Below are 71,345 nucleotides of genomic sequence, written 5' to 3'. Positions count from 1 at the left end.
CTCATAGACGGTGTGCTCTGTCACAACACTGCCTGGAGGTCTTGAGATCCACCCAGGAAGAGCTGGACTTTCTCTCCTGAGGGCCCATACCAACGAGGTCAAGGCTAACAGGGACCAGTGCAAAGTCTTGCACGTAAGTTCAAAATGACATTTGCACAGGAGTGTAATGGAGACCTGGTTACTGGGCAGCAACTGATCGTAATATCCTCCCGTCTTAACACGGCTGCTGTTGCCTTGTATTTCCAAAGCACTTTGAGGTTTAGAAAGCCCTTCCACTAACCGAACTCAGAGCTTTGATGGGACCATAAACAAGCAGGAGAATAAGTCTGGAAAAGGTTTGGGAGTATCCCGATAGGGTGTGTATACTGCGACAGCCTGTAAGGGTAAAGAGCTATTTGTTTGCATCAATCCAGTGTAATATCAGTAGACTTTGGGCTCAGCCACTGTACTAAGTGTATTACATATTTGATCTCTGTTAATTCTCGCAACAACCCACGTTGCACAGATCAGAAACCAAGAGGGGAAGAAAGTCCGACCCAGATCACAGAGCTAGAATTCAGGCTTAGGTCTGAGAAGTATCAAGACAAAGGTCCTTCTGGACATTTCAGGCCCCCTCTGGAGACAGAAGTCCCATTTGGGGTGCTGTATTTAAGGGGGACGTTAACACACAGAGTAATGATCTCACGAAGGACACGATCATTGTAAAGATTGTTTGAAGGAGCTTAGTATATTTGTCCTGGGGGGAAAAAAATGATCAGAGAACATATCATTGCTGTTTTCATGGGCGTAAAGCTCCTTTCTTTTTAGAAATAGGCTGGGTTCCCTGGACGTGTACCAACCGTTTGCAGGTTAGTGTAAACGGGATAAACTGTAGCCGGCTGCTGGCGCCACCTACTGGTGGGAGGTAAAATTGATGGGCTGACTGAGGCCGCTGTCGCTGTTCATCCCTGAAGTTTGGTTTCACCTTTCTTACACAGAAGTGCTCAAATCTGGCAGGTTGTGCATAAGAGGCACCACATGTACCTTTATGGCAAGAGAATTAGGACCAATGGGTGAAAATTATAAGGAAGGATATTTTGGTTTTAACGTGAAGTTTAGTTTTCTGAAAAAAGCAATTCTAGGGGCTGATTGGGAGTAGTGAGGTTCATGTCTGTGGAAGAAACCAATTCATGCTGAATCTCCCAAGGTTTGGGCGATGGGGAGAAATCAACCCCAGGGTTTGGTGGGTCTGGGGTCTTCATGGGTTACCTACTCTGAGTTACAGTTGGCCGTTTGAGTGGGGGTCTGCCAGTGTTGGTAGCATCTTTGTTGTCTTATCCAGGGAGGAACTTTTAGGGTTCCAAGGGGACTGAGCAGTGGGGGAGATATTTGGAACGGGTGAGATCTGGGAATGTTTATCTTCCAGATACGGCTTGAACATTTGACCAAGGGATAGGCAGAGAGGAGTGACTCAGAGGGTAAATGGTCCTGACCGTCCATCACTTCCCAGACTGACCTCCCACACGGGACCGTTTGTAAACAACCCAGGGGAACAACAGTTCCTTGCAGATTCTGTAAATGCAATTAAGGCTGTGCTGAAGACAGAAGTTCAGAGTGTGGCTGAGAACAGGGACCAGTCAGATAGGACTGGTCAGGGGTCTGGGGCAGAGCTGAGCCCCAGCCTGTGTGGGTTTTCTCATCAAAGCTTTGTGGATTCAGGGCCCAGGTGCCAGGCCATTTGTGTCTTGCACATTCCCTGGGAGGCGGTCCAGTGAGGATGTGCGGAGAAGGGGCCACAGGATAGGACAGACCCTGGCGCAATCCTAGCATGGCACCTCGTTAGCCTTGTGAGTCTAGGTTGATTACTTCTGTACTGTGAGCCTCAGTTTTTTCATCTGTAGAAGGGGCAGTGATTCCACCTTCCTTACCCGAGAGGTATGAGGATTTAATGAGAGCTCCTTCATAGAGCACTGAGCACCATGTTGGCGCATAATTTATTATTATTATTATTATTATTATTATTAAATTAAGCTCTGTTAGTGAAAACCATTCTCACTCTCCCTGCCCCCTCCTTGCTTTTCTGTGGCCATGGACCTGGTCACAGACACATTGGATACTGAAAAGCCCCTGCTGGGCCTCACTTGGTTAACGGGACTGGCTGGATCCCACATATGAAAACACCCACAGCCTTGGCCACCGATGTCCCACCGCCCTCCCTCCCACCTTCTCTAATGGGGCAGGAACAGAGATGTAATTGAGAGCCTTGGGGCCTGACATAAGGCAAGATATACTCTGAGATGACTCACTGTTCCCTCAGAAAGAATAGCCCGCCCGTCCAGAAGGAGGTCTGCACCCAGAACTAGGCCCCCTCGAGGTCACCTTGAAGGGTCCGTGGAGGAATCTGTGTCCCGGTGGCCTTGGGCAGCTGCGTTACTGGTCAGTGTGTGTGTGTGTGTGTGTGTGTGTGTATGCACGCGCACGCGCGTGCATGCACATGCATGTTTCCGTGGTAACCTGTCAGGAGCCCCTCTAGACACACAGGTACGAGCAGCAGATTGGTGAGGTGGGGATCCTGCAGGCTTTGAAGTTTGCAGGCCCAGGTACATAGGCCAGCTCTGCATCTTCCAGACTGTGTAAGCAGAGAGAGAGAGCTTTAGAGCCCCAAACCTTGGGGCCCTCCTCTGATCCAGGGGAGGGGGAACCCTATTTTACATGGCCTTTGCTAACTAAATCAAAGCATGGATTAAAAAAGAAAATGCCTGGCCCAAGGTCTTGGCACATAGTGGGCACTTGGGTGATGGTGTTTATCATATTTGTGCGTGTTGGTCCAAAGGAGATGTGTCCCCAGTCAGGGTTTAGCCTTACCAGTGACGATGCCATGCCTCTCTCACTAAGTGACCCTGGATCAGTGGGTATTTGTCTCTCTTTTTCTGTTTTTAAAAGGAATTGTAAGAAAACAGTATTGGTGGGTCTTCTCAGGTTGATATTGGTGTGGGTAGAAGCAGACGTTTTAGGAAAATGCATCATAAAACTCTTTATGATCAGATGGGGGAATGGTGGGCAGTGGGGGGCAGGTGTCTCTCCTTCTTGGGAGTAGCAGTGGAGGCAGGGGTTGGGGGAGAGTTTCATTCCATATTTTCATATGGGTCCTAATTTATTTTTATAGAAAGAATTTTTCCTTGTTTTGAGCTCCAGAGAGCCACCTGGCTCTGAGTTCAGCAAATATTTGCTATTATCCCTCCCCCCCAAAATACTCAGAACTGCCATTTATCGAGCACTGAAAGCACTTTCCATACTTAACCTTGAACCCTCAGCTCCCTTGGGAAAAGCTACCTCATTTTACAAACGAGCAAACCAAGCTGGGAGAAGTTCAGTCACTTGCTTCAGTACTTCTCCTGGCAAAGGTGAGAAGAACCAGACAGTTTATCTGGGAGCAGTAGAAGGAGGACATGCAAAAGACCCCAAACCACCTCTACCCTCAAGGACCCGACAATGAACATGGGAGTTTAACTGCCAGACGGAGCAACCGGGACACATGCTGTGGTCATGCTTCTTCGCGGAGCTCTCCTGTGGTAGCGGAGGACTGAAGGCTGATTCTGGCTAGAGGATGGGGGAGCCTTCCCAGGCGTGGCTGGGCTCAGTCCTGAAGGATGTGTTCATTTTGGAGAGGCAGCCACCAGGGGAACATGGCCAGTGCGCCTGTTGCAGGAGGTCAGAAGACAGGAAGCCCAGCGAGGAAGAAAGGTTGACCAGTACAAGGAGTCAGGCAGAGCCACACAGGGCTCCTTGGGAGAGCCCAGGTCGTGGGAGTCCTGATGATCTGGTCTTTGGGAGGAAGGGACAGACAAGAACTATGGGTTTTTAAGTAGTGCCCCGTGGCTTAAAGGAGGGCAGAGAAAGGGAAGGCAGAGAGGACCGTTCTGAGGCTGAGGCCCCCATGGGGTGGGACAGGCCCCAGCCACCAGAGCCCCCAGCCTGATGACCTGCCCCCAGTTCAGGTGCCCTGACCCCTTTCCATCAGGAGCTGGGGGAGTGGGGAGCCGCGGCCGGGAGGTGAGAACTCTCAGGAGATGTCCACTGTGGGAACGGGGGTGGGGGGGTTGGGGGGAGACGGAGCCTGGGCAACAAGGCCCAGGAATGCCGGGGGAGGATGGAGTGGTCCCTTGTCACGGCAGTTTGGCAAAGGTTGGTGTGAGGAGCGGAGAGACTGGAAAGAGAGGCTGGAAACAGCCAGTGAAGGGTTTTCACTGCCAGATGTTCAAGTGTGGGCACTGGGAGACAATTGTTTTTTTGAGCCTAAGAACGCTCTGTCTCTCGCTCACTAGAATGTGAGCATCCAGAGGCAAGGAGTCTGCCTGGCCTTTCACCAGTGTGTTCCCAGCTCCTAGCACAGCGGCCGTTACTTAGTAGGTGCTCAGTTAGTATTTCTTTAGTAAATATGTAGAACCACGATCTGTATATGCAGGTGTGGTAAACATTTTAAAACTTGGATGAGAAGGATACACACTAATGGCCAAGGTCGTGGTTACTTCGGGGGGAGGGAGGAAATGAGGTAGAAGTAGAGCAGAAAAAGGATTTCAGCGGAGTCTCACTTTTCTTCCTTAATAAAGAAGAACTGAAGAGAATATGATTGTGAACATTCATTCAGTCTGAATGCTGGGTACATGGGCTCCTATTACATTATTATTTATAATTTTGAAATATTTATTTTAAGAAGAAAACGAATTGGGCGACTGGGTGGCTCAGTCGGTTGAGCGTCTGCCTTCGGCTCAGGTCATGATCCCAGGGTCCTGGGATCAAGCCCCACATCGGGCTCCCTGCTCGGGGAGGAGGGGGGAGTCTGCTTTCCCTCTCTCCCTCTACCCCTCCCCCTGCTTGTGCATGCTCTCTCTCTCAAATAAATATATAAAATCTTTTTTAAAAAATGAAAAAAAAGCAAATTGGTGTACGAATATTGTGTTCGGTGTAAGGAATATCTCTTCTCCAGAAGATGGAGTGACCGCCATGAAGCCCATAGCTTCTTAACGTGACAAATAGGCCTGGATAATTCTCTCCTTGGTGGCGATCCTTCACAGGCCTCCAGACTGTCAGCAGCTTCAGTGAAGTAGGGAACCCTCGTTCGTGTCCCTCCTCTTCTCGATGCTTGTCGTTCAGAGCACGTGTGGATACTACCTTAGGCTCAGAATACACTTCTCGGGGAAGAATCTCAATACTCGTTCCTGGGGGTGTGATGTTGCATGAATGACATCCCTCCTGGCTCACCCCTCAAGTGTAAGATCACAGGCTTGTGAATTTGGATTCCTGCTGCCATCAGGAAAAGAAACTATACTGTGCCCTCAGAGAGTCTGTTTGGGTTCAAGCTCTGTGTCTTCCTTGCTGTGTGACTTTTGTCCCTTTACTCAACAGCTCTGAGCCAGTTTGCTCAGCAGCAAAAGGTGACGATTGAGAAGATGATTAACGAGTGAGCTGAGACAGGTGTGAAGTCTGTGACAGGGCCCGGTGCCTGGCGGGCACTCAGCACGCATGACCTCTCCTCCCACTGAGGGCTGTGTGCAGCCTGGCCTTTGCTGTCCCGCCATCCCAAGCCATGTCCGTCCCTTAAGGCCCATGCAAATTTAGCTTTTCCTTGAAACCATTCTTCACAACCAGGGATGGCTCATGTCCCTGACTGCTTGGTAGCATAGTTAAATTTTCCATCTGCTTGCTTATTTGTTCGTTTATGTTGGCCTCCTTAGGTTGCAAAGCTTCTGAAAGCAGGAGCATCATTTCAGGCATCGTTACGAGATGCTGACCGCCTCACCCCGTGTCCTGGGTTAAATGCAAACTTGGGGCTCCATGAAGCCCTGGGGACTTCACTTTCATCAGTAAAATGACAATCATGGCCTCCCTCACACAGTTTCTAGAAGATACCAGTTTAGACATTCTGAGTGAAACCTAATTAGGAAAAATTTAATAAATATTGTTGAATTAATTTAAGCTGCCATGAATGATGAAGTTCTTTACAAATGTCAGACATTATTTTTAATTCTCCACAGAAGATAGTAGAAGGCCTTGTATTTACCTGCTGCTAAGAGAAACCGCTTGCTTGACTCTTCTCTGGTCATCCATGTGAGGACCAAAGGAGGCATCACACAGGCATTGTAAAGCTCACCCTGGTGTTAAACGAAATTTTGTCTTTGTTCTTCCCAGGATCGAGATGACCACAGCCACCCCTTTGGGGGGTACTACCTTCTTCTCCTTGAACGTGACCACCAGAGAAGAAGACTTTCTGTACAAGAGTAAGGTCAACTTGGCTTGGTAGCCAGGGGAGGGTTGGCGGGATGAGGACTGTGGTCACCTCCTGGTGTTGAGGTCAAGAGCGTGGGTTCTGGAGATAGACTGCCTCGGTCCCAGTGGCACTTCTGCCATATGCCTGCTGTGACCGTGAGCACGTGACCTCACAGCTTTGTGTCTGTTTCCTCGTCTGTAAGATGGGGATAGTAATGAAGCTACTCTTAGCATCACACACATGAATGGTGTGAAGACTAAACCAGATGATCTGTGTAAGGAGCTTAGAATAGCCTTGAGCCACACAAACTACCTAGTGAGTAGTCTTGTGATCATTACTGCTGTGACTGCTATTGTCATCAGGGAGTTTTGGGGTCTGGAGGGCAACGGACATTGACTCTCCTGTAAGATGTCCCTCAGTGAGTCACCTTAAAATGTAAGTACTTTCATACTCTTCATACTGTTTTTACAAGGCAAAACATCCCATCGGTTGACAAAGGAGTAAATGAGTGGGGGCGGGAGCAGTCCCGGGGAGACATTTGGCAGGAACAAGGGATGCCCAGAAGGAAAAACTTAACAACCATTCTTCAGAATACCAGTTAATCATATGAGGGGAAGTTGGGCCTGTTTCCGTCTCTTCTGTTGGTCTGGCACGTACCCCCTGCACGTGGAACGGGCTTCCCAGCGCACGTGGAGTGTTTCCCCAGTGATGACAGCTCCGGACCGTGGTCCTGGCAGGAAACCGATCCCTGGCAGGATGTGGGTCTTCCACGGAGACCCAGAAAGGGTCAGTCTTGGGACAGGGTCCTGCGTGTCTGCCTGCTCCTTGCCAGGTGGGGACACCTACGGAGAGAGGCCTGTCGATGTAGCTCAAAATAGTTCTGAAATCTCCATCAGCAAGATGGGTAGATCGAATCTCCATCAGCAAGATGGGAATGATTCTGCTCTTATTTAACTAAAAGCAGTGGTTCTCAACTAGATGATTCTGCCCCCTAGATAAGATGGCCAGAGTTCAAAAATAAGATACAGAACACCTGGTTAAATTTGAGTTGAAGAGTAACAGTATTTGTGCACTATAAGGACATGCCATGAGATAGGTGAGACATCGCAAAAATTACTCATTATTTATCAGAAATTCTAATTTAAATAAGTATCTGGTACTTTATCTGGCCACTTTATCAGGGGACATTTGACAGCGTTTGGACACTTTTGCTTGTCACAAGTGGCGGGGAGGAAGAAGCAGTGTTAATGACATTAGTGAATGGAGGCCGGAGATGCTGCTGAACATTGTATAGGGCACGGGAGGGTCCCCTCAGCAAAGGGTTATGCAGGCGACGTTGAAAAACCATGGATTAAAGTAAGCGACGTTGAAAAACCATGGATTAAAGTATCATCACAGAACTCGCCAGAAAGGAAACAAAAAATTACTCCGTAACGGATTCCCCACCCCCCTCCTTTTCTTTCTTTCCAGTCTTTCTTCCTGTGAATATTTGGACATAGTTTTGTTTTTGTTTTTATTTAGTAAACCTTTTCGTAAGAGCATTACATACCTTTAAGAAAAAAGCAAAAAGCACAAATCCTAAGTGCACAGCTGGGTGAATTTTCACAAAATGAACACGGTTGGGTCACCAGCCTGCAGATCAAGAAGAGGACCATCCATCAACAGGATCCCAGGCATCCCAGCGCCCCTTGCCACCCTGTCCCCGCCTGGTCAAGGGAACCCGCTGTTCTGACTTCGCCCACCGGCCATTAGTTCTACCTGGTTTCAAGCTTTATGGAAATGGAAGTATACCGTACACACCCTTTTATATCTGGCTTCTTTTACTCGTCATTATGTTTGTATGGACATATTTTAGTGGTTGCAACATAATGTGTATATGTGGGTGTGTACAAAATATCATATACTCTTCTCCACATGTCATTCAGATTATAGTATAACATTTCATGAGCTAGGCATGCCATACCTTGTTGAATCATTCCCATATTTAGAATATAAATGATGTAATTAGCATATTGATTCATGCAGCTTTTTCTGTATATAGGATTCTTCCCTAAGATAAACTCCCCAGAATCAAATAGATTGGCTTAAAATGTGCCCCCCCGCCTTTATGGTTTGTTTTGTTTTTTTTTTTTCATATTTTTAGTTTCAGTTCACACAGGGACGTTGATTCTAAATGTGAAATGAGAGGTGGCCATGGGAACTGGTTGCTGATACTGAAATTAGATGCTATTAAGCCACAAGGACATTCATTAGAGCCTTGTTTTTCATGGTATAAAATTGAAAACAACATAAATATCCTCAGTACGGCATTGGTAAACAAATTATGGCACATCCAAACGATGGAGGTCTACACAGCCATCAAAATCATGAAAAGCTATGTAATTACACAGAAAGATGATTAAGATATGGTTGTAAAACTGTGTACGGAACATGGTTCCATTTTTATCAAGTGCTATTTTTCCACTTTTATTTCCTTGAGGTGGGTTTTCAGACAGGATTAATCAATTACTCAAAAAATGTTGGATAGGTATTTAATATGCGTACCCGCATATACATGATGGCATTGGTGCATGTATGCATGTGTAGGTGATCAGTGGTTCCTGGGGCAATGAGTTCCCTTTTTGGCTTATATTTTTAGTTTCAAAATTAACTACAAAAATAATGCTTTTGTATTATCAAAAAGAGGGAAGAGTGTTTTGCTTGCCTGTTTCACAAAGGAAGTTGGATGCTATGTTAGGACTGACGACAACAGGATGGCTTGAGATAGGATTTTGGCAGATGAAGCTCCCTGGGGGGAGGGGTGCACTGCTACTCTGGGTTTGTCTCTGCCCTGGGGTCAGTAGTCGGGGTGCCAGGACAGAACATTCTCTCGCTGCCTGATCCAGTGAGGATGCGAGGTGCCGGGTGAAGGTCCCCCTCTTAGTCTCTGGATGCTTCCCTTTTATCAGGTTGCACATTTGCCATTTCCACCTTTCTCCTCTTAGGTTCTGGAGCCATTGTTGCTGCCATTGTGGTAGTTGTCATCATCATCTTCACTGTGGTTCTGATCCTGCTGAAGATGTACAACAGGTATGCGATGCCCTGGGCTCTGATGGTCTTGTGCCTTCCGTGATGTCAGAGTGAATGGGAACTAATGCTTGTGGGTGCCAGCCGTGTGTCACGCAGTACCCATGAGTCCTTCGTCAAATGCTCTAACCCTTTGTGGGCCCTTTTTTGACATCTGTTCTCCTGTAGGAACTTCACGGTAACCAAATATTTTGGTACCTGCAGAAATATTTGTTAAATATAATAATCATCATGACAGTGCTAATGGCCTTGAGCACTACAGTAAGGTAACTTACAGTAATAGAATAATATGATTCAGTCTTTTTCTCTCAGAGAGCCCTCTGCTAGGTTGTGTTGAGCAGACCATGTGAGTATTTGAGGTGACAAATACTGGAAGCCTGTACCCCCAGGTCTACTTTCTGGGATCCAATAGGAGGAAAGAACATCATGTGATCACCTTTAAGTCCCAGCTTGGCTAGAAGGTTATTTTTCCCAGGCAAGAAATCAAAATAGACTATAAACACAACCACATCATAGAAGACTTGGAAGCCATAGGGGCACCTGGGTGGCTCAGTGGGTTGAGCTTCTGCCTTCGGCTCAGGTCATGATCTCGGGGTCCTGGGATCGAGCCCCGCATCGGGCTCTCTGCTTGGTGGGGAGCCTGCTTCCCCCCCTCTCTCTGCCTCTCTGCCTACTTGTGGTCTCTGTCTGTCAAATAAATGGATAAAATCTTTAAAAAAAAAAGTCTTTTTTTTTTTAAAGATACTGTAGAAGTGTGTTTATTAATGAGGAAAGCTGTTTACAATATATTGGCAAAGTTTACAAAGATTATATGTACGTTATAGTTATACATGTGGGTTACACACACAAAGCCAAGGAGGATTCAAATTCTGCAGGGCCAGGTGTTAATATCCAATGTAGTCTGCATGATGGGATTGCTGGTTGGCTGGTTTTTGCAGGGGGCGGGGGTACACATCTTTATTTTGAGGAAGTGCAAACATGCATTGTTTTTATAATAGTGTTATTTATAAAACATGTTTTATATTATATGTGTATAAAATGTATATATAATGTACACATATATGGTATACATATATTGATCTCTTACGATGTACGAGGCATGATTCTAAGCTCCTTGTATGTATTAACTCATTGGATCCTCACTACAAGCCCACCAGGTGGATAATTCTATGTCCCCCAATTTTGTAAGTGTGAAACACGCACTGGGAAATGAGCCAACAAGCCGAAGTTTACTCAGCCTCGCTGGCAGAGTTGGGATTTTTTTTTTAAAGATTTTATTTATTTATTTATTTATTTGAGAGAGAGAGAGAATGAGAGAGCATGAGAGGAGGAAGAGTTAGAGGGAGAAGCAGACTCCCCGCTGACCTGGGTGCCAGATGTGGGACTCGATCCCAGCACTCCAGGATCCTGATCTGAGCCGAAGGCAGCTGCTTAGCCAACTGAGCCCCCCAGGTGCCCCAGAGTTGGGATTTTAAACCCAGTACATGTGGTTTCAAAGTAAATACTCCCACCACTATATGTAATAATAATAACAACACTTAATAAGTTATTTTTAAAATTTTGAGGGTATTACAGTTTGGATCCATCCCAGACCAGGAAGTGGCATCCAACCCCAGCGTCTGCCTTTCATTCCTGGCCATCATTGCTGGAGCTCTGAGCCCCTTTCCTAGGTTGTAATTTGGGGAGAGATCTACCCACCCCACTCTGTCTACAATGATGCCCGGGCTGCAACTCAGAGACTGGAGCTCAGTCTTTGGTCTCTCAAAGGCAGGCAAGTCATTTAACCTCCCTGGGCCTTGATTGTGTCATCTTTAAAATGGAAGGCTCTCCAAGTGGGACAGCTAAGTATTGGTTACGTGGAGAATGCCTTTGTTTTGAGAAGTATTTAGGGGCGACGTGGCATGATGTCTGCAACTGACTCAAATAGTTCAGGGTTTTAAAAAACACTCTGTGTATATATGTGTGTCCACATGCGTAAATGAACCGAGAGAGACAAAGAGACAAATGTGGCAAACTGCTGGTAATCAGTGAATTGTTCCACAAAGGGTACTCAGGTATGAATTGTACTATTTGTGCAATTTTCCTGAGCATTTGAAATTAAAAAAAAAAAAAAGGTTAGATTGTTAGGTCATCTTGTTAGGTCAACAAGATGAAATTTCATGTAGACGTTTGAATTAATGATTGTTCTGGTCATTGAACTTTCTGGCATATGAAATGAAAGATTGGATATACATTTTAAGTCCATTCTCTTCTCAATTATGCAAAAAGTTCTTAAATATTTCTAGCAATCGACTTGGCAAATGTAATGAAACTGCAAAATTTAATGCACGCCACAACTTGGAATAGAAAAAAAAATCATAGTATTTTCATTTTGTCTTTAATATAGGCTTAATATAGGACACTTTACTCATTCTTTAACAGGAAAAAAAAAGCATTTTCAATATCTAATCTGAGTTATGCACAAAAATGGAAAGGTCAGGCTAGCTGATGTCTAAGGTCCCTTCCGGTTAGTTGTACAATTTTGTGGTTGGTAATCAAGCAACGTAATTTAATGATGATCTACGTTAAAGTCCTTGCCAGAATCAAAATCACAGGGTATACGAGGTGAGGCTCAAGCATGCATGCGTATCTCATTACAGGAAAATGAGGACCAGGCGAGAGCTGGAGCCCAAGGGGCCCAAGCCAGCCTCCCCATCTGCCTTGGGCTCAAACAACAACAGCAGCCAGCACCCTCCTACTGTGACCTTCAGTCCCGTTGACGTCCACGTGGAGACTCGATGACCCCCCCCACCACCACCACCTTGGTGCTATCTTGGCCACCGTCCAAAGAGCCTTCTCCATTCAAGACCCAGAAGCACATTTCTCCTCCGGTAGCTTCACTATGAGTTCCTTCCCATTCCGGTTGGGTCAACAAGGGGCATCTCACGCAAGTCCAGATGCTCAGCCCCCAACCCCGCCCTGCCCCACCCTAGCTGCTTCACCTCCCTGCTGCCACCCCTTCAAAAAGCTGCGGAACATTCTTTTGTGCTCTGATGAGGAACGGCTGTGCTGGGAATCCACTGCAGTGGGTGTAGCTGTCTTCCCCACCGTTGCTAGACAGACAGCCCAGGGGTCTTCTGGTCTAGAGTCAGGGGTCCGAGCATGCTCCCGAGTATATTACCAAAGGGTCTGCTCCTGGGGTCTGGTCATAATAGGTGCTGTAGCCACAGCTTTGCAGAGCAAAATATTCTATGCCGTTCATCAGGCACAGGGGAGCTAACTTGGGCTAACTAACCAAAAAACTAACTTGTTAATCTATAACTTGCTCCAGTATTAGATGACTGCTAGCTAGCTCATGACAACCAGTTAGCCGATTTCTCTGTCTTTAAGAAAGGTTATGGGAAAGACAGTTCTTCTCGAAAGTTTTCTACTTAATCGTAGAGACTCAGAGAAGAAATAGGGTGACCTTGAGGAAAGATGGCCTCTAGGGCAAAAGCTTAGTATAGTGTCTGTGGGCCTGAATGAGCCAGGAGTGGGTCAGAGCCTCTCCTCTCCCTTTGGGGCTGGAGTAAGCCTGACTCAGTCTCATTTCTTGGCTTCTCTCTGTTTGGATTCTGAGCAATCCTCTCTCTCTCCGGTCATACCTTCCCTCCAACAACCAGTATTAGAGACTGATAAGATTACAACCCTGTTTGTGTGACCTGTGTCCGTCCCAGTCACCTTCAAAGCCCCAAATTCGAAAAGTGTTTCTCTGTACAGAGCTGATCTCTTTGACTCTTAGCCCAGAGAACAATCTGTTAAGGGGGAAAAGCATTTTGAAATTAAGGCTTGCCTTCCAAGCCCTACTTCCTGGTGGTGGGGCCTTGAAAGAGTCACATGAGCGCTCCATACTGGGCTTGCTAACCCTAAGACTCACAGACTGACTTTAATTAGTGAAGGACTTGGTAGAGCCCCTCAGGTGGTCCCTGGCACTCAGCAGACACTTAATAAATGAGAGCCGGCGTTATTGTTACCGTATTGCTTTAATTGTAAGACATATTGGTTCACATGCTAATGATTCTGAAATCAGAATATGTCTTTAAATTGATGGGTGCATTAATGTAGTATTTTTTTCTCTCTCCAAAAGCTATTTTTTATTCAGTTGTGCACCGTACAATTGAAGGCATCTTGGAAGCGAGGTAATAAATACTGAATCTGTTGCAGAAAGTGATACAGTCTGACCTTTAACCTTAAATTCTAGGGGTCTCTTCCTCTTGGAGTCAGAAATATCTTCTGAGGGGAAATTGAGGGTCACTAAGTTATGAAGGTTGACCCAGGGTCACGGAGTCATGTCATCCCACTATAAAAATGCTCGCTTGGATGTGTCTGGAAAAATACTGGCAAATTCTTCCTCCCCAAACATTTTTCCTCCCAACTGTGTTTAAATATCCACCAAGTACCAGGTACTTGGCAAGATGCTTTCACATAAATTATCCCATTGGATTTATTTTTTCCCAATAACCCTGGGAGGAATTATTTGTTCTGTTTGCAGGTGAGAATTGCAGACTCCAAGAGAAAGGTACTTGTCCCCAGTCAGACATCTAGTTAAGTTGCAAAGATAAGACGCAAACCCACATCTTTGACTCCAAAGTCTCTCTCTCTGTCGCACCACTTTCTTCCCTAACATCCTGGCTCAAAGAACATGGATTCTTTTATGGGCCGAACAGAAGGAGGACGGGCTTGTCCATGTGTCTGAGCAGAGGTCAGGAGTCTGGCCTCCAAACTGACACTAGGAGCAAAGCCACTTTGGTAGCCTCCTTTGGGCTCCCAGGATTGGAGCCAAAGGACCCCTTTCTGAGCCCATCAAAGCTCTTAGGATTCCTGTTTCATATCGCATAACCCTTATACCCAAGGGCAAGGGATGGAATGCCATTCAACCAGGGAAAAGCATTTCCTAAAGGACTCAAACCCCAAATAGATACTTTTTCCCAAAAGTGTTCTGCTTTAAAAAAAATTTTGTTTGTTTGTTTGTTTGTTTGTTGGGAATGTTCCAGCCCTAAAAGCAAACTCTTCTGCCCATACTGGACTCTTCTTGGAATTACTAGAGGAATTATCCCTTATTATATGTTCTTTTGCTAAATGAAAGCTTGGAAGTGGAGGAGGGGGGAGAGGCTGAGAGGTAAGGGGAGGCCAAGAAAGGGGTTTTAATATTTTGTTTTTAACTAATGAAGATAACTCAATAAGCATCCTTTAAGGGTTCCTATGTGTAAGTTGAGGTGCTACTAAACACATTGTTCCGGTCCCCACTCTCAAGGAGTCTGCCACCGGTCTCCTGGGACAGGGAGCTTGCAACACAGTGGAGTGTTTCATTTCTGTCAGGTGCCTTTCCTAACTGATGCCACCTTATTTGGCCGCTGAATCAATAAAAGATATTAAACATCTAAAGAAAAATGTCTAAAAATAAAGAGACTTAAATCAAACATTTGTTGAGTTGACGTCAATCTATGTTAGAGTTAATGAATACCTTTTCTAAGAATTTCCTTTCCCTAACCATGTACGTAGGGTCCTGCGGGAAAGCCCGCGCGGTTGCAAATTGTACTGTCCCTGCTCACAGGGGATGGGGAAGCTGGGCTGCCAGCAGCCGGCCTTTCCATGAGTGAGAAAACTTGTTAGCTTGATTAATTTAATTAATTATTAGTTAATTAATAATAGCTTGATTATTACAAAAGGAATCCCATTTCAGAACCTGCTGTTCAACACCAGATGCGCTGATACGTTGAGGTTTGGGGACCCCTGGAAGCGAAGTAGACCTTAGAACGCAACCCAAGTCACCAATGAAGGAGTGTACAGTTAACTGAGCTTCTGGGGTGTTCTAGGTACATGATGGGTCTTGGATACCTACCAGCTCCTCTAACCGTTACAACCCCCATGTGTAGGAGCCATCGCTATTTCTACTCTGGGGACACAGGAACGGGAAGGTCACATGTCCTTGGGTGATGCAATGGACAGGTGGCATTCTTGTGGTGACCATTTCTTGTGTTTGGGGAGTGTACTACTTTAAGAAGCAAGACCACCTCCTGCTGTCAATGCTGAAAAGGCCAGTCATCTTCCTGGAGTCCCTTGCTGCTAGGGTGAGGGCCAGGGACAGAGGCCCTGCTGATCAGGTGCCCCCACAGTGGACTTTGAAGCCAGAAGTTGGTAACATCAAGGGACAGGGACCGTGCAAAATACGCTCTGGTGGCAGGTAGGTTGGCTTGCTGCCTTTCAAAAGTTAGCAACAGCAGCGGCATGAACAGCATGACGGGCCCATTCTTGCGTCCAGCCCTGTAGCCGTGGAGTTGGCTATGCGAGCTTAGTTTGACAGCAACAGCCATGGTGTCTACCAAATGGGCTCTTTAGTGTGATTTTAGGCCCCATACCTGACAGCATACCACCGAGACCAGTTTTAGCTTTCTGGAAATTCCAGCAACAACCTCGTTCCATTTTCTGCTTCAACCAGCAGTCACTTCCTGCCGCTAGTGTGGCTGCTAGTGTGGGGGCAGGGGACAGGCTGGCTCACGGCCACCCCCCTTGGAAGTGGCTGCACCAGAACCCGGGTCTCCGAAGCTCTCACTCTGTCCTTACACGTGCTTCCAGCGGGCACTAAGTGATCAAGGAATCCACAATGTGCAATGGAGTCATGGAGAAGGTAGAGTTGCCTCCAATGACATGTATCTCAGAGACTTTGTTAAGGAGGAAGTTTTGTGTTTTTTTTTTGAAAGATTTTGTTTATTTATTTGACAGAGATCACAAGTAGGCAGAAGCAGGCAGGAGGGGGGGAAGCAGACGCCCCGCTGAGCAGGGAGCCCGATGTGGGGCTCAATCCCAGGACCCTAAGACCATGACCCAAGCCAAAGCCAGAAGCTTAACCCACTGAGCCACCCAGGCACCCCAAAGAGGAAGTATTTCAAAAAGGACCTGGCAGAATGGAGAGGATTTCTTTTTTTAAGTAAATTTTTTTAAAATTCAAATACAACACACACACACACATACACACATACACACATGTATGTGTGCAGCTTGCAAGATGTTCACAAACTGAGCTCGCTTGTGTCACCAGCATCCAGGAAGCTCCCGTCCTCCCCCTACCCTCCTCACGTCCCACAAAAGGTAACCAGCGTCCTGACTGCTACCCCCCTAGAACAACGTGGCGTTTGTAACATTTGCTCATAGTGTCACATGGAGCTGAAGGTCGTTGGCGCTCACTGTGGTCACCTTCATTACAGGATGCATTTGGTTTATCCACTCTACTGTTCGGTGCACAGAGAAATTGTTCCCAGTTTGGGTCTGTAACCAGGAGGTCTGCTAAGAACAGTTTTGGTCATGTACGTATTTCTGTGGGGAATATTTCCAGTTGAGTATTATACAGGGTATAGAATATGTCTTTCGTCTCTATTATCCTGTGGCTTACCTTCATTTTTATTTATTTTTTATTTATATTTTATTTATTTATTTGACAGAGAGAGAGAGATCACAAGTAGGCAGAGAGGCAGGCAGAGAGGGAGAGGGAAGCAGACTCCCTGCTGAGCAGAGAGCCCGATGTGGAGCTCAATCCCAGGACCTTGGGATTGTGACCTGAGCTGAAGGCAGAGGCTTAACCCACTAAGCCACCCAAGTGCCCCCGGCTTACCTTTATTTTAATAGCAGCTTTACTGAGATATAATTTCCATATGCTATCAGGCTTACCCTTTAAAAATATACAAGTCAGTGGTTCTTAGTATATGCACAGAGCTGTGCATCCATCACCCCTGATCAAATTCCAGAACATTTTCATCACCCCAAAAAGAAACTCTATACCCATTAGCAGATGCTGCCCATAACTCCCCCTCCCCAGACCCTGACAACCACCAATTTACATTTTATGTGTGGATTTTCCTATTCTGAACATTTCTTACCCATGGAGTCAACAATATGTGGCCTTTTATGACTGGCGCCCTTCACTTAGCATAATGTTTTCAAGGTTCATCTATGTTGTACTGTGAAATAGTACTCCGTTCTTGTGGATGAATATTGTGCCATTATATGACTGTGCCTATTATATGGCTATACCACCGTTCATTTCTCTAGTCTCTAGCTGATGGACGTTCGGATTGTTTCCACATTTTTTTGCTATAACGGATAATGCTGCCGTGAGTATCTATGAACAGGTTTGGTGTAGACATATGTTTCAATTCTCTTGGGCATGTACCTTAGCAGTGAAATCTCTGCATTATATGATAACTCTGTAATCTTTTGAGAAAATGAAGTGAAACTGTTTTCTGAAGTGGCTGCACCATTGTACATTTCCACCAGTGACCTATGAGGGTTCCAACAGCTCCACATCCTTGCTCACCTTTCATTGTCCATCTTTTGTTATCACAGCCATGCTCGTAGTTATAGAATAGTGTCATTATGATTTCAGTTTGAATTTGCCTAGCGAGTAATGATGTTGAGTATCTTTGCATATGCATATTGGCCATTTTATATCACTTTTGAAGGGATGCCAGCTCAAATCCTTTGCCCATTTTTAAATTGGGTTATGTGGGTTCTTTTAAATTATTATTGTTGTTGATTTGTAAGAATTCTTTATGTATTCTGGTTACAAGTCCCTTATCAGATATATGATCTACAAACGTTTTCTCCCATTCATGGGTTGTCTTTTTACTCTCATGCACTTTCACTTTTGCCGCACAAAAGTTTTTCATTTTGATGAAATTCTGTTTATCTATTTTTTTTCTTTTGCCAGTTGTGCTTTTGGTATTATATTTAAGAAACCATTGCCTAATCCAAGTTCATGAATATTTACTCATATGTTTTCTTATAAGAGTTTTATAGTTTTAGCTCTTATATTTACATATATGACCCAGTTTGAATTAATTTTTGTCTATGGTATGAGATAGGGATCCAATTTCATCTTTTGCATTTAGATAGCCTATTGCCCCAGCATCATTTGTTGGAAGACTATTTCAACCCCATTGAATTGTCTTGGTATCTTTATCAAAAATTAATTGACCATAAATACAAGGGTTTATTTCCAGACTCTGAATTCTGTTTCATTGATCTGCATTTCTATTCTTATTCTACACTGTCTTGATATATAGCAAGTTTTAGAATCTGGACATGTGAGTCCTCCAACTTAGTCCAGTCTTCTTTCTTTTGCTTTACTTTTCTTTTCTTTTTCTTTTTTTCCTCTTGCTCAAAATATTTTGGCTATTTTGGGTCCCTAACATCTCTACATGAATTTTAGTACAAGCTTATCACTTTTTCAAAAATGGCAGCTGAGATTTTGATAGGGACTGCATTGTACTTATAGATCATTTGGGGGAGTATTGCCATCTTAATAATATTAAGTCTTCTGATCCATGAACATGGAATGCCTTTCCATTTATTTTGGTCTTCTTTAATTTTTTTCAGTGAAATTTTGTACTGTTTATTGTTTAAGTCTTGTACTTAAAAAAAAAATTTATTCCCAAGTATTTTATTCTTTTTGATGCTATTATAAATGAAATTGTTTTCTTAATTTCCTTTTTAGGTTATAAATTCCTAATGTGATTTTTGTGTGTTGATTTCATATTTTGCAACTTTGCTTAATTTTTCTTATCAGCTCTGAGAGTTTGTTGTGTAAGATTTTTAGAGTTTCTATATATAAAATCATGTCATATGACTAGAGACCATCTCACATTTTCTTTTACAATTTGGATGCTTTTTATCTCTCATGCTTGCCTAACTGCTCTGGTTAGAACTTTCAGTACTATTTTGAATATAAGTGTTAGGAGCAGACATCTTTGTCTTCTTCCTGATATCAGGGGAAAAATAACCAGTTTTCCCCATTAAGTATGATGTTAGCTGTGTTGATAGATGGCCTTTGTTAGGTTGAGGAAACTTAGCTATATTCCTACTTTAGTGTTTTTATCAAGAAAGGGAGTTGAATTTTGTCAAAAGATTTTTTTGCATCTATAAGATGATCATATTGTTTTTGTACTTTATTAATATGGTATACATACTACATTGATAGATTTTCAGGTGTTAAACCAACCTCCTCTCCCACTGCTAGAATCAACTTCAGTCCTAGCATAAGATCCTTTTCATATGTTGCTAGATTTTTTTTTTTGCAGTATTTTATTGAGAATTTTTGCATCTATACTCTCAAAAGATACTGGTCTATAATTTTCTTGTGATGTCTTTGTTTTGGTATCAGAGTAATACTAGCCTCATAGAATGAGTTGGCAAGTGTTTCCTTTTCTATATTTTGAAAGGGTTGGTATTAATTCTTTAAACATTTGGTAGAATTTACCAGTGAAACCATCTGGTTATTTGGGTCTGGGCTTTTCTTTGTCGAAAGTTGTTTTTTTTTTTAATTACTATTACTAATTCAGTCACTTTACTTGTTGTAGGTCTATTCAGCTTTTCTATTTCTTCTTCAGTCAGTTTTGGTAATTTGTGGCTTTTTAAGAATTTGCCCATTCTGTGTAGGTTAGCTAGTTTGTTGGCATGCAATTTTTTGTGGTATTATAATTCTTTTTATTTCTGAAAGATCAATAATGATGTTACCGCCTTCATTTCTGATTTAGTAATTTGAATATTTTTCTCTTTTTTCTTGATCAGTTAAAGTTTTGTTAATTTTTTAAAATTTTTTTAAGGATTTTATTTATTGATTTGACAGAGAGAGAGAGATCATAAGTAGGCAGAGAGGCAGAGAGAGAGTGGAGGGGGAAGCCCTGCTGAGCAGAGAACCCGATACAGGGCTTGATCCCAGGACCCTGAGATCATGACCTAAGCTGAAGGCAGAGGCTTAACCCCCTGAACCACCCAGGTGCCCCAAGGTTTGTTAATTTTATTAATTATTATAAAGAACCAGCTTTGGTTTCATTAATTTTCTCTATTATTTCTCTATTATGTCTGCCTTTCTAAGTCTCTTAATGGTGTACTTTAATGAAAAGAACTTTTTAACCTGAATGGTAATTTACCAATGTTCTCCTTTAAATTAGTGCTTTTTGTATCCTGTTTAAGAAATCTTTGTCTACCTCAAGGTTTTGAAGATTTTTCTCATAAGTTTTTTTCCAAAAGTCTTATTTTACTTTTCATATTTAAATATACAATCCATCTGAAATTGATTTTGGTATATGTGCAAGGTAGGGTCAAGGTTCCTTTCTTCCATATAGACGTCCTATTGACCCAGAACCATTTTTTTAAAAGATTTTATTTATTTATTTGACAGACAGATCACAAGTAGGCAGAGAGGGAGGCAGAGAGAGAGAGAGGAGGAAGCAGGCTCCCCGCTGAGCAGAGAGTCTGATGCGGGGCTCAATCCCAGGATCCTGAGATCATGACCTGAGCTGAAGGCAGAGGCCTTAACCCACTGAGTCACCCAGGCGCCTCCAGAACCATTTTTGAAAAGGCCATTCTCTCCTGTAGTGTCAACTTTCTTATGAATCCAGTGACCGAATATGTGCGGTTTGGGTAGAAATTTTGTAGACCAAGAATGGTGGCAAAGACAGGTCAGGTGGGGGAAAAGAAAAGCAAGAATAAAACATGGGAGTCAAGGCCAACTGTTCAGTTCACTTGCTCTTTCTTGCTTGCCTACATTCACGAGTGCATCCCAGGCCCTGGAGACACAGTACTGAGTGAGATGGCTATGATCCCTGACCTCAGAGAACTTACTGTGTAGCTTGGAAGACAGTCAAACCAACAACTACAATTCACAGCAATTATGTTTGTGATAGAAGGAACATCAGAGTTTTATATAAGCCTCTTGCTGGAGTGCCTAGTTCGCCCAGAGCTTGGTAGGTAGGAAAAGAGCTCCCCAGAAGAAATAATAATAAACTGAGAGTGAAAGATTGAATTGGAGTGAATCCGGGGAAGAGTAAGAGGACAGGACAAGAAATCAAGAAGAGAATCCTGCTGGTGAGAGAAGCTTTAGTTTAGCACATGTCCAAGGGAGCAGTGGGAGATGGGGGGCGGGAGGAAGGAAGAGAAGAAAGACTCCGGTATCAAGGATCTTCAATGCTTGGTTATTTTATTTTATTTTATTTTTAATTTATTTATTTGAGAGAGAGAGAGTGAGAGAGAGCATGAGAGCTAAGAAGGTCAGAGGGAGAAGCCGACTCCCCATGGAGCCGGGAGCCCGATGCGGGACTCGATTCTAGGACTCCGAGATCATGACCTGGAGCCGAAGGCAGTCACCCAACCAACTGAGCCACCCAGGCGCCCCTGCTTGGTTATTTTAAAGGCAGTGGGGAGCCATTGAAGGTGCTTGAGCATGGAAGTGACAAGGTCAGATCTGTGCTTTCAGATTAATCCTGCTGCAGTGTGCAGAATGGACTGGCGTGGGAGAGACTGGAGGCTGGGAGAACAATTTAGAGTCCATTGCAAGAAGTAACATGCACATCTGTTATCTGTTAGTTTTTAAATGCCTTTTCTAAATAGCCCTCTAATTGCAAAGTTTTGTTCTTTCCCCTTTTTTTAAAGTAGCTAATTGTGGGTGTGCAGTAACCCAACAAAAATGTCTCCAGGAATTGCCTCGGGCCCACTGGATGGGAGCACACAGCAGGGGCATTGTATCAACTCTGTAGCCTTTTGTCCCCCCAACACCCATTCCCTGCCCAGAAAATTTCCTGGCAAAGAAGCAAACCGCCGCACTTCAACACATGCTACTGTCCCAGACTCTGACGTCAGCCCATGCTTGGGAGAAGCAGGTAGAAACAAGACTGACCTTCAGGTCTCTAGTGAAGTGAAGCCCTCTGTCTGATAGCAGCCCAGGTGTGAGCAGAGAGGGTCCCTTCCCTGCTCAAAACCCTTGAATGAATTTTATCGTAAAAATGCTGTGATGCCTTAATCAAAGACATGTAACAGCCAATTTATTCATTCTTTCCCCCTTTCCAGTTCTTGCCTTGGGAGGCACATGGGAGTAAAAGAGATGAAAAAAAGTGTAAATGTGTGAGCATTCACAACTTTGTGTGTGTGTGGTTTTGTGGTTTTTTTTTTTTTGGTTGTTTTTTAAAGGTTTTATTTTTAAGGAATCTCTATACCCAGCATGGGGCTTGAACTCACAACCCCAAGATCAAGAGCCGTATGCTCCAAGACAGAGCCAGCCAGGAGCCCCAAGTATTCTTGACTTTGAATCGAGCAGTTTCCTCTGCATAGTAAAGATCAGAGGAGAGAAGAGGGTGATGTTTGTTTTGTTCTGTTTACTTCTCCCCTCTGGCTGGCCCCCTGCAGAAATCATTCTACCATTCTCTTCAATTCATAGCATGCTGTCATCTTTGAGCACAGAGACCACACTCTTATTTTGGCTTTCCCACTTCACCCTGAATCCCCCACTGCCACTTTGCTTCTCGCCGTAGACACTTCTCTTAATTTATCTAATTTGTCTTATATTAAAGTCAAACGAAGGTAAGCTTTCCATTGACCACATAGGCCCCTTCAGGTACTATACTGTGCCACCTCTCTGTTTTCCTGGAGAGCAAAACTCTTCCAAAGTGCTGTCTTGGGAATGGCATTGGGAACAACGTGATTGGGGACAGAACGGAGTGGAGGAGCAGCCCATAGTCGTGGACAGAGAGCATGAGTGGAGAGAAGCAGATCCCACAGAGGGATAGAGCTAAGTGTCAAATGAAGTCACTGTCTCCATCCCTCTGGTCAGCTGGATGGCCAGAGGCCTGGGGACCCCCCCAGGACTGCTGACCTGGGTGGCCTTGGGGGTGACAGTGACCAGACACAGGGGTCATGGTGACCTGCACGAGCACTTCCATGGCCATTGTCATGGGCACTTATGATGGATTTCCACCAAGAATACAGCCATACCCATGGCCATGGCCATATTCATGACATACCCATAGCTGCAACCATGGACATTCACATGAGGATTTGCACCATGGCCACAGCCATAGCCACTCCCATCGTAGCCCTACCACAGAGGACATGAACATGGCCCTGAGAACATCCATAGAAGCCATAGGGAGTCTACCGCTCCAGGCATCAAGCAGGATCTGGACACTGTGGCTGTCTGGACCTGTGGGGCCACAGTGCCCATGTCCACAACTCCTCCTCCTTGTCCCTGGAGCCGCGCTCCCCTCCAGATCTAGTTCCGTTTTGCCTGGGGTGAATTCCTGGCAGATGCCTTCTTGCTCCTCGTCCCTCCTTATTCTCTCTGGAGCACCGTGGAAGGGCCCCCTTTGTCTGTGGGACTGTGGGCGCTCGGAGGAATCGTCACCTCTCTTGTGGTAGAGAAATTCGTGAGATACGTAACAGGAAGATATGCACACATTCAGGGTTACAGGTGGAAGTCGTGGGTTGGAAGACAGGAGCATCCTTAAAAAGAGAAGCAAAGCTCAGAGGAACAAGAAAAAAGGAAGTGGGATACAAGAGAGGGGGCGTGGGGAGGGGACATCACCACTGCGGTCACTTCCGGAGATGCTGTGGGCTACTGGGGCAAGTTGTCATAATGGTGCCCCAAACCTCCAGCCTCTGACCCCTCCAGGTCAGAGGGGTGTCAAGGCTGTGGAGGGACATCTGCCAAAAGAAGGAGTTGTATACCAGGGAAGGGGTGACTTCGGCACGGGGACCATCCATGTTGGGCCATCTTACAGTGGCTGTACGGATGAGAATGAGGGGTCAGAAGGACCATGTTGTTGTGTTTGGGGGGCAAGGGACCATGAAGAGGTGGGAGAGAGAGGGGTGATAGAGGTGCACCCCGTGTCCCCCACCCCCCTGCTCTCAGAGGACCACGCTGCCACTCACAGACTTCCCCTGTCCCACTGGTTGGTGGCGGCTTCCAGGAAGACCCGGGCCCTGGCCAGAGTGGGGAGCAGGAGGAGGAAGGATAAACATCAGTTAAACATTAACCATGGTCCTGATTTGGGAGCGATTGGGAGGAGGGGAGTTAGTTGCTAATCTCACAGCCTGATTTTGTTGTACAGTTTCTGTGTTTCAGATCTCTAGTTGAATCAAGAGAGTGGCAAGTAGAAATCAAATCCACAGATCTTCTGCCCACAAAACATTTAAACAAAACAAAAAAGTGCTGTCTCTGCTTGCTCTCTCACTTCTCTTCCTGGTCTCTCTAGAACCTTCTCCAGAGACGTCTTCAACCCCATCACCGCACGAAATTATCCTTTTGTTCAGGCTCAAACCCTCAGCCATCCTTGATTCTTTTATTTCTCTCACACCCACCCATTAGTAAATTGTCTGCTCTGCTTTTTTTTTTTTTAAGATTTTATTTATTTACTAGAGAGAGAGAGTACAAGCAGGGGGAGCGGCAGGCAGGGGGAGAAGTGAAAGCAGACTCCCCACTGAGCAGAGAGCCCGATGCGGGGCTCCATTCCAGGACCCTACAATCATGACCTGAGCCAAAGGCGGACACTTGACTGGCTGAGCAGCCAGGTGCCCCAGCCTGCTCTATTTTTAAATTGTGTATCTTTTCCCACTTTGCAACTTGTCTTTTTCCTCTCTTTGTGGTATCTTTTGATGAACAAAGTGCAGTCAAATTTATCAACTTCTTTTTTGTTATGGTTAGTACTTTAAAAAAATATCTTGTTTAAGGAAGTATTCTCTATCCCTAGTCCTTAAAGATATTCTCCTGAAGCTTGTGTTTTGTTTTGTTTTTCTCTTTTAGCCCTTGCCATTTTTTCCACAATATTCTACAGCACCATCACCTCAGTCTTGGATCCCTCTGACAGCCTCCTCCCTGCTCTCCCAGCTTCTAGTCTTGGCTCTGCACAGTAACCAGGGCAATCCTTTAAAAAGAAGCCAGATCATTTCACTCCCCTGCTAAAAGGCCTCTAATGGATTCTCATTTCATTCCAAGCAGAATCTCGGCCATCAGAGCCTCTCTCACTTCCTGCAGCTACCTCTCTCACTCCACTCTAGCCCCATATTGATCTCCTTAATGTTTCTAAAATACACCAAACGCACGCCCACCTCAGGACCTTTGCACCTACTGGTCTCTGCCTGGAATTCTCCACATAGCCACAGTCTTGCTCCTCCTCTTCAAAAGTAGGTTCAAAGGTCACCTTATCAGATAGGACTTCCGTGGCCACCCTTTGTAAAACAGCACACCTGGCTTATCAACAATCTCCATTTTGTGGTCCTCATTTTGTGTTTCATTATCTGTCTTCTTCTAACAGAATGTAAGTTCCACAAAAATCAGAATTCTCCTTTGTTTGCTGCTGTATTCCTGATGTCAAGAGTGGTGCCTCGCATAATAAATAATGAAAAAATGCTCAATGGATACATGATTGAATGAATGAATGTGTCTTGAAAAACACACAATCTTCTTTAAGGATAAATGTTTTGAATTTATGTAAGTTTTATGTAAATGTGATATAGATATTCCGTTTCTTTTATCATTAGGTGTATTTTGTTTAAGATCTAGCCATATTGCTGAATATAAATCCAGTTTATTATTTCTGCCGACCACATAGTGTTCATCACATGCCATATTCTTCTCACCCATCTCCTTAATGGCAGATACAGTTTGCCTCCAGTTCCAACTACATACACAAAATGAAAGCAACTCTCAAGGGATGTCTGGGTGGCTCACCCAGTTAAACGGCTGCCTTCGGCTCAGGTCATGATCCTAACTTCCTGGGATCGAGTCCCATCAGGCTCCTTGCCCAGTGGGGAGCCTGTTTCTCTCTCTGCCTGCCTCTCACCCTGCTTGTGCTCCCTCTCCCTCTCTCTCTGATTAAAAAAAAGAAGAGGAAGAAGAAAGATAGAAAAAAGGGGGAGGGCTGCTGGGTGGCTCAGTGGGTTAAGCATCTGCCTTCCACTCAGGTCCTAATCTCAGAGTCCTAGAATCAAGCCCCACATCAGGCTCCCCGTTTGGCGGGGTATGTGCTGCTCCCCCTTGTTCGTGCTCACTCTCCCCTTTTCTCAAAATAAATAAATAAAATCTTTTAAAGAAAGAAACTCTCAAATATATACCCTTGCTGATATGTATGTGAGGTCGTTGTGGTATTTTGGGCGGGGGTGAGGAGGAAGGTTTATATGCCCTGGAGTAGAAGAGCTCAGTCCTAGGACATAGATAACAGCTAATTTGACTAAGTACAGCTGAAAGCCCTGCCAGGGAAAAAGCACACATAATTTATACCTCTCTGAGCAATTAGTGGGAAATCCTGTTTCCTCCATATCCTTACTGGCCCTTTGAGTTACCTTGAGTTTCTAATTTTGGGCAATATTAGGGATATAAAATATTATCTAACTGCTGCTTGAGTTTGGGTTTCTCTGATTGCCAAGAAGGAACACTTCAGAGTTTTAGTACTAGAATCTGTAATATTTCAGGGGTTTTGTGGGGGGAGGAAGATAAATCACAATTTTTTAGACATCAATAAAATTTATCAAGTAATTTATTGACCTTCACCTTCATATTTCATTGCTTTCTTCTGTGTTCAGTTCTCTTCTTTATGAGTGATTTCAAAGAAGGTCTTTATGTGGCAGTATTTCTGAGGCTTTGAATAAATACTTACTTTAGCATTTAAGTGACAGTGTAACTAGAGATAAAATTCTGGTTTCAAAGTTCTTTTCCTCCAACACTTTGGAGCACCTTTCTGTGTACTGGCCACTAAGAAGTTCTTTTGTCTACAATCTAACTATATTGCCAGGAGTTTTTCTTTCCCCTCATACTGTGTTATATTTGTAAAATACCAAATAAAATATGTCACATTTTAAAAAATGGCTTGGCACATACTCCACTGAACTCAAGAGTTGGAGCGTTACCAATCCTGTTTAATAATTTACCTCTGTGCTCTTTCCCTAGCTCAACCCCCATTCCGATCTCCAGGGGGAACCACTTTTCTGAATGTTCCTCACCGTAAAAATAATTTTGTCATTAGTGCGTACTTCCCTAAAACAATAGATTGTTGAATTTTGCTAGTTTTTTTTCCCAGTTTTTTATAAACGGGCTCATCCTGTGCACAGCCTTCTGAAACTTGGTTTTTTCACTCAATTTTAAAATTTTATGTATTTTCTGTCATTCAGCTATACTCGATTCTGTTTCCTTTAAAATTCCATTTTTAAAATTATTTACTTATTTATGTCTTAAGATTTTACTTATTTATTTGAGAAAGAGAGAGAGAGAGAGAGGGAGGAGCAGAGGGAGAGAGACAAGCAGACTCCATGTTGAGCATGGGGTCCCCATTCGGGGCTAATCCCAGATCCCAGGGATCATGACCCAAGCTGAAATCAAGAGTTAGATGTTCAACTGACTGAGCCACCCAGGCGCCCCTAAAATTCCATTTTAAAAACATAGTGCAATCTATTCATGATTCAGGTGATAGACATTTAGGTTACGTCCAGTTTTTCCCAGTAAGAAGAATTTTGCAATGAATATTTTATACATGGGTCTTGGCACACATATGCATTGTTTGGAGTGGAAATTCTGGGTCATAAGGTTTTCACATTTTACATTTTATTTGATAACGACAAATTGTTTTTCCAAGGTGTTGGCACCGATTTACTCTCTTGCCAGTAAAATATGAGAGTTCTGGTTAATCTACATCTTCAGTAACACTCTGAATTACCAGACTTCCTACTTTGGAATAGTCTAATAGATATAAATTGGTATCTTATGATCTTAATTTGCATTTCCCAGATCGCTAAGGAGATTGATAAGTTCTCATGTAGAATGCTGGTTCAAGACTTTGCCCATCTGTCCATTGGGTCGTCAATTTTATTCTTACTGTATGTGATAGTTTTGAAAGAGTATGTTCTAGATACTAATCTTTTCTCAGTTATAGTAACATTGTCACAAATTATCTTCTCCCAGTTTGTAAGTTGTCTTTTTTACTCTCTCTGTGGCATCTTTTGATGAACAAACACTTTTAATTTAACACAGTCAAATTTAACAATTTTTTTTCTTTTATGGTTAGCACTTTATATCTTGTCTAAGATATCCCTAGGCCTTGAAGATATTCTCTTAAAGCTTGCTTTCTTTCATCTTTCTTCCTTTCTTTCTCTCCTTTCCTTTCCTTTCCCTTTCTTTCTTTCTTTCTCTCTCTTTCAAGTTTCACCTTTCACTTGCAAGTGTTTCATCATTGGAAATGGACTTGTGGGCAGAGTGAGGTATGGTTCCAATTTCTTTTTCCCCCACATGCATGACGAATTGTCTCAGTGCCACTCCCCAGGATCTGGTATGCCACCTCTGTCTTATACCAAGTTTTCAGATACATGTGGGTCTTTTTCTATGGTGTTGTACTTCTTTGATGAGTTTATCAATCGCTGCACAGATACTACATTTTCTTAATTAGTACAGTGGGGCCAGGCCTCCTATCCTGCATTTCTCCTTAGGAGTATCTTGGCTATTGCTAGACATTTGTCTTTATAAAAATTATGACCTCAGGGACGCCTGGTTGGCTCAGTTGGTTAAGCGGCTGCCTTTGGCTCAGGTCATGATCCCGGCGTCCTGGGATCGAGTCCCGCATCAGGCTCCTTGCTCCGCAGGGAGCCTGCTTCTCCCTCTGCCACTCTGTCTGCCTGTGCTCACTCTCTCTCTCTCTGACAAATAAATAAATAAAATTTTAAAAAATATTAAAAAAAATTATGACCTCAGATTGCAAGTTCCTCAAAAATTCCATTTGAATTTTTATTGGAATTTAATGGAAGACAAAAATAAATCTTAAGTAGATAAAAATAAATCTTGCCACTTGCAACAAACTGCAACCTTCCTGTTTGGGCGGTGGTTGTTTTTACCACACAACAAAACTTTTATTAACATTTTGAACAGCTGTTGAGAAAACCAGCGATTCAGTTATTACTGAAGCTGGTAATTTCTAAACTTAAATTGGGGCAAAGGGCTAGAGTGCAGCACGATGCCATCATTGGGAACTAGAGGGTATAATGCTTAAGCAAAGAGTCAGAGAAAGACAGACACCATATGATATCACTTATATGTGGGATATAAGAAACATAACAAATGAACAAGGAAAAAGAGAAACAATCTGAAAAACAGACTCTCTCTTTTTTAAAGATTTCATTTATTTATTTGTTTGAGCGGGAGGGAGAGAGTGAGAGAGAGAGAGAGAGAGAGTGGGTACTCATGCGCAAGTGGGAGAGGGGCAGAGGGAGAGAGAATCTCAAGCAGTCTCCCTGCTGAGCACAGAGCCAGAGCAGGGCTCCATCCCAAGACCCCAAGATCATGACCCAAGCCAAAATCAAGAGTCAGATGTTTAACCGACTTTGCCATCCAGGTGCCCCTGAAAAACAGACTCTCAACTATAGAGAGCACACTGGTGGTTACCAGAGGGGAGGCAGGTGGGGGATAAGTGAAATAGTTGAAGGGGATCCAGAACACCTACCACGATGAGCACTGAGAAATGTACAGAATTGTTGAATGACTATATTGTACACCTAAAGCTAATATAACATGGTATGTTAACTCTACTGGAATTTAAAATAACTTCCATTTGGAGAAGATTGACATGTCCACAAGGGCACAATTCCATGTACACTGTTACTGTCCTTTGTGCCATATAGTTAGCACATATATTACATCTATGTATGTTAAAAAGGCCCCAAATTACATTGTTATTATTTTTGCTTTAAAGTCAATTGACATTGGGGCACCGGGGTGGCTCACTGCGTTGAGTGTCCTACTCTTGATTGATTTTGGCTCAGGTCATGACCTCGGGATCATGCGATGAGCCCCACATGGCGCTCCGTGCTCAGTGGGAAGTCTGGTTGAGATTCTCTCTCTCCTTCTCCCTCTGTGCCCTCCCCCTGATCGCTCTCTCTCCCCCTCCCTCTAGAATAAATAAGTAAATCTTAAAAAAAAAAAAAGTCAATTGACATGTAAAGAACCAAAAGTTGGCTTTTTAAATATTTATCACGTATTTACCATTCCCAGTGTTCTTCCTTTTGTCCTATAGATCCAAATATTTAAATGCTATAATTTCCTTTCAACCTACAGAACTCTTTTCAGAATTCCTTGGGGTGAGGGCCTGCTGGTGACAAGTCACAATTCATATATTCATACATTTTACAACTCGCCTAAGGATCTTTTTCTCGTGCTCACAGGCTACTGAGCAACAGTCCCTCAGTAATTCCATGGGGCCACAAAAGGAAAGTAAGTGAACCAAATTTTGTGTTTGCTGACTGGTTCCCATCTGGTCTCTAGCCAGCTAAACAAAGTCTCTAGTTTTACAAGACAAGGTCATAAGGATCCTGCCCAGCTAGCGAATTTGGGTGTGGAAGATAAAGACAAAAAAGATCATTTAGAATAACAAAAAAATGTTGCTTATTTTAAATGAAGTCAAGAATGATTTCAATCACTAATGACTTCTGGCTACTGTTACCAGAATGGTCCTGGGCCCCAGTTAAAGAAAACTCACCCAATCCCCTCTGGCTGGCCCTTTCTTTCACCTGTGTTTGGGCACAGACTGGAAGGCATTTGCTGACCAGAATAAGGAAGCCTTATTTGCTCTTTCACCAATAGGATAAGATCTGTCTACATTCCCTCCTCTGGCTGTTTGCTTAACACCTACATAAATGTCAAGCCATTTATAATGTTGTGGTCTCAACCCTCAGCAGATAGACCAAACCCTGAAAGGGAGTTCTGTTGTACCTGGCTGTATGATTTTAGGAAACTAACTTCTCTTTCCTGGGCCTCCTTTTGTTCATTTTAAAAATTGGGATAATAATTATGTATTAATTTTCAAGAACTGCTGTAACAGACTACCACTGACTAGATGATTCAAACTATGGAAATTTATTTCCCCACAATTCTGGAGCCTAGAAGTACAAGACCAACGTGTAAGCAGGGCAGGTTTATTCTGAAGCTTCTCTCCTTGACTTGTAGATGGCCATCTTTTCCCCGCATCTTAACGTGTGTGTCTGGGTCCTCATGTCCTCTTATGAGGACACAGTCATACTGGATTTAGGGCCACCTAATGAATTCGCTTTAACTTAATTACATCTCTAAAGACTCCCTCTCCAAATACAGTCACATTATAATGTACTGGGGGTTAGGACTTCAACCTGTGGGGACACAATTCAGTCCCTAAGAACCTACTAGTGCTGAAGGATAGCCGGAAGGCAGGCAGTCAAGGACAAGGGGCCCCCACCCTAAGAGGAAACCACCCTTGGGGTGCCTGGGTGGCTCAGTTGTTAAGCATCTGCCTTCGGCTCAGGTCATGATCCCAGTGACCTGCGTTCGAGCCCCACGCCGGGCTCCCTGCTCAGTGGGAAGCCCGCTTCTCCTTCTCCTACTGCCCCAGCTTGTGTTCCCTCTCTCTCTGTCAAATAAATAAATAAAATCTTAAAAAAAAAAAAAAGAAAAGAAAAGAAAAGAAAAGAAAGAAACCGCCCTTAAAAGGATTTTACGCCACCCTGGAAGGAGCTCTCCACCCTTTCCCACAAGGTAGATAGGTGACAAAAACCTGATTGGATGATAGGGAGGGTTAATCAGATTAAAACATCCTGTCAACAAGCCCATAAAAACCCCTACACCAAAACTCCGCTGCCAAACCTCTCAGGTACTCCCCTACCCCCCACAGCTTTGTACCATTACTTTGCTAACATTCATTAAACCTTGCTTTGCTGCCCACCAGGCTGTCTGGTCTACCTCTTCATTTTTTCTTCCAAGTGGCATGAACAAGAATTGCAGGCACCAACGGACAAAAAGATCATGCAACACTAGGTATTCTTGTGAGGACTGAATTATCTAATGTGTTTAAAGCACTAATATAAAGGTTGGCATAATATATTCTCTGATATGGTAAATACTATTATTATGAGGTCCTACATAAAAAGATACTGTCACTTAAGTACAAGGGACTGTAGATAGGAATAGGAAAAGATAATTCTGCCAATTATGGTTCGTTGTTCCCCCTCTGATGGATATCTCTGTTGTTCTTCCCAGCTCTTCTAAAAATATGCCAACACAATGCCTGAATGTAACATCTGCTGGGGAACTTTCTACAGGATGAAAAGCAAAACAGGCAGGTACATTTTTCTGTCGTTATATTTGCCTGTGGCTATTATCTTTCTGACCATATTATAAGCTCCCTGAGGACTGTCTTAAACATCCCTGTATCCCTTACTCTATCTAGGATCCCCGGTAGTGAGCACGGAGTCAGGGCTCAGTAAAAAACAACCAAACCACTGTACAGTGTCTTTGTCATTGTTTACTTCCTTCTGAAAGGATTGATCGCCATCTAGTGAATCTTGCTATAAGACTGGGAAGGGGAGCGTCAGAAAATCCCAGATTGTGGCTCCCCTGTCTTAGATATTTGATATTTGTACATGCAAAACAACTAGAAAGCTTTGAGTTTGACAGCTCTTTCTTTAGTGATCAATTCAACTAAGCTTTTATTTTCCTTTATTGCCAAGAGATTTCTGGCCTTCCTATTGTTGACCTCATAGTGAATCTGATTGTTTATAGAGTGGAAAAGCAGTAAATAAAAGTGTATTGCAAATATTAGAGACCGTAAAATAAAAATGTGCGGTATGGTGAATGCGGGAACACAGCAGTGCCAAGAAGCTGGTATCCCTGTACTATAATACCAGACTTAATTTACTAAAAATTTAACTATTAATTTTTTTTAAGATTTTGTTTATTTATTTGACACAGAGAGAGAGAGAGAGAGAGATCACAAGTAGGCAGAGGCAGGTAGAGAGAGAGGGGGAAGCAGCTCCCCAGCGAGCAGAGAGCCCAATGCAGGTCTTGATCCCAGGACCCTGAGATCATGACCTGAGCCGAAGGCAGAGGCTTAACCCACTGAGCCATAGGCTCCCTTGTTAAATTTTTTTTAAAGATTTTATTTATTTATTTGAGAGGGAGAGAGCAAGAGAGAGAGAGAGAGAGAGAGAGAGAAAGCATGGTAAAAGTTTATTCTTGTATTGAAAAGTTTATTCTATGATGGAAATCTTCAGCTTTGGCAGAATATTGTTTTTTAACACTCAACTGCTGTGCCCTTGGCCAAAGTATGTGTGTGTTGCACATATACTTGGAACTTATCATTTGCCAAACTCTGGTTTGGGTGCTGATGATAAAGAGAGGAGACATAGTTCCGCCTTCAAAAAGTTGTGTGTGTTGGGGTGGGGGAAGGGGCACAAGAGGGGAGATGAAAATGTACATAATTAGAATATAGAGGAAATACACTAATAAGTAGAATACAAGGAACCTGTTTGCAAAGATCTGGGCCTAGGGGCTTGGGGGCTCAGTAGTCCTCTAAAAGATACTCAGATGGTAAGTATTAAGTCCCACTAACCAGAAATGCTTCCTGGAAGAGGTAACATGTAAACTAAACCCTCGAGGAAGAATCAGAGCTAGTTAGTTAGTTAAAAGGATGAAAAGTAGAGAGACTAGATGGGGAAGGGAAAGCAAAGGCTGGAAGGAAGGGAACAGAGGTTCTAGATCAAGTGGACAGAATATGTGCAAAGGTTCTGAGGAGAGATAAAGAACACGGTCTCTTCTAAATCTGAAAGCATACAAACTCTTATACTTACATCCTTTGTTTAATTTTTAATTTTATTTATTTATTTTAAGTAATCTCTGTACCCAATACAGGCCTGAGATCAAGAGTCACATGCTCTTCTGACTGAGCCAGCCAGGCGCCCTTATATTTTCAACTTACAAATACTTATGCTGGTAGCCAGCCTCCAAGGTGGCCCCCAACGGTTCTCACCTAGTAGTATTCACACCCTCGTGCAGCCCCCTCCAACACCGAATACGGGTAACCTGTGTAACTAATAGGATAGTGTGGAGGCTATGGTGTATGACTTCTTCTTCTTCTTCTTCTTCTTCTTCTTCTTCTTCTTCTTCTTCTTTTTTTTGGTGTATGACTTCTTAAGTTAGGTCTTAAAAGAAACTGTGGCTTCTGTTTTACACTCTTTCAGTTCATTTGCTTTGGGGGAAGCCACCTGCCACGCCCATGAAAACACCCAAGCAGCCTATGGAGGGGTCAATGTGGCAAGAACCTGAGGCCTTATGCCAACAGCCATGTGAGTGGACCTTCTTGGAAGGTCCTTCCAGGCCCAGTTGACTATAATCTAGGCCAATATCTTGAGTACATTCTCTTCAAAGACTTTGAACCAGAACTATCCAAAGAAGCCATTCCAGATTGCTGAGGCACAGAAAGAGTGGGTGATGACTAATGTTTATTGTTTCAAGTTGCAAAATTTGGGGGGTTATTCAGCAACAGATAACAAACACGCTCACCGATGTGCTCAAAGACACCTTCCAGAGCAAAATGCAGCAGGCTTTGGTCCATCAGGCATTTTCATTTCAGTTACAGGATTATTTTAGTCCGTAGCTTGCTCAGTAAATTTGTGCTAGGTTTTTGAGATATTCTATGAAGACTGTTATTCTGTTTTATCTAGGAAACACAAAAGCAGAGCTGAAAGAAAGAAGCAAAAGACAGAGACGGAAGTGGGGATGAGAACAAAAGCTGACAGTGGTGAGAGAATTACAAAAAGTGCATGTGCCTAAGGGACAGTTGTGTTCAGTCACCATGACTCTAAAGGACAGAGGATAGTGGCAGCAGGTGGAACACGTCCACCATCAACAGTAATCAACAAGCAATGAGGAAAAGCAGTTGATGACATGGAGAAATCTTAGAATCTGTGCCTAAAGGATCAGCACCAAGGCTGGCTGCCCACTAGCTTTTTGAGCCTCAGGACTTACTTGAGGACTTAAAGACCAGACCTAGCAAAGAGCCACCAGTGGCTCACTGGGGATGGCTCCTTGGCTTTAAGACCCATTTTGATCCACACAGTGTCAAAATGAGCAGGAGAAGCAAATACCTTACTGCCAAGGATCCTCCCCTGCAAGTATAGGGAGAAGGCTTATCTGCTCAGCAGATTTTTCAATGTGAATACTTCCTGGTAGAATAAATGGTTATACTATTTCAAAAACAGACTCAGTCATTAGTAGAAATGCCTTTGGTGACTGATCCTCTTACTCATACACTCATTCAACAAATATTTATTGAGCTCCAAGAATGTGCCAGATACTGTTCTAGACACTAAGGCTTTAATGGTGAATAAGAAATTCATAAAGTTTCATTGTTATTTTTAATGGGGGCAAAAACGATAAGCATGTAAGCAAACTAGATAACAATGTCAACTACTATTGCGTGCTGTGAAGAAAAAATAAAGCAAGGTATGATAGAGTGAGTGGGGAGAGTGTCCTGCTGTTTTCAGAAGACTGGTCAGAAAAGGCTTGTTTCAGGAAGTGATATTTGAGTCACCTCTCAGTAACTTTAGGTTTACCAACATACAGACAAGAAACTGACTTTGAAACCTAACCTGTTCTTAACTAGACCACATCTGTACTTCAGTGTGGCTGCGGCTTAGAAGTGGAGGATGTGTGCATGGAGAGGATTGGTCCTTGTGAAGAGTCTGAAGGAGGGAGCAGTAAACGAATCGTAAGGGATTTTAAACCACAGTAACTAGCTTAGGCTTTATCTAGAGGACAATGGGGAGCCACAGAAAGGTTTTAAATTGGGGATCAAAAGGATCAAGATTATTATCTTAGAAAATCACTCTTGAGGGGCGCCTGGATGGCTCAGTCAGTTAAGCATCTGAGTTTGGCTCAGGTCATGATCACAGGGTCCTGGGATGGAGCCCTGAGTGCAAGTGCGGCTCTACCCTCCGTGGGGAGTCTGCTGTCTCCTTCCCTCTGCCCCTCCTGCTGCTCGTGCTCATGCTCTCACTCTCTCAAATAAATAAAACCTTTTTTTAAAAAAGAAAATTACTCTCAAAATAGGGTTCAGACATCAACCCTGAAGGAAGGGGAAATGGTTAATAGGTTGTTGCTGCAATGACCCAGATGGCAACCCAGAGACATGGGGCTAGAAGGCAGGCAACAGAAATGAAAGGCAAGATCTGGTGGTTGTAGAGTATGAAGAAGACAGAAGAATGATGACAGGGAGAAAGATAGGCTCATTTATTGAGAATGGGAAAAATAGAGGGTTGAGGCAAGTGAAAGAGGATAAATTCAGTTTGGGACATGTTGAGTGTGAGGTGTCTACAGGACATCCCAAGTGACTGTAATAAGAAGTTGCACATAAAGGTCTGGGGCAGAGCTGTGTCTGCGATAAATAGGTTTGGGAGATGAACTGGTCATTGAAACCAAGAAAGGACAGATAGGTCATCTTTTTTGAGTGAAAAGTAAAAGGGGTCAATGACAGAACTGCAAGGAAAGTCAACATTTATGGGACTGGCAGCAAAAGGGTAGAGACAGCAAAGAAAAGATAAAAAACACAATGACTGATCAGAACCAGTGAGAAACATCAGTGAGATGTGGGGCATTGTGATTGCATAGTTCCATCTGGTCAACTCGAGTGTTCTATGGAAGCCAGTCACTTCCCCATCTTTGACCCCCTGACAAAGTTGTTCATTCAACAAATTTCATTGAGCCTCTACTGTGTGCCAGACACTGTTTGTGCTGCTAGAGACACATCAGTGAGCAAAAAAAGACAAATGCCCTGACTTGAAGGCATTTACATTGTAGTGTGGGGTACATATAAGAAACAAACATTAAAGGGGCGCCTGGGTGGCTCAGTGGGTTAAGCCTCTGCCTTTGGCTCAGGTCATGATCTCAGGGTCCTGGGACTGAGCCCCGCATGGGGCTCTCTGCTAAGCAGGGAGCTTGCTTCCCCCCTCTCTCTCTGCCTACCTCTCTGCCTACTTGTGATCTCTCTCTGTCAAATAAAAAAAAATCTTTAAAAAAAAAACATTAAAAATAGGTAAGTATTACAGGGTGGTAAATGGTATGAAAAAAAAGTAGATTAAGAGGCATCAGGAGTACAGAGAGGGTGTATAAGCATTTCCAGTGGAACAGGCAGAGTAGACCCCATTGACTTGGTGATACTTAAGCAAAACCTTGAAATTTGCCAGGTGTATATCTGGGGGTAGAGCATTCTAGGCAGAAGTTACAACCAAGGCAAAGGTCTTGAGGCAAGAGCAAGCTTAGGAAGTCCAAGCAGTGAGGAGTGTTAGGGTGCCAAGGAGGAAATGAAAGCAGCAGCAGAGGAGCATCAGGTAGAATTTTAGCCTTTGTTGTGAGAAAAAAAGAGGGATTTGGGTTTTGAGCTTAGGAGTGACATGTCTAAGGTTTTCTAATAAGGTCAGTCTGCTGCGTTTAGAACAGATACTGAGAGGCAAGGGCGGAAGCAGGGAGACCTGTTAGGAAGCCGGTGCAGAAATTGAGACAAAAGATGACGCGGCTGTGTGAGTTTCCTGGTAGTCTGGAAGTGGGATGGAAGGGAAAGAAAAGACGAGAATGACATCAAGGCTTGTGTCCTAAACAAAGGAAAAGAAGTAGCCATCAACTTGGGCAGGAGACTGGGAGGAGCAGATGGGTATTCTGGGGTGTGTGGGGAGGGAGGCAGAGAAGGGCAGGAATCAGTTCAGCCCCTGGACTGGTTAAATTTGTGATGTCAATCCAAGCGGGAATGTCCAGCAGGACGCTGGCTGTACGAGTTTAAAGGTGGGGAGAGAAGTGTGAGCTAGAGGTCCATGAAGCTGTCAGCATAGAACTCGTACTTAGAGCCGCGGGGAAGAACAAATACACAGGATGGAGTGGGGTGCCTGAAGGAAAGGGAGGAGCGAGCAGGAGTGCCTGCGTGTGTGTGGGAGGGGAGTAACTTTATGAAATACGGCCAGAAGGCCACCAGCCTTCGGGCGCTGGGCGGCAATGTGGCGCCATGCATGCGATTTGGAGGCCCTCTGGGCCAGAGCAGGGCGCTGAGGCAGCAGGGCGGCCCACCAGGCCCACGCCCAGGCTCAGGGCCACCGCTCTCTCGCCCGCCCGCTTCCTGCCCCGCGGCCGAAGCCGAAACTCCTCTCCCTGGCATTTTCAGCTTCCTCCCCAAACGAATGAGCGCTGTGAAGATGGGGGCATGCCCAGGAAACGGCCACAGGGCAGACTTCATTCATACTATACAGCTCGACTGCTTCAGAGTCGATCTTAATAACTCGTAAAAGCAACACAACCACAACTTTTACGAGGATACGAGAGGCCGGCAGGCTCTCTTCCGCGCGCGAGCCGCCTCGCCCGCGTCACTCTGAGGTAACAGCCTTTCTCTTCAATCGCTCCATGGAACCCCCAGGGCGGGAGGCCTCCTCCACTACGGGTCGAAGGATGGGTCAAGTCACGCTGCGCGAACAAGGCTGATCTAGCGCCACAAAAGGATTCGCAGGGCGGGGCGACCCGACGACACTCTCTCTTGTTTTCATTGGCTGCGATCGCGAGACTCTCCTCCCGGACTGGCTACTTGGGAGCCTCGGAGACGGCAGCAGCCCGCCCCCTTGGGCGCGCATGCGCACGCGTGGCGGGTGCTCACCTCACTGAGCAGGCGCGGCCTCGTGTCGGCTGAAGGGGCGGGTGGAGCGGCGCGCGTTGCGTCCCGGCGCTCGGCTTTCCCTGCCGGTCCCGCCCTCCGTCGCGGCGGCGCGGTGTATCTTGGGATAGGGAGCGATCTCCGAGCGAGGCAGCAAGATGGACGCGGGATTCTTCCGCGTAAGTAGAAGCGCGGGGATCTGGGGGTGAGGTGAGGGGCTCATCGGTGAGGCCCAGCAGGGGGCCTAAACTCGGGACGGTGTGGTCAGCGAGGGGAGGCTTCGAATATCCTGAAGATCTTCCGTGCCAGCGGACGCTCCCCCCTGCCCTGCGGCGGAGACCGGTGCGCCCCTGCGCAGTCTCCTCCTCCGGGATCGTCCCCCCTACGCGGCAGCGACGGTCGCCGGAAAATGGCGGCGGGAATGGGCCGGAGCGGTACCCCGCCGCCCGCCTGCCTGGTGGGGCCTGCAGGCCGAGCTGCGCGCGCCGCCCGGTCCTGGGGCCTAGTTGGGCCGCGAGGAGGAAGTCCCTGGGGGGAGGCCGGAGGGAAGCCCTGAGGTGACTGGCGGCGGGAGGATCCTGGAGAGTACGGTTTTGGGGGTACCGCCCCGGGAGAGCGTGTGAGGGAGGACAGGAAACGGCGTTTAGCGGCTTTTCTTGAGAGAGCAGCGCCGACTCCCCCCTCCCCCGTTCTCCCTCCAGGTCCTAAGTCTTTGCGAAGGCGCGGGGTCAGAGTTCGCGGGAACTCCCGCCCGATTTAATATTCCTTTAGGGAGGGGAACTCGGATAATAGGTAGTTGGAATGTTTGAATCTGAGACTCTCTAAGGGCAATGGGTGCAACACAAAGTGTGCACGTGTATAGGGGCAGGGGCAAGGCGGGGATCAATTCTCCTTACCGCAAACCGGTCCCCCCCCCCGCGCTTGTTTTACTCTTTTGAAGTCCACTGGAGGAAAGGGGCCTCTTACCTAGGTTCTCCCCGAGCCGTGCGCCCAGCACCTGCAGGCGTCGAAGTTGGTGCTCAGGGCCCAGAGTTTCTCAGGCTTGGGACTGCTGGAACCTGTTTGTCCCATATTCCACTCCTGTAGGAAATGATTACCTCGTAGAGATCTAGGCGGGTGGGAGGTGACATTAAGGACTAGAGTTCGCAAATGCTTTTGATGCAGACGGACCATAGAGAGACCAGTGGTTTTGGTAAAAATGTATACTTTATGTAACGTTGGTTGGCTCTTTCCACTCCCTGGAGCATATAATTCTCAGTTTGCGTGTTTTTCAAGGGAAAGTTGGAAGAGGGGGAAGACCAAGACTTTTTAAAGAACATAATTCTTGCCATTCTAAAGCCAATATTGAAATTCTTTAATTGAATTTAATTGTGCCAACTTATTTTTCACCAAAAGTTGCAGATTATTCTAAGCACCTACTTAAAATAAGCAATTGTTTGTTCCCGTCCTTTGCAAATGATACTGTAGTTATTTCTGTAATGATAGTTTCAATTGAGAGTTTATCAGATTTCCATTCTGTTGATGAATTTGTTTTCTGATTTCCATCAAAATATTTTGTAGTGAGTACTCAATAGTCCCATGATCCAAATGTAATATTTTGACACAAAAGCCTATTTTTTAATTTTTGTTGGTGGTTATTTCCAATGGAAAGGAGTTTCAATAGAAAAAAGGGTTGGTCGATAAAATTTTATAATAACGTTTGCTTTTGGTGTTAGTAAAAATCTGGAAGCAAAGGATGCGGGTTTTTATATACTACCTATAATTGCCGTAGAGGAGTTGACTGGATTTAAACTCCAAGTTAAAAGAATTTGGGGAGTTACCTTGTTAGTACAGCCAGCCAGATAGTAAACTGAATTTTTCAGCCCAGATAGAAATGATAGCTTTCATTTGCTGAATTTCTGCCATATGCGAGTTACCTTACATACATTATTTTTGAGACACACAGCCCTTGCAAAGTAGATTTTGGCAAGTAAGGAAACATTCTCAGAGGTTAAGGAACTTCTTTTGAATTATATGGCTGAAGTAGTGGCAGAATTGGGGTTCTAACCCAGGTTCTTCCAGCAATCCAGGTTCTTGATCATTTTCCAAGGGACAGTGGCCAGTTTAGTGCAGTCAGTAGATGTCACATTTCACATTTATTTTTGTTATTTGGTCCAGTTGGAATGACCAAATGCAGACTAATTTAGTGATCACTTAATGGCCTCATAGTATTTGTAAGCCCTCATTTTTCAAAGTTATTGCTGAAGTTGAGTGAGTTAATTAAGGTAAACCTGTATTTTTCATGCATTCCAAGTTCTTAAAGTTGTGAAAACTAACAGTTCTAGCATGTTTTTTCTTTTTCCTTTTCACCCTGTTTATACATGTTGCCACAGTAATTCCGTAAGCATGCTACTTACTGGTTGTCACAAGAGGATGAAATTTAGTGGTCTTGTTTGGAAGTATATATTTAGTAAATATTTCAGTGTGTTCTCATTTATACAAAAAACCTTAAAAGTCTTTTAACTTAGAAAAAAGTTTAAAAAGATACACGTCAAACCTTGTTTGTGGAGGAGGTGCTAACTTTATGTTAATAAACAGCTGTATTGGTTGATTTGTTACAGTGAGCTTATATTTTAAAATACAGTCAAGTTTTTTAAATGTCAGCTTCATTGGGAAAAGAGTATACATTCTATGGTTGTTAGCTGTGGTGTTTTCTATTTACTTGATAACCGTTTTCTTCTGTAAAGGTCATAGCCATCATTAGCTGATAAAAAGTAAGCATTTAACTTTGAACTCTTAATTAAAATGTGTTTCTTTTTCTGCAGGGAACAAGTGCAGAACAGGATAATCGGTTCAGCAATAAACAGAAGAAGCTACTGAAGCAGCTGAAATTTGCAGAATGCCTAGAAAAAAAGGTATTCTGGATAAAACTGTTATTGCACCTTTTATGGCACAGTTGATTCAGACATTTTGGGACTGTTTTAATAAACATTTTCCACCTTTTAGCAACAGTGCACACAGATTAGCATAACCACACAAGAATGAGCCATTTTGTACCATGCTACATCAAAAAATTTCATAAGTTAAAAGGAATTTGGTTGGACAAAATTCTTAAGTGAGCTTTCTTTTAGAATTATGAACCTTGTACTCAAGAATTTCTTGCATGTTTTATCAGGTGGACATGAGCAAAGTAAATTTGGAGGTTATAAAGCCTTGGATAACAAAACGAGTAACGGAAATCCTTGGGTTTGAAGATGATGTTGTGATTGAGTTTATATTCAACCAGCTGGAAGTGAAGGTAATAATACACAAATGGCTCTTCTGAATATGTGACATAATTTTGTGAATCTATGGAAACAATTTTTCTATGGAGTACAAATATAGGAGGGTTATTTTACAATGTTTGTTGTGAAAAGAATTCACTTTGTAAACAACTATTAAGCCTGGAAGTTTAGTGAAGGTACATAGTTTTGAAAGCTACACAGGTGAAAAATCAAACTTATTGTTTGTAATTTTGCTGTTACATGTTAAGTTACTTTGACAGCAATTTTCTAATGATAATGTGATTTATGATTTAAAAGGCCTGAACCAAAATGGAAGTTATTCCTTGCGTCTGAAGTATAGCACCATCACCTTATTAGGTCACAGCAGAGTGAGTGTCCCAATGTCGCTCTGACCCAACTCCCTTGATGATGCAGTGTGTGTTTGGAGGTGAGTTGTGTAAAGTGGCCGAACATCAACAACAACAACAAAAAAAAACACAGGAAAGAGCAATTGGGTAAATCTATACACTGCTCTTTAAAAATACTATTATGAGATGGACGTTTATGTGAAGCATGAGGGGCAATTCTGATTTGATTGGATATTGTTTTTAAAATAATCAAGTAACTGAAGTCTTTAGTTGTAGCTGCATGTCAGCTGGTCATCAATTAACATTTTAGGCAGATTTTTTGTTTACATTATGCTTAAACTTCAGACTGAAATAAATTGGAAGCATTATTAGAGACAGTTAATATAGTTATTCCTTTCTTCTTCATTCATGAGATATTATGAGATGATGATAGAATTAATGTTTAGAAACAGTTTTATTATGAGATAGTTTGTTATTTTGCCACAACAACCCAAAGGATAGTAAGATGTACCATATGACCTTTTGGCAAATATACCAATGTGAATTTACCTCTACATTAATCCTTTTCCCAAAGAGTTCGCCCTTGTGTTTTGACAGAACAGTTGGCATTTCAACTGATAAGGTATTTCTATCTTTAAAATAATTTGATAATTACATTTGTTTTGAGTAATTTTAAAGATTGATTTTAAGAAAGCACTTCCTATAAAATGTATACATTTTACTTAGAAAACCAGGAACGTGGGAAACCGTTTTTAAAATATTAAAGATAGATTTTATTGGAGAAATGCTTTACTGATTTGTATTTTAGTGCTTTTTTAAAAACCTAAGTATCTGGTAGTATTCCCCTTGTAGTGAGCATGAGATTAAAGTTTAGAACTTTTTTAAACAATCTTTTCTTTTTTTGTGGTTGTGTACTCATTATTGCTTGTTCGTCTTTTGCAATTTAGATAAATGATATAACATTAAACTCAAGGTGGTTGAGTTGCAGTAGGGAGTCGGAAGCAAGCCAAGGGAACATCTTTCTCTACAGGGGACTTGGCGATTCCAAACCCCCAAGGTTCCAAGAAGAAACTGAAGACACCTGGAATCTGTACTTGCTTTGTGCTATTGAGCTGTGCTTGTTATATGGACCTTGTTGCTTGACCAACAGATTTAGCATTTAAAAACCCAGTTATTTTTGAGAAAACTTGACCTCTTAGCCCTTTGTGGACAGTTGAGAATTTCAGGCACTGTTAAAATAGATTTTCCTTATGTAGAATTCAGGCTTTCAGCTTAGTCTTCAAAAGTTACAGAGTGCATGCATAACCTTGTTAGTTTTCATAACTGGATGGTAGATATTTTATAGAAAGCTGTTTTATAGTGTTAGAGAAGTGAACAGTTTATGTACTTTTTCAGTTTCTCATTGGGGGAAATTTCCCAGGCAAGCAAACGTTTTCTTTGTTAGTAAATACAGGAATTTGTGGATTTTGATGATGGTTTTTAAAGTTAGTAAACATAAGACCCACTAACAGCCACATAGTCTAAAAATACTTAGGAAATCCACAAAGGATTAACAGGCTGCTCTGATGCTTTTGGTAGAGTAAGAGAGAATTTGGTAATTGTGCTAGAGATTATATTGCTGAGAAGCTGGTAGGGAGAGCTATTTTTTAAATAGTAAAGAATATATATGTATTTAAGCCCCTATGGTAGACTTAAAAAATACTAATTTAATGAGTTTTAGGTTGGTTGGTTGGCTTGTTTTGAAGTAACCTGTTTCTCTTCCTGTCATGTCTTTTTGCAGAATCCAGACTCCAAAATGATGCAAATCAACCTGACTGGGTTTTTGAATGGAAAAAATGCTAGAGAATTTATGGGAGAACTGTGGCCCCTCCTCTTAAGTGCACAAGAAAACATCGCTGGAATCCCTTCTGCTTTTCTAGAACTGAAGAAAGAAGAAATAAAACAGAGACAAGTAATAGCCTTTTTACTTTTCTGTAATGTTGAGAGAGACACTTTTAAATTTTATATGATTTAGAGCTAGGATCAGCATGTTGTTTTGCTTTGCTGTAATATATTCAAACATACACTTTGATTCTCCACTCCTTCCACCGAACCCCAACCCAGACATTGAGTTGAAAATGTCATTTTCCAGGGCTCCTGGGAGGCTCAGTTGGTTGAGCATCCCAGCTCTTGGTTTCGGCTCAGGTCATGAGCTCATGGTCGTGGGATCCAGCCCTATGGGGTTCCGTGTGCATCGGGGTAACTGCTTCTCTCCCTCACCATCTCCCTCTACCCTTTCCTCTCCATGTGTACGAGCTGGCTTTCTCTCCCTGAAATAAGTAAAATCTTTAAATGAAATGTCATTTTTCCAGAGTCCAATAATTGGGCAAATACATTTTTTTTTTTAACATTTTATTTGTCAGAAAGAGAGCGAGTCATGCACCTCTGGGTGCACAAGGGAGAGTGGCAGGAAGAGGGAATGACAGGCAGAGGGAGAAGCAGACTCCCCGATTAGCAAGGAGCCCTATACGGGACTCCTTCTCAGGAGCCTGGGATCATGATGGGAGCTGAAGGTGGACACTTAACTGACTGAGCCGCATAGGCGCCCAATAAATTTTTTCTTAATATGTGCATACTTATAGCTCAGAAGAAAATTTAAACTTTAATAACGATGTAAAAGGTAAGCACAGGTTCTTCACATGGGCAGTGTATATTAAATCACCAAAGAATAAGATGAAAGTGAAAAAAATTTTTTTAAAGATTTCATTTGTTTGAGAGTGAGAGAGAGCATGAGAGGGGAGAAGGTCAGAGGGAGAAAACAGACTCCCTGTGGAGCTGGGAACCTGATGTGGGACTTGATTCCAGGACTCCAGGATCATGGCCTGAGCCAAAAGCAGTGGCTTAACCAACTGAGCCACCCAGGTGCCCCGAAAATGATTTTTTTACGTAAACTTAAGAATAGTCTTGTTGAAAAGCAGAGGCCAGTGAAGTGATTTATAGCATTGGTATTTATCAGGGGTGCAAAGTCTTCAGTTTGTTTGTTGATCTCAAATATTCAGCTATGTTTACTTTGAAAACTTGATCATTGCAGATTGAACAAGAAAAGTTGGCTTCTATGAAAAAGCAAGATGAAGACAAGGATAAGAGGGATAAGGAAGAAAAAGAAAGCAGCAGAGAAAAAAGGGAGAGGTCTCGAAGCCCAAGAAGGTACGATACAACACACATATACCTAATGTTGTGCAAACATTAGGCATGTTAGTAAAGTATTCTGTGTCTAGAAAGTTCCACAGTTAAAAAGGAAGCTAATAGCACTATTCAGAGAATTTCTTCCATTTTCTACAATTTTCACGGTGGACTAAGGCTTGTTTGTGGGCTAAAATACTTGTTTTGTTTGAGATTGATCCTTTGACGATAATTATCTTTAAAGTCCTGGTGAATTATACAAATCTTAATTCTTAAATCATAGTCTAGACTTGCCTTCCATATTGGATTTGTTTAAATACAGCATTTAATTGTTTTAATCTATTCTACTTCTTTTCTTTCCTTTTTATTAGAAATCTGTGCCCATTAGCTATTCATATTATACTTGCCTAATTCCCTGTTCTGCTTTTCTTAGATGGTTGTATTGAACCCAAAACAGATCATTTATTTGTTTTCTTCTTCTTCCAATGAGACTATGGTTAGGTTCCCATTTTTAAACCCACGACTCAGCTTCTACTGTATTTGTGGTGAAAGGTGAGAATTCTACTAGGCTTTTCATTGTTAGAGTTCTGGTAATTTTTGTATAAATCTTTTGGAATTAGTAAAGGGAGGAGGAAATTTCTTTGTTCATTTTAATTTGTATATTTGATATTAAAACCTCCTTTTCAGGGAAGAAGTACTGTTTCTAGAGTTAAGCACATCACTTTGATAACTACTTGACTATTGATGAACCAGATTTGCTGTTTTATTTCAAGTTAGGGAAACCATTGTAAAGGAAAGGGGACTTCTCCTTTTTCAAAAACGCTCCATAGGTTTGACATATTTCTCTTCTCTTCCAAAGAGCCCATTACTTTAATTGTACTATTCATTTTTCTGGAATACCTAGACTACCTGACAGACTCTGGTGGGAGCTGTCTGCATCTAAGCTGTTTGGGTTTGAGTTGTTACCATGGAGTATCTCTTTACTTTCAAGCATCCTCTTCCTCTGAAAAGTAGGTCTTTGGTCTCCTCATCTCTGGGAATGATTAAGAATCTAGATCTAGAGTCCTAGGTCAATGCTTTCCTCTTATAACTGGAATACCAGAGAATGTCGTTACCCTTTGTTTGCTTGCCTTTCTGGTTTTCTTTTGGCCCTTCCGCTGTTAAGTAAAGATGACAGGAACCTTATTTTTATAAGGAATTTCTCAGGTATAAAGAGCAGTGTTGTATTTAAAAAGATTAATTCTCACTTTCCCCTTTGACCCTCTCCCAATCCACATGATACAAAAACCTTAAAAAAATTACTTTCATCCTAGACGCAAATCCAGATCTCCTTCCCCTAGAAGACGATCTTCCCCTGTCAGGAGAGAGAGAAAGCGCAGTCATTCTCGATCTCCCCGTCACAGAACCAAGAGCCGGAGTCCTTCCCCTGCTCCAGAAAAGAAGGAAAAAACTCCAGAGCTCCCAGAACCATCAGTGAAAGTAAAAGAACCTTCAGTACAAGAGGCCACTTCTACTAGGCAAGTACATAAAAATTCATTTATAAATATCACAATTTTAGGCTATTGCTCACTGACTGCCAATAGAATAGCTCTGAGTTACAAATACAAAGTCACTCCATTATTTCCCTTTTATATTTTCTAAATCATAAAATCAGCTTTTTGAAAAGATTCTAGCTCTACAGGAAAGTTTTAGTAAGGACCCTAAAGGTGACCACTGCTATCGGCTGGTTGTATTATTTCTGAGATTTTACATATTGTGAGTCGCTTTTTTCCCCCAATACTGGGGACAGCTGTATACTTTTAAAAATGTATGTGGTTAGAATTGTTGGTTGCTCTTTAACTTTCACTGATGTGTATATATCTTTTTGGAACTAAGGAGAAGTCTTCATGGATTTTGAAAACATTTTAAAGAGAAAAATAACCTTATTACATCATTGTATTATGACTTGGGAGTCTGAACTGCAGAAGGGGAAAAAAATCAGCTTTTTTTTTCTACAGTGACATCCTGAAAGTTCCCAAACCTGAACCTGTACCAGAGCCTAAAGAACCTTCTCCAGAGAAAAATTCCAAAAAAGAAAAGGAGAAGGAGAAGACCCGACCAAGATCTCGGTCACGTTCCAAATCAAGATCCCGGACACGGTCTCGCTCTCCTTCTCATACTCGACCTAGACGGCGTCATAGATCCCGATCAAGGTGAGCTGTGGCTTCAGGATTGATACAGATCTTGGGTTTTACATGCTACTTTCTGGGTAGAATTAGATAAGTAATTTTAGAGCAAGAGAGAGCATTTAGTACAAATGTTATTCTTTGGACCTACAGAGAATTTGAGGACATTTTCTGTGCACCATAAAAATCTCTACATAAATGGAAAACTCTATGCCTTGAAGTCCATTTTAAAAATACAGCTGTTGAGAAAGCTGTCAAGGAATTCTTCCCTTGTTCTTATTTATTCAGGCTCTAATTCTGTTTGTTATGGCAGATCATACTCACCTAGAAGGAGGCCAAGTCCGAGAAGGCGGCCATCTCCTCGAAGAAGAACCCCACCAAGACGAATGCCACCTCCACCCAGGCACAGAAGGAGTAGATCTCCAGTGAGACGGTGAGGGCTTTCTTTTTTCTTGTTCTTTTTTCTTTCTTTCCTTTTCTTCTTTCCTTTTTAAATTTGGAAGTGTCAGTAAATGAAAGTGTACTACATTTGCTTTAGGCTAGTAGTGTTTGAATTAATGTCCCCCCTGGAATAAAAAGCTCGTGAGTGATACTAGGTGATGCCTTCGAAAGAGCCTCTCATTTGAGGTTTAATTGCCACAAAAAAGTAATGCGGTGTTGGGGGAAAACAAATGACCATTGTACTGATACTTCGTGTTAACTTACCTTTTAGACCCCAAGATCTCCTAGGGATGAGGGAATTTGCCACCCTCCCTCTTCCTTTGGTTTTTCGTTATCACTGGCTTTTGAAAAGCAGATGACCACAGAGCCGTTAAGCTACTTTTAGCCAATATTAAAATAACCTTTTTGCAATTATGTTTTTGCTTTAAATGTTTTTTCCCCCTCATAAAAACGAGTGTTTACAAAATTTCAAACAAATAACAAAGGGAACGTTACCCATAATCCCATCTCATGGATATAGCCATTTTTAGCAGTTTGAGGTCTAGGTGTTACTGAAGAGATTAGACATAGAAGTAACCCTGTCAGTACGAATGTTCTGTGTTTAAAGATCATTTTAAAATTGTCACGAGGAAAAATGTTTGTATCTATCCCTTTTAGCAATTCTGCCCAAAGTGGAGTCCTGGTGCACTGGTAGCAGAGTTCTGCGCCTTCTTTATCTCCTTGGAAGGAGCTGTGATGATTGTGCTTCAGATTATACTTAGCACGGAAGTTTTTGTATTTGAGTCTTTGAGATTTTTACAGGGGTATGAATCTACTTGGAAATACAGAGGGGAAATAATGAACTCCGTGATTTTTTGTTTCTGCAGTCAGGTTTTTCAGAGTCCCGTATTTTTTCAAAAGATAACATTTGGGGTGGGCGTTGTTGTGATACAGTGAAACATTTTTATGACTACTGCTAAAAATGATAGACTTGGTTTTTAACTATTGACAGACTAACCGCATAAATGGTCAGTCGATTTAGGCATCACACTTTTCTAAAATTGGTTATTTTTTAGGAGAAAAGTAATGCTGGTGCTCTCTAATGCAAGATTAGTGGAAACAGCTATTTCTTATATTGGAGTTTTGCAAACAGCGTGTTTTAATTGTGCTTACTGAGCCATTTAGCAGTCAAAATATTTTGCAGATTGTGTAAGATTCCCTTTCAGCCAGTTTTTATCTCACACTTAAGGTAGGGTTTCTTTTTTTCAGGTTCTCAGGAATTCTTCCGCCAAAGGTGAATTCTGCAGGTACACATAATTGCAACAGAACTTACCACAAATTTGCCGCAGAATTCGAGAGGCCCCTGCTTCTAAGTTTATGTAGCTAAATGAATTCCTAACCCTGCTGCACATGTTTTTTTAAAAAAATGCAACCTAAAGGTTGTTTGACATTGTGCTATTAAATGGAAAATACTTTGCCACCCAAATTTTGAATGCAAACTCCAAACAGTGGTGATTTTCCTAAGGAAGAAAGAGACTAGCACTCAACGTGACATAATTTGTAACTGGAAAGACAACTCAGATGGAAGCACTTACCAGAATAAGTTACCCACATTTAGTCTCAGAACTAGCTGTTTCCTGTCCTAGGTTGTGGTTTTGTTTCAAATTTTTTTTTTTAACTTACTTATCTGCTTAGCTACATAAACTCAAAAGTTGGATTAAAATAGCTGTATTTTTATGTAAACTGTACATAACCTGTCAGGTCATCTATGACAAATATGCAGTTAATGAGTGTGAATACTTTATTCCACAGAAGAAGGCGTTCATCAGCATCCTTGTCTGGAAGTAGCTCATCATCCTCTTCGTCTCGTTCCCGGTCACCGCCAAAGAAGCCTCCTAAGAGGACATCCAGCCCCCCTCGAAAAACTCGTAGGTTATCTCCTTCAGCAAGTCCTCCCAGGCGAAGGCATAGGCCATCACCTCCAGCAACTCCACCGCCAAAAACTCGTCATTCCCCAACACCCCAGCAGTCAAACCGTACAAGAAAAAGTCGTGTTTCTGTCTCTCCAGGGAGAACTTCAGGTAAAGGTAAAAATCAGAAGCATAAAAACAGTATGTTCGTTTGTTCTTCGTTTGGCTACAAAGTGCCCAGTCGGTTGTTGCTGCCCCTTCTCCCTTCAGAGTGTGAAGTAGCTGGGTGATATTTGTGTATGTGATACTTTTTGTAAATTTGCTTATCACCTTTTCTTTCCTGCTTTAAGTTCTTGGGGTTTGTTGAAATAGCTTATATGTAAATGTGTTTTGTTTTTAGCAGTTGCCCTCTGGCAGCAAGTAGGTGGAGAAATACATGAGCGATCCGTGGGCTGAGTTGGGGTGACTTATCAAAGTTTGTATTGTCATGTTAAGGGATCATTTTATTACTTTGAGACTAGTTAGCTTTTTTTTCTCTGAAGATTTTTTTGTTTGATATCTTATTTGAGAACTTCATATTCTGTTTTAATTCTTTCTTGGCCACATTGTGCTCCCTAGGGAAGAACAAGGTGTCCTCTTAAAAGCTGATTTGTTTTTTAGTTTAGGCTCTAAGCAGGGTTCTTCTGAGTGATGTCCTTGGTTTATTCTGCAGATGGATTTCTGAGGAATTTATGATCTGTGATCCTGCCAGGCAAGTAGAATGTGTACTAGTCTGAGTGAAGGTTGTGGCGTATTGGGATTTGTTCCTTTAGCATAAATACACAAGGAGAAAAGCAGTAGGATCTGTTTGCATTGGGCCTCTGGTGTTTAGGGCTGAGATGATAGCCTGAAGGGTGAGTAGTGGGGAAGGGGAAATCCTGAAAGCTGCTGTAGAAATTGGTTTTTGAGAAGCAGTCTGTAGGTTGATCTGTACAGGGCCTGCTCTGATCACATCTAAGTTTTCAGGTTAGAAAAAGAAAATGGGATGGGCACAGTTTTGACTGTTTATTGAGGTATAGAGAAGCCATCAGAGTGTTGGGGGACTGGCAGATGAGGCTAATCTGTGAAGAGTAATGCGTAGATTATTTTCTGAATTTTAACAATTTAATGTAGTGACTGTATCATTAAATATAGCTGAATGACAATAGACACGTTTGGGTCTTCCAGGTTCAGACTTAATTTAAGTATGGGAGGGGGCCTTACGGTCACTTACTTTCATAACCTCCTGTCCTTTTGTTCAAAATTAGGACAGCTTCAGTAGTTTCTGATTTTTCCCACCTTTATCCGGAGCCAGAAAGCCCTCTAGTGAAAAAATATTACAAAAGTTCCCACCTTTTACTTTACAAGAACACATCGTTAGGATTTTTCAATTTGCATTATAGCCAAAGAGTAATAAAATTATCTGAACAGGAGGACTGAATCTTTGTTAAAATAGATTGCTAAGAATTAAGTTTTTTCAGAGTGTATCCAGGCACCAACCTCTTGGGTTCTGATATATTGTCAAGGGGAGTGGGCCACTGCTTTCCAAAAAAAAAAAAAGTCACAGTGGATATGCACATAGGAGAGAAATAAGTCATGATAGAAGACAAAGACCTAGTTATATACCTATGGATTCTGGGACAGGTCTTCCATGTCCAAACAAAACACAGCCAAAAAGGTGCACTGTGGGCAATATACAGAGACTGCCTTGTGTCTGCTGAAGCTGAATTTGGCTCTAACTACTTGGAAATAACATTTTATAGTAAAATGATCCCAGTCCTGTGTGATGAAATTTCAGAAGTAGAACAGACTTTTTAGAGACTGTCATCAAGAAACCGGTTCTCAGGTTAAGTGATTTGGTGAAGGTCAACCAGCCAAGACTAAAATTTGGATTCTCATTTTCAGTAGAAAAGTATATACTTGCCCAACTTTCCTACCCCAAAATATTGTTTTGATGGCTAGAGGTGGGAGATGGAGGGCAGGGTGAAGTTCTTTAGTTTCTGTACCTGGTGATGTGATTTCAGAAATTCCTTTTTACGATACTCCATGACTAATAAGATCAGTGACACCATTGAAGTATAATAGATTTTACTTGTATATTTCATGTAGTAGTTATCAGTCAGAACTTTTAATATTGGGCAAATGGAGTAGGAAGGATACAGCGAAAGTATTTGGGGGAATTTAGAGGTAAATAATTTGGAGGATACTGTACATTCTCATCTGAAAGGATCTTCAGGAAGCATTTCATAATCAGTGGCATGTTAGTTAAATTGGCATTAACTTAGTATACAAAGTAGTGCTTTGAAATCAGTAGGATATTTAATGAAGTGTGTTTACAGAGGATCTATGCCTATTAAAATTTTAGGATAGATCAGTTTAATCCTATAAATTGTGTTCTGTAGATGATAATTTCACCAATTCTGGTAACAGTGATTTATCTTTATAAGTGGTCGTTTTGACAAGTCTGGGAGATTAAAAATTAATAGGACTACTGAAGTAAGTTTAAAATTCTGGTTTTTGATTTAGAAGATCCTGACTTTATGCTAGAATGATTTTGCCATTTGAATGCTAAAAAAACATTAACATAATAAACTATAAACTCTCATCTAGATAAACACATTCGGATGAAATACTAACTCTGTTAATACTACGATTCAGTCAATCATATTAAACCAGCGTAGGGATATATATTATATACTTGTTCTAAGAGTATGAATGTTTTGACAGTAGACTATAGCTAAACCATTCATGAGAGATTGGATCAAGCTAAAATTGCAAATGCATATTTCTGTAGGGGAAAATATGTATGTTCTAGTTCATTTGTGTTTATTCAGTTGGCATTTGTCAACTCTCTTGCAAACATAGCCTCATTTTTAATGTCTCTTAGAGGTAAATGCATTCTGACATTGAGGCGGCTTCCAAACACGTTTTGGAACCCATTTCTCTTATGTGGTAACTTGGACATGTGGGGTGTATAGATAACTGGATGCCTCTGATGACTTTTCAAGAATTGAGGATTAACTGTCACTTTAAAGTGCAGAGTACTGACCAGGAAAATAGCCTCAAATCCTTTAGTTCGTTTTTGTTTTTGTTTTTGTTTTTAAGATTTTTTTTTTTATTTACTTATTTGACAGACAGAGATCACAAGTAGGCAGAGAGGAAGGCAGAGAGAGAGGAGGAAGCAGGCTCCCTGCGGAACAGAGAGCCCGATGTGGGGCTCGATCCCAGGACCCTGGGATCATGACCTGAGCTGAAGGCAGAGGCTTTAACCCACTGAGCCACTCAGGCGCCCAAATCCTTTATAGTTTAAAAGCATTTGTATTTTATTTCTTTTGAATTTGTTAAAATACAAGTTTTAAATGCAGTTTTGCTGCCATATTTCATGGTAACTAAGATTTAACCATTTTTTACCAAATCCAGTGCTAAGTCAAAAATGGTTATTAGGTAGAATCATTAATAAAATGCAGTTCATTTAAAAAGTAGCATTTTTTTAAAAAGGTGCCTGGGTGGCTTAGTTAAGCATCATACTCTTGATTTTGGCTCAGATCCTGATCCTCTGGGTTGTGAGATCAAGCCCTTCCTTGGTCTCTGTGCTCAGCAGGGAGTCTGCTTGTGATTCTCTCTCCCTCTGCCCCACCCCTCCTTGCTTGTTCTCAGACACTCTCAAATCTCAAAAAAAAAAAAAGAAGAAAGAAAGAAAGAAAAAAAAAGTATTGTAAATTCTTCACTTTACTCGAGCAGAGATGAAATTTCTGTTTTAGATCACTAGCTCTCTAAGGTTATTGCCCCTTAGAATAAGCCTTTACAGAATTCTGAGTACAAGTGTGTTAAAAGAAATGTATCTATACTCTGGGTCAACATTCAGTGGTAATTGCTTTAATCAGACAAAGCAGATAAATAAGGATCCTTGGGATCATATTGGCTTCAAATTTAGTTCTTAGCAGCATGGTCTCAGATGATGTTTCAGGTTAATTGTATGGTAAGATCGATGGTTATATCTGTATATACTTTGATTTTAGTTGAAGCAGTAGATGGATATTATAAATAGAGCTGGTTAATTGGTGGAAATTAAAGCCTGTGCTATAGAAACAGTTGTGGGTTCAGATCCTAGTTCACTTTAATTATCTATGTGACTTTATTTGAAGTTACTTTTTTTTTTTTAAAGATTTTATTTATTTGACAGAGATCACAAGTAGGCAGAGAGGCAGGCAGAAGGAGAGGGAGAAGCAGGCTTCCCGCTGAGCAGAGAGCATGATGTGGGGCTAGATTCCGGAACCCTGGGATCGTGACCTGAACTGTAGGCAGAGGCTTTAACCCACTGAGCCACCCAGGCGCCCCTGAAGTTACTTTTTTTTTTTTTTTTTTTTTTTTAAGATTTATTTATTTATTTATTTGACAGCTAGAGATCACAAGTAGGCAGAGAGGCAGGCAGAGAGAGAGGAAGGGAAGCAGGCTCCCCGCCGAGCAGAGAGCCCAATGTGGGGCTCAATCCCAGGACCCTGGGATCATGACCTGAGCCGAAGGCAGAGGTTTTAACCCACTGAGCCACCCAGGCACCCCTGAAGTTACTTTTTAAGCCTCAGATATCTTCTCCTGTAAAATGGGGGGTAATACTACCAACAGTGCTTAGTGCTGCTTGCTAATACAGCAAGCATACAAAAGACAGTTGTCTTAATTTTTCCATGCAATTTGGAAAAGAGAAGCTGGGTAATTCATAAGGTGCTCACAGCTCTGCTAGTACCTTCGGTGTATTTCTGAGCTGCCACCCCTGGCTTCCCCTGCTTTTTAAGCTTTGAAAGAATCCAGCCTTAGTGTTTAATTATTTTTCCTGCTCTGAGGGATTACTTTTTTGTGGGTAGTTTAAAATCTCTCACGTTATGATGAAGGTTATATTGGTACAGAAAGATTCTTTAGTATCTTGGAGGCTAACTCATTCCTCTTCTCCAGAACAAATCTCTTTCTCTGAAGATTTCATCAGATCTTATTTCTTAACCATTTATCAGTTTTACAACTTTTCTGCACCCAGGTATGGTTGCATGCTTGGAAGCTCTTGTGCTGGTGAGGCCTCCGTAGTTGAGTGGTTTTTACATTGTGGGGTAGCACCTAGAGGTTTACTGAGTTGAATGTTACACATGTCTTCTACACAGAGCTGCTGCTACGAAACAGCAAATCCCAGTTTCTCTTAACTGGTTTCTCTTGGGAGAAATTATCTGTATGATTAAAAAGTCATTATAGGGCTTTTCAAGGCTTCTGCCAAACATTTAACTTATAAGCATAGTCACACCTGTTGTACCATTAAGACATGGTCTTGTGTGGTTTTGTTTGTTGTTTTGTTTTGCTTTCCTGTGTATGTAAATGGTTTTTTTCCTTATTTTTAGTGACAAAACATAAAGGTACTGAGAAAAGAGAGTCCCCTTCACCAGCACCTAAGCCTAGAAAAGTAGAGTTATCTGAATCGGGTAAGTTTTCATGGTTTTTTTTGTTAAACTGAATTAGATTTTTTGCACATTGCATCATCCCCTCTGGTGGAAGTCGGAAGGATATGACTTAGTGGTTAATAGCTACGGCTTTGAAGTGAGACCAGCCTGGTTTGAATACCCACCTTCAGTGATTAACTGCTTTTTGTTTAGTTACTTAATTTATCTGACCCTCACTTCTTTCATCTGAAATGGAGATAAATTACCATCCTGTAGGTTTTTTGTTTTTGTTGTTTTTTTTTTTTAAGTTTTTTTTTTTTAAAGATTTTATTTATTTATTTGGCAGATAGAGATCACAAGTAGGCAGAGAGGCAGGCAGAGAGAGAAGAGGAAGCAGGCTTCCCGCTAAGCAGAGAGCCCGATGTGGGGCTTGATCCCAGGACCCTGGGATCATGACCCAAGCTGAAGGCAGAGGCTTTAACCCTCTGAGCCACCCAGGCGCCCCCATCCTGTAGGTTTTTGATGATTAACTGAAATGTGTTAAAGCCCATAGAGCTTAGCTTGACCTGTAGTAAATAAATTTTGATTACATTTAGTGAACATAGTCTAAAATCAGCATTTAAATTGGCATTCTAAAGTTTTTTTGTAAGGAAAAAAATCTATATATGCAGTTGTATTGCTTGACCCAATGAAATAGAGGTTTAAGAGACCATTTTCCAATTCAAGTATGTTACATTTAGTTACATGCGTAACTAAAGAAACACTTTCTAAATGCATCCATCTTTCAGAAGAAGATAAAGGTGGCAAAATGGCTGCAGCAGATTCTGTGCAGCAGAGACGTCAATACAGACGACAGAACCAGCAGTCTTCATCTGGTACGGATATGGATTTAACTGTTTTCTATCTGTATATCCTCATGAAAAATACTCCAGATACAAATCTCCATCCTTGTAGTGAGCATACTTAGGAGAAATATGTGCCTACGTAGAAATCTGCTCAAGGGGAGGAAGTATTTTGGTTTTAAGTCCTTAAAACTTAATTTTCTTCTTAATTGTTATAAACAGTAGATCTTTACAGTACAACAGTAAGTATACAGGGGTATGAAATTTGGAAAAGTATATTTTTTTACCTAAATTCCCTAGTCTTACTCCTGAAAGCTTTTCTTCAGAATTTTTCTGTGCCATGTATAATCTATGGTTTAAAAGGGAAAGAAAAAAACAAGCCCCCCAAAACCTGGATAAGCTCAGACTTTGTTGCCTCCCTTTTTAACTTACTATATTTAGATATCTTACCCTGTTCTTAGATCTATTTTTTTTTAAGAATTTTGTTTATTTATTTGACAGAGATCACATGTAGGCGGGGGGTGGGGGTTTGGTGGGATGCAGAGCAGGCTCCCCGTCGAGCGGAGAGTTGGATGCAGGGCTCAATCCCAGGGTCCTGGGATCATGACCCTAGCCAAAGGCAGAGACTTCAACCCACTGAACCACCCAGGTGCCCCAGATCTAATTTTTTTTAATAGCTAAAACTTTTTATTGTAATAATTAATATACTGTAATTTACAGAGCCAGTCACCTACTTGGACATTAGGTTGTTTCTAGGTTTCCTGTACTTTATATCTGTAAAATAATAAACAGTATTTATTTTTTAGTTAATAATAATATTATTAGCTGTGGGCATTTGTGACCAAGGCTAGGTGTGCTGCCTTTGCTTTTCATTAGCAAAATAGAGACCAAAGTACCCTACAGCGAAATTAAGTCCCATTAAAAGCTCTTTAAACATGAAGTTAATCATGGGCTTAAAAATGCATATAGGTCTTGGGTGGTTTTGGTACTTGGTTTTGTTTTCTTCTTCTTCTTTTTTTTTTTTTTTTTTAAGAGAGAGGTGGAGAGATAGAGCAAGCATGGGGGAGGGGATAGAGAGAGAGAATCTTGTCCCAGGGCAGAGCTCAACACAGCGCTAGATCTCAAGACCCTGAGATGATGGCCTGAGCGGAAATCAAGAGTTGGACGCTTAACCAACTAAGCCACACAGGTGCCCTGGGACTTCATTTTAAATTTAAGTTTTGGTATTTGGGAACAGTTATTAGTTATTTTAAGTTAAGGAGACCGTGTGCAAGCAGTCGAAGTTTTTCATTTTGCATTTCCTACCAGGCCTATAGGAAAGGCTTGTCACTTATATTTTTTTGTATGTGGTAAATGCTAGGGATGTGAAAAGAAGTATTCAGATCCTAGTGGGACTTTCAGTAGTTTTGAAAGTGCTTTGAGTAACAAGCATCAAGTACTTGCTTGAGGTGTTTTTTGAGCTTAGTTTTTTGGAAAATCACTAGGTTTGGTTTTTTTTTTTTTTTTTTTTTGTCTTTAAGATTTTATTTATTTATTTGACAGAGATCACAAGTAGACAGAGAGGCAGGCAGAGAGAGAGGAGGAAGCAGGCTCCCTGCTGAGCAGAGAGCCCGATGTAGGGCTGAATCCCAGGACTCTGAGATCATGACCTGAGCCGAAAGCAGAGGCTTAACCCACTAAGCCACCCAGGCACCCCAGAAAATCACTAGTTTCCTAAGGGACACTTGTATCCTATTGGAGTGTGCCTTAGGAATGATTTATATAGCTTAATTATATAATGATTTATATTTATGTTTGGCTTTTAAGTCATTGACCATATATCGATGATAACTTTTTTCAGAACTGATGGCTTGTATACATGCCTGCTTGCATAAGTGAGCTTCACTTCTAATTTGGACACTCCCATCTGTTTCGAGTCAGAAAATGTGGGCACACTCTTTAAAGCATAGATGTAACGTAATTTTTGTTTATTGTATAATTATAGATTCTGGCTCCTCTTCTTCCTCAGAAGATGAGCGACCCAAGAGGTCCCATGTGAAGAATGGTGAGGTAGGCAGGCGGCGGAGACATTCCCCTTCCCGGAGTGCCTCTCCATCACCTCGAAAGCGCCAGAAGGAGACTTCTCCTCGGTAACGTCTTTTCTTTCAGTAGTCTTCACTGGTGGTCTGTGGTTGTGATAAAACTTCTCTAACTTAAGGGATGGGCTACAGGCTTATTTTAAAAATTGGTTAATTCCTTCATTTCAAGGACTCATAGAAGGAGATGGTCAGATTTGGGGGGCTTGAGGACATTTTCTTTGCTTTATTTGGTGGTTATCACTATTAGTGAGATCTTAGTAAGTTTTGTACCACCATGTCCTGTGTCTGCATGACTAGATAAGTGAAACCATAGCATTAACTTCTGAACCATCTTTGAACATTTAAAAAAAAAAATACATCGCCATTAGTGATGCTTAACTCCATTGAAGTAAATAATTTGGTGAATGGAATTTCTTGACCTTTGTTTTTCTCCACTGCTCTCAGGATGCAAATGGGAAAGCGATGGCAATCGCCAGTGACTAAAAGGTTGGTTAGCCACTACTTTGTACATGAGGCCAAGTTTAGTGACATGATTTGCTATTTAGGTAACCTGTTCCCATCCCTGTGTATACAGTGGGGATGGCTGTGGAGAAGTTTCCCAGTTGTTTTAGTTTATTTTATTTCTTTGCACATCAAATTAATGATAGCACTTGTACACGGTGTCATTTTACAGTACCATTTGAGCTTAGATTTTTGTGTAGTTATAGTACCTGGATATTTTCCAAGAGATAGGATAATAATAGCTCCTTAGACTTAGTGGGGAGGGCCTTTGTGCAAAGTGGCTTTCAGAAAAGCAAGAAAAACTTGGTAAAGACTTTAGAAAGATTAAAGATGAACATGAGTCTCTGGCCCTGTTCATTGTTCTCTACAGTAGGAAGGTAGGTTGCATATCTTCATTGAACCTTTTTAATCAGGTGTCTGTGACTGTAAAACTGTAACACTTGAGAGCTTAATCATAAATAGAAATCTTGAATTCAGGCCTATCTCATAAGTGAGAAAACAGGCTCAGAAGTAGTAAAATGAGTTTCTTAGGGTATAAAGTTGACAAAGTCTGATTTAGACCTGTGCTGTTGACATTATGCCATTATACTGTCTTCATTAGTCTTCTGCTTTTGGGGGGTCTTTGCAGCTAACTGTCTGAGTATCCTTTTTGAAGCTGTGTTGGTTGTCTCACTAATAAGAATTCTCTTGGAAAGATTCTTTGAACTAGTCAGCAGTGTGGTGGAGCAAAATTGTGTATTTGTTTTGTGGAATATTTGACAATAAAAAATAAAAACCTTTTAAAAAGGTAAATTTAGATGCCAAGGGATTCTGTTTCCAACTATAATTATCCCTGACTTCTGTAAAATTGCTGGTACAGCAGCTAAAAAGTTGCTTTACAAAGTCAGGTTAGTGGTAATATTCCTTCCCCCTCCCGTAATCTCCCCTTATGAAACTACTTTTTCATTGGAAAGTGATTTATCAACACTGAAATCAACACTGGTATTCACTACCCTGCTGTAGGGTGTTTATATTCTTTAAAAAGGGCTCTAGTTTTAATGATGTTAGAAATTGCTCTCATGTGTCTAGGATTTGTTGGAGAAAGAATTATTTGGAACTGTGCTTCAGTATTTATTATGTTTTTAAAGGGGACATAACAGCCCGGTTTGGATTACTTCATATGTAAACTTTAAACTTTGAACAAAGTAATATTTTCCATGCTTTGAAACACTTGTCTTTGGGTATTGAACACTTCTTAACTTAAAGGATAAAACGGATATTGATCAAAAACGGAAGTTATCTCAAAAAAATTTAAAAGGTAGTTGTCACATTTGCAGCTTCTTGTCTTCCTTCCCAGCAGGGCTAGTGAAGTGGTGGTTCAGAGGTCGCCGCAGCAAGCTGGCTCCTTCTGATAGAACTTGCTTTTTTCCATATTTGAGGGCTGCATCACATACCGATGCGTACTGAAACTGGTTCTCACACAATTTGAGGGGGAACTTCACTACTGGACGCTTCTACAAAGTTGAAAGCTTAGCTTGGCATGTTTCAGAGTAACTAGAAAATGCTTTGTTGTTAGATTAAGCAGATGAAAAACATTAAGCATTTAGCATTTTGAGTAATACAGTGAACAAACTTAGAAATGTATTGAACCTGGGCTTTATGTCACCTTTTTTTTTTTTTTTTTTTTAGCACATGGAAAAATTGAAGTAGATTGATCTCAAAGAAATTGGTTTTTTGTTGTTGTTGTTGTTGTATTTTAACCCTTGAAATGTGTGCCCTCTCAGCTTAGGTAGAAATTCTGTAGCTTTTTAGATCATGGAGCCATATGGTGTCAAGACTCCCGTTTTAAGTGATTATTAGATTTTTTTCTAGCAGTTCCTTAAGTTACTGCAAGTCTGGTTATGGGTTGCTTAATCTGTTTGGTATTTTCTCACATAGAAACAGGACATTGAAGGTCATCAGTAGAAGGGACCTTCTGGCTATTCTCAGCCTTCCCTTGTTACCAGTGAAGATGAGGCACAAAATAAATACCTCAGGTTATTAGTCTGTCGTATAATAGGTACCAGTCTGAGTCCAGTTTTTTTAATGAAAATTTCTGATGAGATTTTATAAACTGAAATTGGGAGAATGCTTTTAAAAAGAAGCCACTAATCCACAATAATAGCCTCTTACGTGATTGTATTTACTGATAACATGGGGAGTTCTGCATTATGTCACTTCATCTTCTTAGTTTGCACGTGTAAACTTCTTAAATCAGAATGCAAATGTCTTTTCCTATTTAAAATCTTGAATCAATACTGTAGTTATCCTGTCTTTCTGGGTCCTGTAATTCTCAGATTAACCCTGCTAGTAAAATGGCTTCTCCTTTACTGTATTTTCTTAGAGTTAGTAGTTCTGTCTACACTTCGTCCAAAGGTTGTCTGTCTTCTTAGATTGCCTCTTATAGTTTATTTTTAAATCTGTTCCAAGTGAAGTCTTAGTCCTCACAAGGCATAAGCAAATTGGAATTGAAAAGTAATGAAAATAAAGTAATTATTAAATTTAATAATGAATTTCAGAATTTGTTCTGTTAGTAACAGAGCTCTCCTTAGTTTTAAAGAGGGAATCAAGACTAGTAAACTTGAGAAAATACTTTCAGGTTCATAGGAAGCCTCCATCAGTCTGGTCAAGAAATTAAAAACTATATAGTATGTGATTATTTTGTATTTGTGAATTTAGCCAAAATGTGGCAAACTGGCTGGGTGTATATTTTAATACATGTCTTGGGAGACTGCTGAGAGTTAGTCCAGTTGATACAATTGTATTTTTCATGTGTTTATTTGTGTTGGTTAAGTGTGTAACAAAGCTTAGAATTAGGGTTTTATATAATTATCTGTGTTTCGACCATATTGTTCCCAGTAAAAGCTTTAGTGCTCAACTTCTAATCCTTTGTTTTTGGGATAGTGTTTGTAGTTAGTAGTAAGCAACTTTTGAATAGTGGAAATACATTTTTAAGAATTGAGAACTTGGAACAGTGACACCCAGATTTGGGGCCTTAAGCCACTGGTGACTATTAAAATTTTAAATTTCTGAATTGGAACGTGGAAGTTTTTCTGGGTTTTAAAAAACAATGTCGTAAGGCAGTGTTTTCAAACTTTTTTCGCCCTGTGTCATGTTGGGAATTTCTGTGTCATGACCTAGACTCTGCATATTTATATACTGAAACAAACATTTTAGAAAACAGAATTTACCATTCCCACAAGTTAAAATGCTCTGATTTTCTAAAATGCTAATTCTCAGCCAGAGTCTTGACTAATGGTCATGACCAGGTGTTTTGAAACATTGCAGTGAGGAGTAGAATAGTTGGTTGCACTTTGAGTTAATGAAGATTGAAACTGTGTCATCTGGATCACTTAATCATCATGCTAACGGGAACTCCAAATCACCTGTAATTTTCTTTTTTTTTTTCTTTTCCTTTTGGTGATTTAGTGGTAGACGGAGGAGGAGTCCCTCCCCACCACCCACCAGAAGGCGACGTTCTCCTTCTCCTGCCCCTCCTCCTCGTAGGCGCAGGTCTCCCACGCCGCCACCACGACGAAGGTATTTTATTAGATATGTTAGTTGGAGCTAATTGAAGCAACTTTCTTTATGATCAGAATATCTTACTAGTACGGCATTGCTCAGCTATTTACGGAACATCACATACTATGTGATTTCGTTAATATGAAAAGTCCAGAACACCCAGATCTATAGAGATAAAAGTAGATCTCTGGTGCCTAGGATTGGGTGGGAGTGGGGGGTGTTATAGTGGTTACATGACTGAATATACCTAAAACCATTGAAATGTACCTTTTAAAATTTATGGTATGTGAATCACATGTCAGCAAGGGTGTAAATTAAAAGGGGAAGTCGGGGGGCACCTGGGTGGCTCAGTGGGTTAAAGCCTCTGCCTTCGGCTCGGGTCGTGATCCCAGGGTCCTGGGATCGAGCCCTGCATCGGGTTCTCTGCTCGGCAGGGAGCCTGCTTCCTCCTCTCTCTCTGCCTACTTGTGATCTCTGTCTGTCAAATAAATAAATAAAATCTTTTAAAAATAAATAAATAAAAGGGGAAGTCAGGGACGCCTGGGTGGCTCAGTTGGTTAAGTGGCTGCCTTCGGCTCAGGTCATGATCCCAGCGTCCTGGGATCGAGTCCACATCGGGCTCCTTGCTCAGCGGGGAGCCTGCTTCTCCCTCTGCCTACCACTCTGTCTGCCTGTGCTCGCTCGCTCTCTCTCTCTCTAACAAATAAATAAAAAAAGGGGGGGGGGAGTCACTCTGTTTAGTGATTATAAAGGGAAAAATAACTAACTTTATGTGGAGAATTCCAGCAGATACCTCCTTAACTAGGGAATCGGTTAACATTTCAGTAGTATATACTGGCATTGTATAATTCCCGGATACCTTATTTGGTATCCATATCCGTTATACAGAACCTCAGTCTGATTTATTAGGAAATACCAGACAAACCTAAAATGACAGTTATTCTACAAGGTAACTAACGAGTACTTTTTTATAAATGGCAGTCCTGATGGGGGCTCAGTCATTTGGGCATCTGTCTTCGGCTCAGGTCATGATTCCATGCTCCTGGGATTGAGCCCCACATTGGGCTCCTGGTCTGCTTCTCCCTCTGCCGTCCCCCCGACCTTGTGTTTATGCATGCTTTCTCCCTGAAATAAACCTTCCTTTTTTTTTTTTTTTTTTAAAGATTTTTTGTTCATTTATTTGACGGAGAGACATCACAAGCAGGCAGAGCAGCAGGCAGAGAGAGAGGGGGAAGCAGGCTCCCTGCTGAGCAGAGAGCCCGATGCTGGGTTCGATCCCAGGACCCTGAGATCATGACCTGAGCCGAAGGCAGAGGCTTAACCCACTGAGCCACCCAGGCACCCCTCTGTGAAATAAGTCTTATAGATAGATAGATAGATAAAGAAAGTAGCAATCGTGAAAGACAAAGGAATAGTCACACATTGGCAGGAGCTAAGGACACATGATAACTATGATGTAGAATTCTCATTTTTGGAACCTGAACAAAAAAGGAGACATTAGTGGGAAACCAGGATTGTATTTTAGTTCATACTAAGTGCTATGGCTGATTTCATAGTTTTGATCATTTTTGTTATGGCTCTTGAAGCTGTTAAGTGGCATATCTATTTTTATAGCTCTACTGTAAATCAAAAGTGATTTTAAAATAAAAGGTAAGGGAAAGGTTTTTTGTAAGGACATTGCTCAAATACGTAACTGAGTAGTATTGAGTGCCTGTATATGCAAAGTAAAGTGCTATAGGAGCTTTGTGTCCTAAATCTGTAGTCCTTGAGATGATTTTGCTTGGTAGGTGGTATTCCCATTTTTCAGGTGAGGAAATGGAGGTGCACTCTGCCATGGTGTCCAAAAAGCTTATTGTAAAGCCGATCCTACGCAAGAAAACATTTTGAGCTTAAGGTCTGAACATTTCAGAAGCAAATAAGACAGTTGGAATGGAATGCCGTATTCAGGTCGAATTTCTAAGAGGCACATTAAGATTATATGGGACTTGGGGCGCCTGGGTGGCTCAATGGGTTAAAGCCTCTGCCTTCGGCTCAGGTCATGATCCCAGCGTCCTGGGATCGAGCCCCGCATCGGGCTCTCTGTTCGGCAGGGAGCCTGCTTCCCCCTCTCTCTCTTCCTGCCTTTCTGCCTACTTGTAATCTCTGTCTGACTTGTGATCTCTGTCTGTGAAATAAATAAATAAAATCTTTAAAAAAAAAAAAAAAAGATTATACGGGACTTAAGCATTAAGCCGAAGGCCAGCTTGGACTTCACAGGGATGCATTCTACCTAGTAGGTAGACTTCCACTGAGAAGTGGTTTCTTTGAGACACAGAACCCAAGTCTCCTTGAGTGTAGAGGTATCATTTAAAACATGTGCAAGTGAACTCTTCCCAAGTCCAAATGTCAGTTCAAGATAGCACCACATATAGGAGAGCTCTTTTTTTTTTTAATATTTTATTTATTTGAGAAAGCAAGCATGAGTGGGGGTGGGGGGGGCAAGAAGCAGACTCCCCACTGAGCAAGGAGCCCCACATGGGGCATGATCCCAGGACCCTGAGATCATGACTTGAAGCAGAGGCAGAATGCTTAACTGACTGAGCCACCCAGGTGCCCCCAGGAGAGCTCTTTAAAGCACAGACTTCCTAAGTTGCCCATAGTAGAATCCTGCTATTGTGGTTACCTAGCTCTTACATAATGATAATGGGTGTTTATGCAGGTTTCTCTTCTCAAAAAAAAAAAAACCATTAAATTGGCTCCATATGGATTAAGTCAAATGACTTGACAAACTTGAATTCATTCTGGAAACTTCAGATTTTCTCCATTAAGCAGAATGTCCTGTTTCTTAGTCATCTAGGATAAATAAATCCACGAAGTGATTTCTTTTTCTTAAATGAGGATAATGGCAAAGCATTTCCAGTTAAAAATGTACTGTCTTCACCTGGTGCCTAACTACAGTTTTGCCTTAACTTCTGGTTAGTTTTCTGTGCATTCCGTTTTCTTACTCTTTCGGACCTTTCAGCTTAATGGTGTGTTTTTCCTAGGACTCCTTCTCCTCCACCCCGCCGGCGCTCACCTTCTCCAAGAAGATACTCTCCTCCAATACAGAGGAGATACTCTCCTTCTCCGCCTCCAAAGAGAAGAACAGCTTCTCCCCCTCCCCCTCCTAAACGAAGGGCATCACCATCTCCACCACCAAAGCGTCGGGTCTCCCATTCTCCACCTCCCAAACAAAGAAGCTCCCCAGTCACCAAGAGACGTTCGCCTTCATTATCATCAAAGCATAGGAAAGGGTCTTCCCCGAGCCGGTCTGCGCGTGAGCCCCGGTCACCACAACCAAACAAAAGGCATTCGCCCTCACCACGGCCTCGAGCTCCTCAAACCTCCTCAAGCCCTCCACCTGTTCGAAGAGGAGCGTCGTCATCACCCCAAAGAAGGCAGTCCCCTTCTCCAAGTACTAGGCCCATTAGGAGAGTCTCCAGGACTCCGGAACCCAAAAAGACAAAAAAGTAAAAATATTTTATGCTTTCTTGGCTAGGAACACTAACTTGCATAGTTCTTTATGTTGGGAAGCTTTTTTCCCCCTTTTACTGAGAAATTACGGAAAAGAATAAGCTGGGAATACAGGCTTTTAAGGCAGTTTAAAGGTACAATTCATAAATCCATTTTTTGTTTTCAGAATAGTTCCTTGTGACACAGACTAAATGCCATAGGACTTTATACCTGGTTCTTAGGGGTATCAGGTTTATTGGGGGATGTGCTTCCAAAATTGAACTCTGAAGTAATGCATAGAGCATTTCTTGCATGTCTGTGGAAGACTGATAAAAACAGTCTTAAGTACAAGGAACTGGCATTATTAATTTCATATAGGAAGAAGCATTAACAGAATGGATAGAGGATTATGGAGTTTAAACTTTTCCAGATTTGGTTGATACAAATTTGATGTGTGTGTGTTTGTAGCATCAACTAAGTGGTAAAATATTTAAAGTGACCTGGTTATATAATGGTGGTTGGTTATTTTCTCTTAGGAAAGACCTTTGCTCTTGGATACTAAATGTTTTGTTCTTCCCTTCTGTTTCTAGGGCTGCCTCACCAAGCCCTCAGTCTGTAAGGAGGGTCTCGTCCTCCCGATCTGTCTCAGGATCTCCTGAGCCAGCAGCTAAAAAGCCCCCAGCACCTCAGTCTCCTGTCCAGTCCCAGTCCCCCTCAACCAACTGGTCACCAGCGGTACCGGTCAAAAAGGCTAAAAGCCCAACGCCAAGCCCATCTCCAGCGAGGGTAGGTGTTTGCCCTGTTTTGGACACACTTTATAATTTTATGTGGTCACTTGGAAGCAAAGACAGACTTTTTGTTTTTTTGTGGCTCAGAGCAGCAGCATTTTCTGTAGTTCAGCTGGCCTTCAGTGAAGTATGAAATTAAGGGGGTGGTGGTTGCGCCACAGTTCATGCTTCATAGCCTAGCCACCCGCTAATTGACATTATGTCTAATACTGTGAAATTCTGTAATCGTGGTGGTTAAAATTGGCCTATATAGAAAATCTAGAATAACAGAAAAAAAAAAGTTAACTCGGGATTTTATCAGGGGGAAAAATAGTTTTAGTATTTTCTGCTGTTTGCTATAGTGTTTGACACATTTGGGGATTCTTTAATATCTTAAAATAAAACTTTCAAAATTAGATCGTGTGTTAGTACAATTCCATTTTTATAAAGGAAACAAACACGACGAAGCAGGCACCAAATGTTAACAGTGGTTATATGTTAGAAGAGGAAAGGATGAATAATCTTAATTTTTTATTTATGTATAGTTTCCTTTTTCCCCACAGCAGAGATATATTATTTCTGTAGTAAATGAACCTGGCAATCTGAAATACTAGCCGAAGTGGAAAGTTTGGTATTGTCCTGTGTAGTCTTATCTCTGGCAAGCTGCATAAGTAAGAATAACACTTGTTTTTTAACCTTGTCAAGTTTAAATGTCATTGGGATATTAAAGTATTGGAGTTTAAACTGCATTTTCCCCTCTTTGAGTCATTAATCTGATCTTGAACAGGTTTATTGTATAAAGTCAGTGGTTAGAGGTCCATCTCATCAGGTTTGCCTGAATTGTTTTACAAACAAAGCGAAAAGATGGAGGAATTTTAAGTGGCTGCTTAGAAATGTGACATTTGAGGATTACTGATGGGATTCACTTGCCATAGAACTTGCCCTTTGCGTAATTTTGGTATGAACAGTGGGAACCTTGAACAGCCTGGAGCAGGGCCATGTAGACGTGGAGGTTTTTTGAGGAATACAGCATAGCACTGTAAATGTGTTTTCTCCTCCTCATACTTAGTGACATTTTCTTTTTTTTTTTTTTTTTTTAGCTCACTTCATTGTAGGAATATATGTAACATCCAGTGTCTGTGTTCATTGATTGTTTATGTGACCCATAAGGCTTCTGGTCTACATAGGCTGTTAGTAGTTAATTTGGGGGAGAGTCAGAAGTTCTATGCAGATTTTCAACGGCATGGGGAGTTCGTGCCTCTAAGCCCCATGTTATTCAAGGGTCAGCTGTATGCATTAAGGAGCAGACTCCATTCTAGAGCTAGGAGAAGTCCTGTAGTGGCTGGAGATGGGGCATTCACATGAGCATGTGTTCAGAATAATAGCTGTACTTACTGAAAGCCTGCATCCTGTGATGCTAGTATTGTGGGCGGTTTACAGATAGACCCATTTAATTCTCACCCCAACTTTATCGGGGATTGCTGTACCCATTTTATTTAGGTTTACAGAAGGGACTCGGAAGAAGTCTTGTCTGGATTCACATGGTGAAATGGGTTCAAGAGCCAGAATTCACCTCAGACTTTCTTGGTTTTGCACGTGCTGTTTTCCTTACGTTCGGAGGTGGCTCCGGATCCTGGCCACTTGACTGGCAGCTTGTGGTTGGGAAATGTGGCTTCATGTGCACTTAGTTGGGGAAAATCGTAAAGAATCCATTCCTTCAAGGTCCATTCTGACTTCAGATCTGTGAAGAGCATCTTTGCTTGAAGTGTGGTTTTCACCTCAGCGTGTGTTCTTGGCAGGGATTGCCTTTGGGCCTTTTCTCCCCTCCGAAGCCTTAGGGAAATCCTGAAATTTGTCCATTTAGTTATTTCTTGAGGAAATAAAACGGGTAGTTGGACAACATTTTAATCTGATTAGTTTTATTGCGATTTTTCTGGATTTCTAGAACTCAGACCCAGAAGGAGGTGGAAAGAAGAAGAAGAAAAAGAAGGACAAGAAACACAAAAAGGATAAGAAGCACAAGAAACACAAAAAACACAAGAAGGAAAAGGCAGTGGCGGCAGCCGCCGCAGCAGCAGCAGCTGTTACCCCTGTGGCCCCCACTGCCCCCACGACCACATCAGCACAGGAGGAACCGGAGGCAGAGCCCGAGCCTAAGAAGGTACGTGTGCCTTGTACTTCCTGCAGTTCACTAAGTCATTTGATGTTGAGGAGCTAAAGATTTTTTTTTTACAATAATGGCTGCTCGGCTGCTAGCTCTCTGCTGGTCTATCGTCATTCTTGATGATCTGCCAAGAACAGGAACTTGCCAAGACTAAAAGAAGAATACGAATGGCTGCCAAAAGCTTAATGTAGCTTTTTAAAAATAATTTGTTTGAGATACAGCTAACGTGCCATTCATCTATTGAAAGTATGTGATTCAGGGGTGCCTGGCTGGCTCGGTAGAGCACGCAGCTCTTGATCTCAAGGTTGTGAGTTCGAGCCCCACATTGGGTGTAGAGATTACTTCAAGTTTAAAAAAAGAAAAAAAGGAAAGAAAGTACGTGATTGAGGGGTTTTTAGTGTATTCATAGAGTTGTGCAGCCGCCGCCATGATGTGGTTCTGCCCTCTGCCCTACACCTCTTCGCCAGTGTCTCAGGACTCACCAGTGTGACCCTTCTGGTTTTAGGAGACCGAAAGCGAGCCTGAAGACAACCTCGACGACTTAGAAAAGCACCTGCGTGAAAAGGCGCTGAGATCGATGCGGAAGGCTCAAGTGTCCCCACAGTCTTAGGCGGGAATGTGTGTCACGATGTACATTTTATTTGGTTTGTACGCAATTCAATTTCAAAATTGCTAAAATGTGTTTGAGCTTTAGACTATAACATTTGTTGTAATAATTGCTAGGTTGAAGTTCACCATGTAAAAAAAAAAGGGCATGGATTTACATTGCAAAAGGTGTCCACAGTGTATTAGTGACATTCTTTCATTGACAGCTGACATAAATTCATTTAGAGTGAAATATTTTAAGCCAAAAAAAAAATCCCCTTTTTAAAAAAGGGGGTTTCAATATTGTTGGCATTCTTATGGTTTCTTTTTAAAGGCCTTGGCTATTCCCAGAGGTTTTCCTTTCTTTTCATTTTTTTTCTTTATTTTTTTCTCATTTGAGTCTTAGCACCCATTTAAGTTATGATGCTTCCAACCTTGTCTGGTTTGCAAGCTTGCCCAGAAATAAGACCACTGTTGAACTACCACAAAAGTATAAATGAATATTTTAATGCCACAATCTTTCCTGTTGCCTGTGGAGTCTCTGCTGAAACGAATCAGGATTTGAACTCTAGGATGAGACAGAAAATGAAAGCATGTTGTTTGCCAGGACACTGTGGGTTTATATTGATGTGTAACAAGTTGATTTGGAACACTGGAATTTCATTCTATTCTGTTGTGTTTTTTTTTTGTAAAGGCAATTAACTAGTCCCAGGAAGGATCCTTCAGTTATATAAAAGTTTGTTTTATGAAATGTCATGGCTCCATTCATAATTTTGTCTTGTTCTTCCAATTGGTATATACAACTTTCAGAGCTCTCGTATTTGGAAGGCTGGAAGGGCCCAGACTTTGAAATAGTGTCTTGTTTTCACTGTTTTTGTTTTATTTTTTGTTTTTGTTTTTTTTTTTTTAAACTAAAGCTATATAAAGCTTGTGGATTAAACAGAATAAATTTCTAAATTTAAAAACTTTGGCCACTCACTTTACTTAACCGTCTCAATACTGCAGGAACCCACCTTTTTTTTTTTTTTAAATCTTAAGGTTAAGCCTGTGTTTTTATCCACATGGCACTTTTGGCACAGTGAGGGTTGGACAAGGGAAATAAAAGGTGGTGAAATTATTCTACCATCTTTATTTTAATAATGAATGTGATGAGTGCTATGAAGGGAGAGCATATGGTACATTTGGAGCATACATGATAGGGCAAAGTTAACCAGGCACTTCGAGCAGAGCAGTATCTGTTTACAGCCTGAGAGGCAGAAGGAGCCTGGCACATTCCAGGGAGGGAGGGAAGGAAGGAAGGAAGGCTAATGACCGGAGCAACCTCCCTCTTAGGTTGTGCGTGTTTAATGATAAGCAAGTCATTTTTGCCCTCAAGATTTAGCAGAGCGAAGTGACTTGAGGAAACTTGGGGTTGGTTTGTAGAAGGTAAAACAGCAACATAAGATAGAAATTAAGTGTAGGAACCCCCAGGTGGCTCAGCCAGTTAAGCGGCTGCCTTCGGCTCAGATCATAGTCCTAATTAATGTCCTGGGATCGAGTCCCACATTGGGCTCCTTGCTCAGCGGGGAGCCTGCTTCTCCCTCTGCCTGCTGTTGCTCCTGCTTGTGCAGTCTCTGCCTCTGTGATTTAAAAAAAAAAGTTAAAAGGGAATCTTTGACATCATGAATCTAAGCCGAGGAGGGTGACACATGGGCAGTTAATGTGATGATAATTTTTGGCAGTTGAAACCACAAGAAACATCTACACATTTTAAGACTCTGGGATGGTTTTTACCTGACGGATATGGACATAACAGAGCTTTTTTTTACAGGTGGGTTTTTAGAGTGATTTGTAAGGAGGCAAAACTTAAATGAAGCTACTCCTGTAAGTGAACTAAGGTAGTGTGTGGTGAATAAGTGCATCTAACCTGCGTGCCGCAACGAAAGGCTTCAGGATCTTCGGTGTGACATCCTTATGATTTTTTTAATTCTGTGATTTAGGAAAAGCACAGAATATTTCTAAAATGGTTATTGGTGACTTATCCCTTCCAATGCGAGCACCAGTGAAAATTACTGGGGTCCCTGTACCTATCATGCCTGCCATTCATTCGTTCACTCCCATTCACTTGCCCCATTTCTTCAATATGCTGTT

The 71,345-nt window shown here is 42.0% G+C and overlaps 2 protein-coding genes across 16 annotated transcripts in view; both read left to right on the top strand.

Annotated features, from left to right (window-relative positions):
* Positions 1 to 14,748, top strand: part of NCMAP (non-compact myelin associated protein) — a 39,164-nt gene extending 24,416 nt beyond the window's left edge. Inside the window, exons 2-4 of the mRNA XM_080802168.1 lie at positions 6,169 to 6,257; positions 9,232 to 9,316; positions 11,953 to 14,748. Of these exons, the coding sequence (XP_080658294.1) occupies positions 6,176 to 6,257; positions 9,232 to 9,316; positions 11,953 to 12,094 (309 nt within the window). The 5' untranslated portion in view covers positions 6,169 to 6,175 and the 3' untranslated portion in view covers positions 12,095 to 14,748. The remainder of the gene's footprint in view (positions 1 to 6,168; positions 6,258 to 9,231; positions 9,317 to 11,952) is intronic.
* Positions 14,749 to 38,549: 23,801 nt separating this feature from the next.
* SRRM1 (serine and arginine repetitive matrix 1) lies at positions 38,550 to 70,176 on the top strand. 15 transcript variants are annotated; one of them, XM_080800559.1, is made up of 18 exons: positions 38,550 to 38,744; positions 41,370 to 41,459; positions 41,720 to 41,842; positions 43,956 to 44,126; positions 45,246 to 45,361; positions 46,741 to 46,854; positions 47,335 to 47,529; positions 47,816 to 47,935; positions 49,735 to 50,003; positions 55,229 to 55,309; positions 56,056 to 56,142; positions 58,094 to 58,238; positions 58,632 to 58,673; positions 62,136 to 62,246; positions 65,252 to 65,716; positions 66,290 to 66,485; positions 68,412 to 68,627; positions 69,136 to 70,176. In XM_080800559.1, exons 1-18 carry the CDS (start codon positions 38,724 to 38,726, stop codon positions 69,238 to 69,240), a joined length of 2,667 nt encoding a protein of 888 aa, XP_080656685.1. In that variant the 5' UTR covers positions 38,550 to 38,723; the 3' UTR covers positions 69,241 to 70,176. The 15 variants fall into 15 exon arrangements, with proteins under 15 accessions (XP_080656685.1, XP_080656684.1, XP_080656697.1 ...); XM_080800558.1 differs by having other exon boundaries at positions 49,735 to 50,009; positions 56,059 to 56,142; XM_080800571.1 differs by having other exon boundaries at positions 49,735 to 50,009.
* The last annotated feature ends 1,169 nt before the right edge of the window (positions 70,177 to 71,345 follow it).

This window comes from Martes martes, assembly GCF_963455335.1.
Source record: "Martes martes genome assembly, chromosome: 4".
NCBI lineage: Eukaryota > Metazoa > Chordata > Mammalia > Carnivora > Mustelidae > Martes > Martes martes.
The sequence above is the reverse complement of the archived record's forward strand: the minus strand, read 5'-3'. Positions and strand labels throughout refer to the sequence as shown.

Bases quoted from the DNA above. Each gene is read 5' to 3' on its own strand.
- SRRM1 (XM_080800557.1), top strand. From the start codon at position 38,724: ATGGACGCGGGATTCTTCCGC. The intron at 38,745-41,369 runs GTAAGTAGAAGC...CTTTTTCTGCAG, and splicing joins TGGACGCGGGATTCTTCCGC to GGAACAAGTGCAGAACAGGA. The intron at 68,628-69,135 runs GTACGTGTGCCT...TTCTGGTTTTAG, and splicing joins CAGAGCCCGAGCCTAAGAAG to GAGACCGAAAGCGAGCCTGA.